This window comes from Bufo bufo, chromosome 1, assembly GCF_905171765.1.
Source record: "Bufo bufo chromosome 1, aBufBuf1.1, whole genome shotgun sequence".
NCBI lineage: Eukaryota > Metazoa > Chordata > Amphibia > Anura > Bufonidae > Bufo > Bufo bufo.
The window spans coordinates 29,452,359-29,524,447 of record NC_053389.1 but is presented as its reverse complement, the minus strand read 5'-3'; the positions used below and the strand labels follow the sequence as shown (position 1 = coordinate 29,524,447).

At 45.3% G+C, this 72,089-nt stretch overlaps 1 protein-coding gene across 2 annotated transcripts; it reads left to right on the top strand.

Moving 5' to 3' along the window:
- The first annotated feature begins 24,142 nt into the window (after nucleotides 1-24,142).
- MAG (myelin associated glycoprotein) lies at nucleotides 24,143-71,386 on the top strand. 2 transcript variants are annotated; one of them, XM_040415506.1, is made up of 12 exons: nucleotides 24,143-24,303; nucleotides 25,747-25,801; nucleotides 53,025-53,100; nucleotides 55,250-55,618; nucleotides 55,880-56,176; nucleotides 56,606-56,863; nucleotides 58,705-58,965; nucleotides 59,821-60,108; nucleotides 67,252-67,348; nucleotides 68,429-68,522; nucleotides 70,016-70,056; nucleotides 70,978-71,386. In XM_040415506.1, the coding sequence occupies exons 3-11, from the start codon at nucleotides 53,049-53,051 to the stop codon at nucleotides 70,046-70,048; spliced, it is 1,749 nt and encodes a 582-aa protein (XP_040271440.1). In that variant the 5' UTR covers nucleotides 24,143-24,303; nucleotides 25,747-25,801; nucleotides 53,025-53,048; the 3' UTR covers nucleotides 70,049-70,056; nucleotides 70,978-71,386. The 2 variants fall into 2 exon arrangements, with proteins under 2 accessions (XP_040271440.1, XP_040271441.1); XM_040415507.1 differs by lacking the exon at nucleotides 70,016-70,056.
- The last annotated feature ends 703 nt before the right edge of the window (nucleotides 71,387-72,089 follow it).

Sequence of the window (72,089 nt, the reverse complement as noted above, 5' to 3'; positions counted from 1 at the left end):
CATATCACTATATACAAGAAGATGTATAACTTATACCAGCTGTACATATATAATTATATACAGGAGATACCCAGGTTATACCAGCATGCTCCATATCACTATATACAAGAAGATGTATAACTTATACCAGCTGTACATATATAATTATATACAGGAGATACCCAGGTTATACCAGCACGGTCCATATCACTATATACAAGAAGATGTATAACTTATACCAGCTGTACATATATAATTATATACAGGAGATGCCCAGGTTATACCAGCACGGTCCATATCACTATATACAAGGAGATGTATAACTTATACCAGCTGTACATATATAATTATATACAGGAGATACCCAGGTTATACCAGCACGGTCCATATCACTATATACAAGAAGATGTATAACTTATACCAGCTGTACATATATAATTATATTCAGGAGATACCCAGGTTATACCAGCAAGGTCCATATCACTATATACAAGAAGATGTATAACGTATACCAGCTGTACATATATAATTATATACAGGAGATGCCCAGGTTATACCAGCACGGTCCATATCACTATATACAAGAAGATGTATAACTTATACCAGCTGTACATATATAATTATATACAGGAGATACCCAGGTTATACCAGCATGGTCCATATCACTATATACAGAAGATGTATAACTTATACCAGCTGTACATATATAATTATATACAGGAGATACCCAGGTTATACCAGCATGCTCCATATCACTATATACAAGGAGATGTATAACTTATACCAGCTGTATATATATAATTATATACAGGAGATGCCCAGGTTATACCAGCACGGTCCATATCACTATATACAGAAGATGTATAACTTATACCAGCTGTACATACATAATTATATACAGGAGATACCCAGGTTATACCAGCATGCTCCATATCACTATATACAAGAAGATGTATAACTTACACCAGCTGTACAGATATAATTATATACAGGAGATGCCCAGGTTATACCAGCACGGTCCATATCACTATATACAAGAAGATGTATAACTTATACCAGCTGTACATATATAATTATATTCAGGAGATACCCAGGTTATACCAGCACGGTCCATATCACTATATACAAGAAGATGTATAACTTATACCAGCTGTACATATATAATTATATACAGGAGATACCCAGGTTATACCAGCATGCTCCATATCACTATATACAAGGAGATGTATAACTTATACCAGCTGTATATATATAATTATATACAGGAGATGCCCAGGTTATACCAGCACGGTCCATATCACTATATACAGAAGATGTATACCTTATACCAGCTGTACATATATAATTATATACAGGAGATACCCAGGTTATACCAGCATGCTCCATATCACTATATACAAGGAGATGTATAACTTATACCAGCTGTATATATATAATTATATACAGGAGATGCCCAGGTTATACCAGCATGGTCCATATCACTATATACAAGAAGATGTATAACTTATACCAGCTGTACATACATAATTATATACAGGAGATACCCAGGTTATACCAGCATGCTCCATATCACTATATACAAGAAGATGTATAACTTACACCAGCTGTACAGATATAATTATATACAGGAGATACCCAGGTTATACCAGCAAGGTCCATATCACTATATACAAGAAGATGTATAACGTATACCAGCTGTACATATATAATTATATACAGGAGATACCCAGGTTATACCAGCACGGTCCATATCACTATATACAAGAAGATGTATAACTTATACCAGCTGTACATATATAATTATATTCAGGAGATGCCCAGGTTATACCAGCATGGTCCATATCACTATATACAAGAAGATGTATAACTTATACCAGCTGTACATATATAATTATATACAGGAGATGCCCAGGTTATACCAGCTGTACATATATAGTGATGAGCGGTAGGGGCTATATTCAAATTCGGGATATTTCAGGAATATTTGGGCGAATATTCGTCTTATATTCACAAATTCGAGATTATTTTCTTGATTGCGAAAAATAAGCTATGTAATATTCGCGTAATGCACGTGAAATACAGGCGTGGGCACTTTTGCTACATTTTCCAAGCTGCTAGAAGTTTCCTGAAACTGGAGAAAATGGTTGTCACGGCAGAACATTAGAATAGCTTTATATGCAAATAGAGTGCCCCAATATATTCTCAATTGCACTAATCGGCACTAATGATGCAAATATTTTGGCGCAATACGTGCAACTTCACATTTTAGCAGGTCTGGATGTATGGACAGCAGAACCTATCACACTACCTAACACCCTGCACTGGAACAGCTACACTATATCAGGATATATCTCCCTAACAGCACACTGGGTAAATGCAGTGGCGGCTGGGCCTGAGGCGGATAGCAGTTTGGCGCATGTCCTTCCACCACCAAGGATTGCAGGGCGCTTCAGTTTGCCTCCTGTTGCTTCCTCCTCCTACTCCGCTTCCTCATCTTCTTCCACCTCCTCATCCGGTCAGCGTAACACCGTCACCACCAACTTCAGCACAGCACGGGGTAACGACAGCAGGCAGTTTTAAAACTTATCTGTTTTTGGGGGACAAACCACACACCGCACAGGAGTTGTGGCGGGGTATAGAACAACAGACCGATGAGTGGTTGCTGCCGGTGAGCCTCAAGCCCGGCCTGGTGGTGTGCGATAATGGGCGAAATCTCGTAGCAGCTCTGGGACTAGCCGGTTTGACGCACATCCCTTGCCTGGCGCATGTGCTGAATTTGGTGGTGCAGAAGTTCATTCGCAACTACCCCGACATGTCAGAGCTGCTGCATAAAGTGCGGGCCGTCTGTTCGCGCTTCCGGCGTTCACACCCTGCCGTTGCTCGCCTGTCAGCGCTGCAGCGTAACTTCGGCCTTCCCGCTGACCGCCTCATATGCGACGTGCCCACCAGGTGGAACTCCACCTTGCACATGCTGGACAGACTGTGCGAGCAGCAGCAGGCCATAGTGGAGTTTCAGCTGCAGCACGCACGGGTCAGTCGCACTGCGGATCAGACACACTTCACCACCAATGACTGTGCCTCCATGCGAGACCTGTGTGCCCTGTTGCGCTGTTTCGAGTACTCCACCAACATGGCCAGTGCCGATGATGCCGTTATCAGCGTTACAATACCACTTCTATGTCTCCTTGAAAAAACTTTCCTGGCGATGATGGAAGAGGATGTGGACGAGGAGGAGGAAGAGGGGTCATTTTGTAGGGTTTCCGGCCAGTCACTCCCAAGTGGCACCGACAGTGGGTTCCTGCACCCACATAGGTCAGGTACACAATTGTCCAGCCAGGGCACAGTTCTGGAGGATGAGGAGGTGGAGGAGGAGGAGGAGATGGAGGAGGAGGAACCATGTTCACAGCAGGGTGGCACCCAGACCACCTCATAGCCATCACTGGTGTGTTGATGGGGGGGATACAGAGGACACAGACGATACACCTCCCACAGTGGACAGCTTTTCGTTGTCTCTGGGCAGCCTGGCACACATGAGCGACTACATGTTGCCTGCGCAATGATCGCCGAGTTGCCCACATTCTAACTTGTGCTGATTACTGGGTGGCCACGCTGCTGGATCCCCGTTACAAGGACAACGTACCGTCCTTAATTCAGACACTGGAGCGTGATCGTAAGATGCGCGAGTACAAGCACACGCTGGTAGACGCGGGGGCACAGTGGAAACACAAGGCGAAGGCAGAGGAGGAGGAAGAGGTCGCCAACGCAGCTTGGGCACCACCAGCACCTCAGAAGGCAGGGTTAGCATGGCCGAAATGTGGAAAACCTTTGTCAGCACGCCACAACAACCAGCACCACCAGCTGATATGGAACGTCTTAGCAGGAGGCAGCATTTCGCCAACATGGTGGAGCAGTTTTTGTGCACACCCCTACACGTACTGAATGACGGGTCTGCCCCCTTCAACTTCTGGGTCTCCAAATTGGGCACATGGCCTGAGATTGCCCTTTACGCCTTGGAGGTGCCGGCCTGCCCTGCAGCCAGTGTATTATCTGAACGTGTATTTAGCACGGCAGGGGTCGTCATCACAGACAAGCGCAGCCGCCTGTCCACAGCCAATGTGTACAAGCTCACGTTCATTAAAATGAACCTGGCATGGATCCCTCAGGACTTGTCCGTACCTTGTGCAGAATAGACATGAATACCGGCCTCACCCAGCCCTTGTTATACTACAGCGCAATTGCTCATTCTTGTATTTTTTATATTTCCCAATGTTTTGGGGTGTACCCAAATTTAAACAAAAAATAAAATAAAATGAAATAAAAAACAAAACCAAAATGCAGTGTAGGCTACCTCCTCCTCCTACACCGCCGCTTCCACCGCCTCCTCCACCTCCTACTCCATATGGACCTCCTCCTCCTAGATCAAGATTATTATTTTTTATTTCTTCCTATTTTATGTTATTTAAAGCCATGCTCTTAACCACATTTTCCCGCCGAACGCGAACATCCAGGTGTCCGCTCAACTCTAATCCTGACCCATGCCAACTGCCATCACCACAAAAACAGGAGAACCTCCGGCCAGCCGTCCTGCCCTTGCGCCGGACGGAGGACCAGGGGCCTGAAAACTGGACTGTCCGGCCTAAAACCAGACATTTGGCCACCCCAGCGCCTGGTGTCGGACCCCCACTGATCAGATACCGGTGACCTATCCTCAGGATAGGTCTTCAGTATAGAACAATCTGAAAAAAGCTCCTTTAACTTGACACCCAGCTTTCCCAAGAACAGATATAACTTGAATGGGTATTCCGGAAAGTAAAATGTATCCCCTATCCACAGCATTGGGGATACCTATCAGATCGATGGGTAGGAGCGGTAACGGGGACCCCGTACCCCCGGCAGGCCCCTAGCTTCTCCGCTGAAATGACCAGCGCGGCCACTCACGTGCGCTGAACTCGGCTAACTCCGGAACTCCCATAGAAATGATTGCAGCGGATAAGTGATAACTTCCACCTTCCGGAATACCCCTTTAATGAACTGGTGCCTGAAAGTCCCTCATGCCCGATCCTCTACCTGCAATCACCTAGAACAGCTTCCCTGCATTAATAATGGCTCCTGGTTGTCAGGTAGACCAGGCCTGTACTTCTACCTTGGTAGTCATCCATACAGCTCTACTCCTGATAGGATTCATTGCTATTTTCAAGATCTCTGCTTGCTGTCAGTGACCAGCAACATACAAACCTAAGAGCAATCCATGCCCAAGCATTTGTTAGAATTGTATCCAATTTAGGCCTCATGCACACGACAGTATTTTTTCACGGTCCGCAAAACGGGGTTTCGTTTTTCCATGATCCGTGACCGTTTTTTCGTCCGTGGGTCTTCCTTGATTTTTGGAGGATCCACGGACATGAAAAAAAAGTCATTTTGGTGTCCGCCTGGCCGTGCGGAGCCAAACGGATCCGTCCTGATTTACAATGCAAGTCAATGTGGACGGAGCCGTTTGATGTTGACACAATATGGTGCAATTGCAAACGGATCCGTCCCCCATTGACTTTCAATGTAAAGTCAGGAGTTAATATACCATAGGATCGGAGTTTTCTCCAATCCGATGGTATATTTTAACTTGAAGCGTCCCCATCACCATGGGAACGCCTCTATGTTAGAATATACCATCGGATTTGAGTTACATCGTGAAAACTCAGATCCGACAGTATATTCTAACACAGAGGCGTTCCCATGGTGATGGGGACGCTTCAAGTTAGAATATACTACGAACTGTGTACATGACTGCCCCCTGCTGCCTGGCAGCACCCGATCTCTTACAGGGGGCTGTGATCAGCACAATTAACCCCTCAGGTGCGGCACCTGAAGGGGTTAATTGTGCGTATCATAGCCCCCTGTAAGAGATCAGGGGCTGCCAGGCAGCAGGGGGCAGACCCCCCTCCCTCCCCAGTTTGAATATCATTGGTGGCCAGTATGCGCCCCCCCCGGCCCCCCTCCCTCCCTCTATTGTATTATCATTGGTGGCCAGTGTGCGCCCCCCCGGCCCCCCTCCCTCTCTCTATTGTATTATCATTGGTGGCCAGTGTGCGCCCCCCGGCCCCCCCTCCCTCTCTCTATTGTATTATCATTGGTGGCTAGTGTGCGGCCGGGAGCTCCTCCTACTGGTAAGTGACAGATCATTAAGCAATGGGCCGCACAGACCTGTCACTTACCAGTAGGAGGAGCTCCCGGCCGGTCACAGACAGGGCAGCAGGTAAGTATGATGCTTCTAATATTGCTAAGTAACCATGGCAACCAAGACTGCAGTAGCGTCCTGGTTGCCATGGTTACCGATCGGAGCCCTAGCGATTAAACTGGGACTCCGATCGGAACTCTCCGCTGCCACCAATGATCGGAGGGGGGGGGGGGGGGCGCATACTGGCCACCAATGATATTAATACAATAGAGGGGGGGCTGGGGGGGGCGCACACTGGCCACCAATGATAATACAATAGAGGGAGGGAGGGGGGGCCGGGGGGGGCGCACACTGGCTACCAATGATAACACAATAAAGGGAGGGAGGGGGGGCCGGGGGGGGGCGCACTAGCCATCAATGATATTAATACAAAAAAGGGAGGGGGGGCCGCACTGGCCACCAATGAAATTAAAACTGGGGAGGGAGGGGGGTCTGCCCCCTGCTGCCTGGCAGCCCCTGATCTCTTACAGGGGGCTATGATACGCACAATTAACCCCTTCAAGTCATATTTTTTTGATGGACAGGATACACTGACACTGCTTACTGAGACTGAAGCACATGCTCAGTTCCAGCCTTTAACTGCCACCAGCTGTAGCAGAAAGGACACGCCTCCTGAGAAAAGACACCCCTCCTGAGTAAGGCCACACCCCTGCTGAGAAAGGACACACCCCTCAAGAGAAAGGATACACCTCTTGAGAAAGGACACACCCCTCCTGAGAAAGGACACACCCCTCCTGAGAAAGGGCACCCCTCCTGAGAAAGGACACACCCCTCCTGAGAAAGGACACCCCCCTCCTGAGAAAGGACACCCCTCCTGAGAAAGGACACACGCCTCCTGAGAAAGGACACCCCTCCTGAGAAAGGAAACACACCTCTTGAGAAAGGACACACCCCTCCTGAGAAAGGGCACCCCTCCTGAGAAAGGAAACACCTCTTGAGAAAGGACACACGCCTCCTGAGAAAGGACACCCCTCCTGAGAAAGGAAACACCTCTTGAGAAAGGACACACCCCTCCTGAGAAAGGGCACCCCTCCTGAGAAAGGAAACACCTCTTGAGAAAGGACACACGCCTCCTGAGAAAGGACACCCCCCTCCTGAGAAAGGACACCCCTCCTGAGAAAGGAAACACCTCTTGAGAAAGGACACACCCCTCCTGAGAAAGGACACCCCCCTCCTGAGAAAGGACACCCCTCCTTAGAAGGGAAACACCTCTTGAGAAAGGACACACCCCTCCTGAGAAAGGACACACCCCTCCTGAGAAAGGACACACCCCTCCTGAGAAAGGACACACCCCTCCTGAGAAAGGACACCCCCCTCCTGAGAAAGGACACCCCTCCTGAGAAAGGACACCCCCCTCCTAAGAAAGGACACCCCCCTCCTGAGAAAGGACACCCCTCCTGAGAAAGGAAACACCTCTTGAGAAAGGACACACCCCTCCTGTGAAAGGACACACCCCTCATGAGAAAGGACACACCCCTCCTGAGAAAGGAAACACCCCTCCTGAGCAAGGACACCCCTCCTGAGAAAGGACTCCCCTCCTGAGAAAGGAAACACCTCTTGAGAAAGGACACACCCCTCCTGAGAAAGGACACCCCCCTCCTGAGAAAGGACACCCTCCTCCTGAGAAAGGACACCACTCCTGAGAAAGGACACCCCTCCTGAGAAGGGACACACCCCTCCTGAGAAAGGACACCCCCCTCCTGAGAAAGGACACCCCTCCTGAGAAAGGACACCCCCCTCCTAAGAAAGGACACCCCCCTCCTGAGAAAGGACACCCCTCCTGAGAAAGGAAACACCTCTTGAGAAAGGACACACCCCTCCTGCGAAAGGACACACCCCTCATGAGAAAGGACACACCCCTCCTGAGAAAGGAAACACCCCTCCTGAGAAAGGACACCCCTCCTGAGAAAGGACACCCCCCTCTTGAGAAAGGACACCCTCCTCCTGAGAAAGGACACCACTCCTGAGAAAGGACACCCCTCCTGAGAAGGGACACACCCCTCCTGAGAAAGGGCACCCCTCCTGAGAAAGGATACACCTCTTGAGAAAGGACACACCCCTCCTGAGAAAAGACACCCCCCTCCTGAGAAAGGACACACCCCTCCTGAGAAAGGACACACCCCTCCTGAGAAAGGACACCCCCTCCTGAGAAAGGACACCCCCTCCTGAGAAAGGACACACCCCTTCTGAGAAAGGACACACCCCTCAAGAGAAAGGAAACACCTCTTGACAAAGGACACACCCCTCCTAAGAAAGGACACCCCCCTCCTGAGAAAAGACACCCCTCTTGAGAAAGGACACACCCCTCCTGAGAAAGGACACACCCTTCCTGAGAAAGGACACAGCCCTCCTGAGAAAGGACACCCCTCCTGAGAAAGGACTCCCCTCCTGAGAAAGAAAACACCTCTTGAGAAAGGACACACCCCTCCTAAGAAAGGACACCCCCTCCTGAGAAAGGACACCCTCCTCCTGAGAAAGGACACCCCTCCTGAGAAAGGACACCCCTCCTGAGAATGGACACACCCCTCCTGAGAAAGGGCACCCCTCCTGAGAAAGGAAACACCTCTTGAGAAAGGAAACACCCCTCCTAATAAGGACACCCCCCTCCTGAGAAAGGACACCCCTCTTGAGAAAGGACACACCCCTCCTGAGAAAGGACACACCCCTCCTGAGAAAGGACACACCCCTCCTGAGAAAGGACACCCCCCTCCTGAGAAAGGACACACCCCTCCTGAGAAAGGACACCCCTCCTGAGAAAGGACACACCCCTCCTGAGAAAGGACACCCCTCTTGAGAAAGAACACACCCCTCCTGAGAAAGGACACACCCCTCCTGAGAAAGGACACACCCCTCCTGAGAAAGGACTCCCCTCCTGAGAATAAAAACACCTCTTGAGAAAGGACACACCCCTCCTGAGAAAGGACACCCTCCTCCTGAGAAAGGACACCCTCCTCCTGAGAAAGGACACCCTCCTCCTGAGAAAGGACACCCCTCCTGAGAATGGACACACCCCTCCTGAGAATGGACACACCCCTCCTGAGAAAGGAAACACCTCTTGAGAAAGGACACACCCCTCCTGAGAAAGGACACACCTCCTGAGAAAGGAAACACCTCTTGAGAAAGGACACACCCCTCCTGAGAAAGGACACCCCCCTCCTGAGAAAGGACACCCCTCCTGAGAAAGGAAACACCTCTTGAGAAAGGACACACCCCTCCTAAGAAAGGACACCCCCCTCCTGAGAAAGGAAACACCTCTTGAGAAAGGACACACCCCTCCTGAGAAAGGACACACCCCTCCTGAGAAAGGACACCCATCCTGAGAAAGGACTCCCCTCCTGAGAAAGAAAACACCTCTTGAGAAAGGACACACTTCTCCTGAGAAAGGACACCCTCCTCCTGAGAAAGGACACCCTCCTCCTGAGAAAGGACACCCCTCCTGAGAAAGGACACCCCTCCTGAGAAAGGACACCCCTCCTGAGAATGGACACACCCCTCCTGAGAATGGACACACCCCTCCTGAGAAAGGACACCCCTCCTGAGAAAGGACACCCCTCCTGAGAATGGACACACCCCTCCTGAGAAAGGGCACCCCTCCTGAGAAAGGAAACACCTCTTGAGAAAGGACACACCCCTCCTGAGAAAGGACACCCCCCTCCTGAGAAAGGAAACACCTCTTGAGAAAGGACACACCCCTCCTGAGAAAGGACACCCCCCTCCTGAGAAAGGACACCCCTCCTGAGAAGGGACACACCCTTCCTGAGAAAGGACACCCCTCCTGAGAAGGGACACACCCCTCCTGAGAAAGGACACCCCTCCTGAGAAAGGACACACCCCTCCTGAGAAAGGACACACCCCTCCTGAGAAAGGACACACCCCCTGAGCTGCAAGATTGAAATAAATCTAGCAGAACAATTAGAGCAATGAATCTGGGTCCATGTGAGGTACAGGGCTGGTTCTAGCTTTGTAAGAAGGAGTTTATCATGTGCTATATAATGTCTGATTTTAATTTTTTACGTTATTCATGGGGATGACCCCTTTAACTCAGGACTTATCCATTTAACTGCGCTGAAACATTGTAACAAAGTATCAGGAGAGATGTTTGTGCTGCCGATCTGCATAGTTCAACGTGTCTGAAAAGAGGTCCCCTCTGGGGGTTCTGCTGACCGCTGTGTCTCCTGAGCCTCCCACATGTATGCATACTTGGCTAGGCCGAGCATGCGTGTGCAGTGAATGGGAAAACCGGAAAAAGCTGCTGCCAGACACCACTGACTTATCTTCTCAAAAAAAAGATAAGACATCAGCAATCCGGGGGATCGGGAGACCCCTAAACCCTACATGGTCGGTCGAACCCACCGAAATCATCTTCCTTTCGCCTTTCTTTACACCCCTTTTTGGGGCTAGCAAAAAACATTGTGAATTTCATGCTTTTTTGTAAAGAGTGCTCTTAGGTTTAAGGCGTTATTCACACATCCGAGATGACATACGTGACGAGATGGTCAGTGGTTCATCCATGAAGATCTCCGTGAAGGATCCGTGTTTTGTCCGTGTGTCCACTTTTTGCCCCCCGTGTGTTATCTATATTCCATGGACATTGCTAGACTGTCTGTGAAAGCCACGGAACAAACACGGAAGACATCCGTATCATGTACGGTATGTGGTTTTCACGGACCCATTGACTTCAATGGGCGCGAGGGAACCATAATACACACAGTGGGCGCGAAGTCAGTGGATGCGTGAGCGGTCTGTTGAGACCACGGACACGTCCACGACTCACTGACCCGTGAAAGAGGCCTTACTGGCGGTCACATATTTTTATCATGTATTTTTTCAGCTTTTTTTTTTATTCACCTGAAAAATCACCTGAAAAAAAGGCTACATAAAGAGCTTGCTGCGTTTTCCAAAAATACTAAAGAAGAGCTAAAAATAATAATAATTGAATAATTTGCCCCCTCATCATTGTGAAGTATATCCGCTTCCGTGGGCTTCCGATCCGTGCCTCCATTCCGCACCGCATCTACTGGATTGCATCCGTGATGCGGGGTGCACACAGCCGGTGCCCGTGTATTGCGGACCTGCTGATTGGGGGCCGCAATACAGCCACAGCCAAACAAAGGCCGTGTGCATGAGCCCTTACTGCTATAGACGCTACATATTTTCCCTGTCTGTGGAAATCCTGCCACGTATACACCACGTGTAGAAGTACCGTAAGTTTAGAGTCCGGTTGGAGCCTCCATCGTAGATTCTATCAATTAAAAACAATATACAAAAAAATAAAAAAGGACAAAATTCTGCTGCATGCAACCGCGTTTTGTCCAGCAATATGCATGCCAGAAATCCAGTGGACCCCGGTACAGTGAATGGGATCTGCCCGTGGAGTCCAGCATACGATGGATCGGGATATGTCGGGATCCTCAGATCTGACCTTTTTTTCTGGTGTACTTGACAGTTTATAGGGAAACATTACATGACTAATAGAAGGCTTTTCTTGTGGCGTTTTTCCTCGCGTTTGATGCATTTTTTGGGTCAGTGACATTTTGTTCAGACATTTTTTTTCTTTCTACAGATTTCTCTGTAGGGGGAAAAAGCCAGAAAAAAGTATTAAAAAGCACTACAAAAAAATGTTTTTGGTATTTTTTTTCTTAGGTTTTTTCACCTGTGTTACTTTCTTTTTATTCTTTTTTTAAATCTATCCCATTTTTTTTCAGACATTTTCTCAAAGGGGTTGGCCCATCAATTTAGCTCCATTTAGTGGGGATAATCCGTGTTTGGTCACCATCCGCGTTTCATGGAGAAGCATTGTCATAAAAAAAAAAAAATCTGGGGCACATTTATTAAGACCGGTGTTTTAGATGCCGGTCTTAATAACCCCCTATAGCTGTCTGTGGCGCCGGCCTCTACATAACTTCATCGCATCCAGCGCCAGTTCTAAATGTAAGACGCCTTCCTTGCTGTCTTACCTTTAGAATATAAATGAGGAATGAGACGGGTCGGCTGGCCCCTCCCCTTCCCTGCAGATTGTGGAGCAACTGACTGCTGCGCCGCAAACTGCGCCTAAAATACGCCTAATATAGGCGTATTTCAGGATAATAAATTGCCCACCTCCGTATCTGAAAAAACTCTTATGGAGCGGTCATAGACACTGTACTTTAGGATGTCCTAAGGTATAAAAGCCATAGGATCTGTCATCCACTACTACCTGCTTGCTGATGGTTTCTAGGTAGCCACAGATTTATTCTATGCAAAAAGATAAAAAGCTGAGACAAAAAATAGTAAAGATTTGTGACACAGCTGCTCGACTTTACATAGATCTCTGTGATGAAGTGAATTTGGGTCATTAAACCCAACGGTTGGGCTGGGACAACACTTCAGGAATCGGGATGTGTGAACCTCACCTAAAAACTCACACTTATAATACACTGCAATACATAAGCATCGCAGTGTATTGTTTCCACAATCAGTGGGCCTAATGAGACCAAAATGGAAGATGTGAAAAAAGTTTAGTAATAGGTTAAAAAAATATATAAAAAGCTGCATCATCATCGTATCTGAAACAATCTGATCCCTAGTGTTAGTATCATGTTATTTAATTTGAATGATGATTGGTGTAAAAAAATAATAAAGTGCCAGAGGTGCTACTGTATCTTTCTGTACCTTTCACACGGGCAAGTATTCCGCGCGGATGTGATGCGGTAGGTGAACGTATTGCACCCGCACTGAATCCCGACCCATTCATTTCTATGGGGCTGTTCACATGAGCGGTGATTTTCACGCATCACTTGTGCGTTGCATGAAAATCGCAGCATGCTCTATATTCTGCGTTTTTCACGCAACGCAGGCCCCATAGGAGTGAATGGGGTTGCGTGAAAGTCGCAAGCATCCGCAAGCAAGTGCGGATGCGGTGCGATTTTCACACACGGTTGCTAGGAGACGATCGGGATGGAGACCCGATCATTATTATTTCGCCTTATAACATGGTAATAAGGGAAAATAATAGCATTCTGAATACAGACTGCTTAGTACATTAGGGCTGGAGGGGTTAAAAAAAATAATAATAATAATTTAACTCACCTTAGTCCACTTGCTCGCGCAGCCGGCATCTCTTCTGTCTTCTTTGTTGAATAGGACCTGTGGTGAGCATTAAGTACAGGAACAGGACCTTTAATGACATCACTCCGGTCATCACATGGTACGTCACATGATCTTTTACCATGGTGATGGATCATGTGATGACCGGAGTGACATCATCAAAGGTCCTTTACCTGTAATTAATGCTCACCACAGGTCCTGTTCAGCAAAGGAGACAGAAGGAGATGCCGGGCTACGCGATCAAGTAGACTAAGGTGAGTTAAAAATGTTTTAATTTTTTTTTAACCCCTCCAGCGCTGTTTTACTATGCAGTCTGTATTCAGAATGCTATTATTTTCCCTTATAACCATGTTATAAGGGAAAATAATACAATCTACAGAACACCGATACCAAGCCCGAACTTCTGTGAAGAAGTTCGGGTACCAAACACGCGCGATTTTTCTCACGCGAGTGCAAAACGCATTACAATGTTTTGCACTCGCGCGGAAAAATCGCGGGTGTTCCCGCAACGCACCCGCACATTTTCCCGCAACGCCCGTGTGAACCCAGCCTTATCAAACTGATAAATAAATGTTTATAAACAGTATTTTGCGTTCAGTATACTGGCCGTTTTTCGAGTTCAGTATGCGGTACATATACTGAACCATTCATTTCAATGGTTCAGCAAAAAAAACTGAAGTGTCTCCGTGTGCATTCCGTTTCAGTATTTCCGTACCGTGAAAAGATAGAACATGTCCTATTCTTGTCCGCAAATCACGTTCCGTGGCTCCATTCAAGTCAATGGGTCCGCAAAAAAAACGGAACACATACGGAAATGCATCCGTATGTCTTCCGTATCTGTTCCGTTTTTGCTGAACCATCTATTGAAAATGTTATGCCCAGCCCAATTTTTTCTATATAATTACTGTATACTGTATTTGGCATACGGAAAAACGGAACAGAAAAACGGAAACAAAAAAACGGACCGCAAAACACTGAAAAAGCCATACGGTCGTGTGCATAAGCCCTTAGAAGTAATGCTCTGCAAATAGACAGATTTTTAACCCTTGTAACTCTTAGGCCTCATGCACACGTCAGTGTTTTTTCACTGTCAGTGATTTGGCTTCAGTGGTCCGTGTCCGATTTTACTTCAGTTGTGTTTCCTTGTGTCTTCCTTTTTTTTTTTGTCTGACAGGGGGGAAAAAAAGGAAGGTTAATGAAAAGTGTAATTTTATTGCACCAAGGTCTTGTAGAAAAAAACGGACATGGACGCGGACGACATACCAGTTGTGCATCCGTTTTTTTGATGGATCCATTGACTTGAATGGGTCCGTCCTCCGTTTTCCACTGACAAGAATAGGACAGGTTATATTTTTTTGACGGACTGGAATCACGGATCACGGATGCGGAGAAAAAACGGAGGACTATCAGTTTTTTTTCACAGCTCCATAGAAATGAATGGGACCTCCACTAAACTGTGAAAAATGACGGAACAGACGCGGATGTGCATGAGGCCTAAGGCTGGTTTCACACGGGCGTTGCGGGAAAATGTGCGGGTGCGTTTCGGGAACACGCGCGATTTTTCTGCACGAGTGCAAAACATTGTAATGCGTTTTGCACACGCGTGAGGAAAATCGGCATGTTTGGTACCCAGAAGTTCGGGCTTGGGATCGGTGTTCTGTAGATTGTATTATTTTCCCTTATAACAATAATAGCATTCTGAATACAGAACGCATAGTACAATAGCGCTGGAGGGGTTAAAAAAATAAAAAATAATTTAACTCACCTTAATCCACTTGCTCACGCAGCCCGGCATCTCTTCTGTCTTCTTCTTTGCTGTGTGCAGGAAAAGGACCTGTGGTGACGTCACCCCGGTCATCACATGGTCCATCACATGGTCTTTTACCATGGTGATGAACCATGTGATTGGACCATGTGATGACCGGAGTGACGTCACCACAGGTCCTTTTCCTGCACACAGCAAAGAAGAAGACAGAAGAGATGCCGGGCTGCGCGAGCAAGTGGATTAAGGTGAGTTAAATTTTATTTTTTTTTTTTAACCCCTCCAGCGCTATTGTACTATGTATTCTGTATTCAGAATGCTATTATTTTCCCTTATAACCATGTTATAAGGGAAAATAATAATAATCGGGTCTCCATCCCGATCGTCTCCTAGCAACCGTGCGTGAAAATCGCACTGCATCCGCACTTGCTTGCGGATGCGTGCGATTTTCACGCAGCCCCATTCACTTCTATGGGGCCTGCGTTGCGTGGAAAACGCAGAATATAGAGCATGCTGCGATTTTCATGCAACGCGCAAGTGATGCGTGAAAATCACCGCTCATGTGAACAGCCCCATAGAATTGAATGGGTCCGGATTCAGTGCGGGTGCAATGCGTTCATCACACGCATTGCACCCGCGTGGAATACTCGCCCGTGAGAAAGGGGCCGAAAATGGCTGAAAATTTTTAATAAACACCAATTGAAAAGAAATATTTTTAGCTCAATTATAAAAAAAAATTGCTGTGAAGGTGCCTTTAAGAACAAAACCCAAAGAGCAAAGCACAAAAATTTGAAAAATTACAGATTTTTATTTTCCCTCAAAAAAAGTTAAACTTTTTCAATGCATTATACTGGATTCACCCCAAAATATTGCCATTTTAAAATACAACTTTTAGTGCTAAAAACAACACACTTCACTAAGTCCCCAATAGGCTCGGCGGTTAGGGGGTTAAAGGAAGAGTTTCACTTTAACTTTGCTACATAGTTTTTTGTTTTTTTTTGGTGCAGTTTTTGTCTCATTTTCTCTGGTTTAATGCAATGGAGGGAAAAATAAGCACTTTGGATACAAAATAACTAATGAAGGCCTTCTCACCCACGAGCCGCCAGCTCCACTACATTTAAATGCCACCCTTAATGCCAGAGCTGGCACGGGGCACGTACACAGCGTAGACATGTCAGAAACTTGGTTCTGCGAGATCTCCTGGAAGATCTTGGCTAATTAAAAGTTAATTAGGAAGCTGTTCACACTCCGGCCTGTCAGCACCTCGGCGGACTGCACGCTCCGACCTGGCGGCGAGTGGTCTCATCACCATGGCGACAGCTCGCCGTATTTATCATCTCTTTTTCCTTGATAAACAGGTCGACATATTGTCCATCCCACTTGTTTCCAATTTTGGAGAATTCTGTCCGCGCCAGCGGCTCCGAAAACATAATGGGAAATAATAATTAGCTGGCGACATCCGAAAATAAACAGCTCAATAACGACAAATAGTAGACGCTTGGTCAGACCGAGGTCGCTCCGCGCACGCCCGACTTCATACGGCAGATAGTGATGGACGAACATCGCCTGAGACGGTTCGCGAACGCGATCAAATGTTTGCGAACCGCGCGTTCGCGGCGGGCCCCATAGACTTGAATGGCAGGCGAACCTGAAAAACCTTCGGCTCATATTTGCAGCCACCAAACACTTACTAGAAGTACACAAATAGTCCCACAACATGGCGGAGAGGGGAGACCGCCATGTACTGACAGAGCGCTACCTGGTCCTGGTGGTCAGGGGTGAGGACTGTGCTTCCCAAGGATCATTTTATAGTGGGAAATACAGGGCGCAGTATAATACACTAGAATCTATATAATACAAAGATATTAGCCCTACCCCGGAATAATAATACACTTAGGCGGTCATTTATTATATAGAAATACGTCTATGTTAGGCGCATATCTGACACAGATTGTGGCGCAAAGGTCCTTAGCACCGCAATCTGTATCTTTTCTCACTCATGCCAGGTCTAAAAACGGATGGCGTGGGCAGGAAAGGGATACAGTTATGGCCATGCAGTTATTGGATGCCACCGCCATACAGTGATAACACCGCCATACAGTGATAACACCGCCATACAATGATAACACCGCCATACATTGATAACACCGCCATACAATGATAAATCCGCCATATAGTGATAACACCGCCATACAGTGATAACACCGCCATACATTGATAACACCGCCATATAGTGATAACACCGCCATACAGTGATAACACCGCCATACAGTGACCGGATAAAAGGGTATGAGAGGGCATAGTACAGGGAATGACTAGGGGCACTGCACAGGGTGTGGTGAGAGGGCACAATGCAGGGTATAAGGGGGCACAGTACAGGGTGAGGGGCACAGTACAGGGTGAGGAGCACAGTACAGGGTGGGGGGCACAGTACGGGGTGGGGGGCACAGTACGGGGTGGGGGGCACAGTCACATGACCCTGTGATATTAGAAGGTCCTTATGGTGAATGCGGTTCAGACGCCACCATAATGAGAGGCAGAGGAGTGAGACAGGGGTGAGATTATATGGCTAGAGATAAAAAATGTAACTGTCGGCCAGTACAGGCCCCAAAAATAACGCAATAGGCATTCACGCAGCAAAACCGCAGACAAATGCTGCACTACCTAAATGCACTATATAGAAAGGATATAATTGGTATATAGCACCACTGCCTCAATCAGTTTTTTTTGGGGGGGCAACTGGTAAATCCCACCAGTAGACATGATTTGTTCCAATAGCGTTTGTCACTCTCGGTAGCTGAGGTAACGCAGAAAAACCGCAAACCAATGCCGCACTATACAAATGCACTATAATGTACTTTCTATGTTAGAACGTATATTATAAGCACGGTGGATATATAAATGTCAGGTTTCTGTGATGTAAAAAAATGAGACAAAGATAAATAATTTCAGAACTTTTTCCACCTTTAATGTGACCTATAAACTGTACAACTCAATTGAAAAACAAACTGAAATCTTTTAGGTGGAAGGAAGAAAACAAAAAAAACTAAAATAACGTGGTTGCATAAGTGTGCACACCCTCTTATAACTGGGGATGTAGCTGTGTTCAGAATTAGGCAATCACATTCAAAATCCTGTTACATAGGAGTCAGCATACACCGGCCATCATGTAAAGTGCCTCTGATTAACCCCAAATAAAGTGCAGCTGCTCTAGTTGGTCTTTCCTGAAATTTTCTTAGGCCTCATGCACACGACCGTATTTTTTCACGGTCCGCAAAACGGGGTTCCGTTGGTCCGTGATCCGTGACCGTTTTTTCGTCCATGGGTCTTCCTTGATCCACGGACATGAAAAAAAAGTCGTTTTGGTGTCCGCCTGGCCGTGCGGAGCCAAACGGATCCATCCTGAATTACAATGCAAGTCAATGGGGACGGATCCGTTTGACGTTGACACAATATGGTGCAATTTCAAACGAATCCGTCCCCCATTGACTTTCAATGTAAAGTCAGGAGTTAATATACCATAGGATCAGAGTTTTCTCCAATCCGATGGTATATTTTAACTTGAAGCGTCCCCATCACCATGGGAACGCCTCTATGTTAGAATATACCATCGGATTTGAGTTACATCGTGAAACTCAGATCCGACAGTATATTCTAACACAGAGGCGTTCCCATAGTGATCGGGACGCTTCTAGTTAGAATATACTACGAACTGTGTACATGACTACCCCCTGCTGCCTGGCAGCACCCGATCTTTTACAGGGGGCTGTGATCAGCACAATTAACCCTTCGGGTGCCGCACCTGAAGGGGTTAATTGTGCGTATCATAGCCCCCTGTAAGAGATCAGGGGCTGCCAGGCAGCAGGGGGCAGACCACCCTCCCTCCCCAGTTTGAATATCATTGGTGGCCAGTGTGCGGCCCCCCCCGGCCCCCCCTCTATTGTAATATCATTGGTGGCCAGTGTGCGGTTGAACTTTTTGGCCATTATTCCAAAAGATATTTGGCCCAAAAACAACACTGCACATCACCAGAAGAAGACCATACCCACAGTGAAGCATGGTGGTGGCAGCATCATGCCAAGGGGCTGTTTCTCTTCAGCTGGAACTGGGGCCCTAGTTAAGCTAGAGGGAATTCTGAACAGTTCCAAATACCAGTCAATATTGGCACAAAACCTTCAGACTTCTGCTAGAAAGCTGAACATGAAGAGGAACTTCATCTTTCAGCATGACAACGATCCAAAGCATACATCCAAATCAACACAGGAATGGCTTCACCAGAAGATTAAAGTTTTGGAATGGCCCAGCCAGAGCCCAGACCTGAATCCGATTGACAATCAGTGGGGTGATCTGAAGAGGGCTGTGCACAGGAGATGCCCTCGCAATCTGACAGATTTGGAGTGTTTTTGCAAAGAAGAGTGGGCAAATCTTACCAAGTCAAAATGTGCCATGCTGATAGACTCATACCCAAAAAGACTGAGTGCTGTAATAAAATCAAAAGGGGCTTCAACAAAGTATTAGTTATGCAACCATATTATTTTATTTTTTTCTTCCCTCCACCTAAAAGATTTCAGTTTGTTTTTCAGTTGAGTTGTACAGTTTATAGGTCACATTAAAGGTGGAAAAAGTTCTGAAATGATTTATCTTTGTCTCATTTTTTTACATCACAGAAACCTGACATTTTAACAGGGGTGTGTAGACTTTATATATCCACTGTATGTTACACCTATCGATGGCACACTTATACCAGTCATTAAAATAACTTTTGTGGCCCTATTAGCTAGCGTTTTGTGTCCCTAACAGCCTGTCCCTGCTCCACACAGCAACCTCTCCCTACACTGGCAAAAGACAGAATGTAAAATGGCGGCCAGATCGTGTTTATTTATAAGGTAGGGGGTGTGTCCATGGGCTGAAACGTCTCAATTGGCTGTCCTGTACCACCTGATGGATGTGTCATGGGTCAAAGTATATGGGAAAATATCGCCATATGTTCGCCCATTCGGTGAACAGCGAACGAGCAAAGTTCACCGCGAAACGACCACCAGGCGAACTGCAAGGCCATCTCTATTGACAGATACCAGAAGGTGCCAAGTCCTTTAGTCTAGCTACATGGGCATCGTGGTTACCAGTGTTACTGGCATAATCCTACCGCTGGGGATCGGTACACTTCTCTCCTGAAGTGCTCTGCGCTGCTGGGAGCTCCTTCCACTATGTAATACAGGAACACATTCAATAAATATTAACATATAGCGCTCTTATAATTCGCTATTAAGCCGCCAGATGTACAAGTCCATGTAGCGTCCTATCAAATAGTATTACACCGCCTCTAGCTCTAGTGTAAAAGCAATGTCTACATCCCTGGTGGTGTAGGGCAGTGATGAGGTTAATGTCAGTATCTATGGTGGCCTAGGGCAGTCAAGGGGTTCATGTCAGTGTGCATGGTGGTCTAAGGCAGTGACGGTGTTAATGTCAGTATACCTGGTGGTCTAGGGCAGTGAAGGGATTGATATTTGTGTTAACTGGTGTTTGGGGGCCAGGATGGGGTTAATGTGAGTCTATCTGTTGTTCTAGGACAGAGAAGGGGTTAATGTTAGTCTGCATGGTGGTCTAGGGCAGTAAAGAGGTTAATGTCAGTATAACTAGCAGTCTGGGGCAGTGATGGGGTTAATGTTAGTATCCATGGTGGCTTAGGACCGTGAAGGTGTTAATGTTGGCATAACAAATGGTCTACGGTAGTGAAGGGGTTAATGTTAGTAATCATGGTGGTCTAGGGCAGTAAAGGGGTTGATTAGTGTGTAACTGGTGGTCTCAGGCAGTGATGGAGTTAACGTCAGTCTACTTGTTGATATAGGACAGTGAAGGGGTTAATACTGGTATGTCTGGTGGTCTAGAGCAGTCATGGCGTTAATGTTAGGATAACTAGTTGTCTACAGCAGTGAAGGTGTTAACGTCAGTAGTATGCATGGCGGCCTAGGGTAGTGAAGGGGTTGAAGGAAATGTTCCTGGGGGAGCAGTGAAAATGTTCATATCCCGCTGGTGGGCAGTGAGAGGGTTAACACTAGCATAGCAGAGGTCCAGGGGCCACTCAGCTCTCCTGCCTGCAGTGATGGTGGAGAGGACGGGGCCACACAGGTGTGATCAGGCAGAGCAACGCCCTGCCTGATCAGTGTTACTGCGGTGCTGATGGGTCCCCTTGGCCAGGGGCATAGCTATAGAGAAAGCGGATGCTTTGGGGCCCACCCAGGAGGAGGACTAAAATGTGTTACTGTCAGGGCCCCTCAGCAGGATTATACAGAGAGATACTGTAGGAACGGGACGGTTAAAAAAAATAGAACATGTCCTATTCTTATCCGCAATTGCGGACAGGAAAACACATTTTTTATGAGAGTGCCGGCGATGTGCGGTCCGCGAAAGGCGGAATGCACATTGCCGGTGTCCGTGCTTTGCGCAAAACACATATGGACGTGTGAATGGACCCTTAGCCCGTTTTTCGGTCAGTATTTTACTCTTCTGTACGCGGTGACAGGGTGGCCATCGTGTCCGAGCTGCTAACGGCGATCCCAGGGGTCGGCTGTGCAGCGGGGATCCGGACATACAGGATGTTGTGGGCATGCTCTGTGACATGTGCGGGGAGGGGGAGGAGGCGCTGCACTGTGCACGATATCTATTGTAATCCTGCACCTCTATAACAGAGGTATGATGATAATAACATGACTGCTGACCCTGAACCCAGCGTATGCAGCACAAGCTGAAAAGTGGCAGAAAGTGTCAGTCTGTAGTGAGTATTTCAGTCATTTTTGTAATAACATTTTATATCTTTCCCCTGTAAGGTCTCTAAGTGACCTGTAGATGGCGCTCTTCCTGACATAGTGTCCATTATTAGCCATGTCAGTAGTGAGGAGCGCAAGGCCCTGCACCTCTCCACAACAGGACCCCAGAACTCTAAGCCCCTCCCATTGTTAAGGTCCCTCCCCCTTTTGGTGCACTTGAAATCAATTCTCCATGCACTGATGAGTTGGTGCTTTTACACAAGCAAAGCTGCAGTATAAAGCATGGAGTAAGTAAGGGGGCAATGTAGCAGAGCTGGAGATATTGATCTTAGCTCTGCTGCACTAATGCAGCAAACGACTGACAGTGAAGAAACTGCAAGCCAACATTGTCTTACCCTAGGACTGCTGGGTGACCCATCCTCAGGGGTTGTCACCCAGCTTTCCCAGTCTCCTGAATGACAACTATGCCTAATTGTCTAGTAATACACCCCCAGCTTTCCATTCAGGAGTATGGGAAAGCAGACACAAGGCTTGTCTTCCAGCTTTCATGAAATAAATGGTTAAGTAGAAGACGAGGACTGAGAACATGACATTAGTGTATGAGCCGCAGGAGGGATCTCGTCACAATGGATCCGCTCGTATCAATGTATAACGCATTAATCCGGTCATCGCTCTGGGCTCGTCCTATAGAACATGAGTGATGCTGATCTCCCGGCTGCCAGGACATGCACAGATTGTCCTCCCACCTACACAGAGGCAGACAGACACCAGCTGAACACTTAGTAACATGTAACGTGCCATCTTCATACACTTGGTTCCTCACCAGCTCGTAAGGAGGGAGGTCCACACTGCGGATCACAGGAATTTGTGTGTGGGTACAAGCTTTGATGAGAATGTAGAGAAAGTGCATTTCAAAACTCCTACCAGAAGACTGTGCCCGACTCATAGACACCATCCTAGAGAAGAGTGTGCCCGACTCATAGACACCAACCCTGAGAAGACTGTGTTCAGCTCATAGATGCCATCCTAAAGAAGAAGGTGTCTGCCTTATATACACCAACCCGGAGAAGACTGTGCCCGGCTCATAGACAACAAACCTGAGAAGACTGTTCCCAGCTCATAGATACCATCCTAAAGAAGGTGTCTGGATTATATACACCAACCCTGAGAAGACTGTGCCCGGCTCATAAACACCAAACCTGAGAAGACCTTGCTTGGCTCATAGATATCATCCCTCAGAAGAAAGCATCCAGTTCATAGATACCATCCTAGAGAAGACCTTGCCTGGCTCATAGACACCATCCCAGAGAAGACTGAGCCCAGCTCACAGACACCATCCCAGCGAAGACTGAGCCTAGCTCATAGACACCATCCCAGCGAAGACTGAGCCCAGCTCATAGACACCATCCCAGAGAAGACTGAGCCCAGCTCACAGACACCATCCCAGCGAAGACTGAGCCCTGCTCATAGACACCATCCCAGAGAAGACTGAGCCCAGCTCCCAGACACCATCCCAGCGAAGACTGAGCCTAGCTCATAGACACCATCCCAGCGAAGACTGAGCCCAGCTCATAGACACCATCCCAGAGAAGACTGAGCCCAGCTCATAGACACCATCCCAGAGAAGACTGAGCCCAGCTCACAGACACCATCCCAGAGAAGACAGAGCCCAGCTCATAGACACCATCCCAGAGAAGACTGAGCCCAGCTCATAGACACCATCCCAGCGAAGACTGAGCCTAGCTCATAGACACCATCCCAGCAAAGACTGAGCCCAGCTCATAGACACCATCCCAGAGAAGACTGAGCCCAGCTCACAGACACCATCCCAGCGAAGACTGAGCCCAGCTCATAGACACCATCCCAGAGAAGACTGAGCCCAGCTCACAGACACCATCCCAGAGAAAACTGAGCCCAGCTCATAGACACCATCCCAGAGAAGACTGAGCCCAGCTCATAGACACCATCCCAGAGAAGACTGAGCCCAGCTCATAGACACCATCCCAGAGAAGACTGAGCCCAGCTCATAGACACCATCCCAGAGAAGACTGAGCCCAGCTCACAGACACCATCCCAGCGAAGACTGAGCCCAGCTCATAGACACCATCCCAGAGAAGACTGAACCCAGCTCACAGACACCATCCCAGAGAAGACTGAGCCCAGCTCATAGACACCATCCCAGAGAAGACTGAGCCCAGCTCATAGACACCATCCCAGAGAAGACTGAGCCCAGCTCATAGACACCATCCCAGAGAAGACTGTGTCATATTGAAAAGAGCCATTGGTAATAATTGGGAAAGGCTTAGATATTTAGATCATTGGCAATATTCTGGAAAAACTGTGACCAGTTCAGTGCCATTATTCTGGATAGCAGTGTACCCAGCTTGGTGGCATTATTCTCGAGAACCCATCTCAGGGGCATTATATAATCTTTACCAGGACAGCAAGTTATGGACATGTGAGAGGACATCACCTAGGTGAGTGATCTGATATGGCTGTAGTGTGTGACTTTGCTATGAGTTTTGTCTGTGTCGTTAATTCTGGGGGAATAAGACGTTCTGATGACTTGTCAGTAGAGATATTAGACTTCACTCTCCCGCCTGGCTGTAATAACCTGATAACTTCACTCTCCCGTCTGGCTGTAATAACCTGATAATGTCATTTTCACTCCTGGCTGTAATAACCTGATAAACTACGGATACAGATGTAGCAACTTCAAATTGACACAACACAACAAAAGTCATCGAAAAAGTCAAGTTGCACTTTGCTGCATATCTATATGTATTGTATCAATAGGTTTGTGGCATGACGGGAGGGGAAAAGGCTGGAGAGAGGGGAAGGGGCTGGAGAGAGGGGAAGGGGCTGGAGAGAGGGGAAGGGGCTGGAGAGAGGGGAAGGGGCTTGGGTGAACCTGTACGGCGCCCTTCCCTTTTGTAGAGGCCAATAGAGAGACAGACAGGCAGGATGAAGGGGGATGACCTTTGCAAACAGGCAGTGGCCCCGAAATGCTGAGGTAGGGGGTGTGATGGTGTAAGGAACTGCACATGGGGCTCATTTTGACATTGATACCAGGGTCCCCCCTGTCTCGGATTTCTGTCATCCACCTGAATATTTTATTCCATGTGACATGTAGCACTGGTGTCTGCACAGCTCTAATGGATGCATCCACTGATATGTACTACCTGTCCGATCAGTGAAAATACCCCGGGCCCTGTGGTTCCTGTACAATCTAATGAAATTTCCCCCAAGTGTTCCCCTTAGGCCTCATGCACACGACAGGGGTTCCGTTGTTCTGTGATCCGTTTCCGTTTTTTTGTCCGTGTGTCTTCCTTGATTTTTGGAGGATCACCAGACATGAAAAGTGAAAAAAAAATCGAAGTCAAGTTTGCCTTGAAAATGATAGGAAAAAAACGGACAGGGATCACGGACGCGGATGACAATCTTGTGTGCCTCCGTATTTTTTCACGGACCCATTGACTTGAATGGGTCCGTGAACCGTTGTCCGTGAAAAAAATAGGACAGGTCTTATTTTTTTCACGGACGACAAACGGTGCATTTTCCGAGTTTTCAACGGACCCATTGAAAGTGGTCCATTGTAGAAATGCCTATTCTTGTCCGCAAAACGGACAAGAATAGGACATGCTATATTTTTTTTGCGGGGCCACGGAGTGCTGTCCGCATCTTTTGCGGCTCCATTGAAGTGAATGGGTCCGCACCCGAGCCGCAAAAAATGCGGCTCGGATGCGGACCACAAAAACGGTCGTGTGCATGAGGTCTAATTGTGAGAGTCTGTGACTTTTACACTCTGGATAAGTGCACAATAACCTTGCCCTTTCACGGTCTTTTCTGCAGCCTCGTCACATTTTTCTTGCTTCCCCTGGATTACAATTTGAGATATTTATACATCATTTTATTTTTAGATTAGATCATATCACAATTTTATGCCGGATATCTGGAGAGACTTGCACGGAGCAGGTAAGTGCACGTTCGTTACTCTGGTTTCCATTGTCATATTGTTGTCATTGAATGTCTCTCCATGGTCGAGGAGCCGCGTTCGTTACCAGCACATGTCACCTGCCGCGTGACACAATGACACGGGAAGGGACCTTCGCTCTCCGTTAACAATGCTTCCTGTAAATGGAATTCATTTTGCCATTTGCCTTTGATGACTGACAATCATCTCCAGTCAACGTAAGTCCTTGATATACACATTAAATAAGCAGGACTGTGTATGTCAGGGGGAGGAGGAACAGCCAGTGGGATTTCAGCATGCCCAGTTGTTTTGTTCTCAGGCTATAAGCTGCAGTCAGAGATATGTGGGGGGAGGGGGGGGGGGACAGAGGTCTCTAGCAGTGATACATGCATACTCGGCCAAGCTGAGTGTGCATGGGTGGGAATAGCTATTGGCTAAAGGAGCATATGATCAGTGCCATTTCTGGGAAAGCTGGGTGACATCCTGTTGATCCTTTTAGAACTCATACTTGACTTTTCCAGAATCCTGAATGGCAAATTTGCTCAGTTATAGGATATACACGTAACTAGATATCTGAAGGGGATTCACCGTCCAGGATTATGGTAAAGATGAGCAGCTTGTCATGGAGTTGAACCTAGGTTCCCTCTTGGCATGGGTCCAACAAATGCTGCAAACCGTACAGTTGCTATGGGGCCCTAAGAGAGAAGGGACCCTGCCTTGGTTGGTCGCTTTCCCTTTGCTATTAGAGGCAGCAAACTGTGCAGAACTTCATTCTCCATGGAAACTGCGGTGTTAACACACAAGATGGTGAGGATTTGGTCAAAGAGTCAGTAAAAGACCCTTTCTGTCCTAAGCAGTAAAACCTGGCACCATAATGGGGGCTCCAACATAATCTATGCCATGAAGCCCCCTCACGTTCATGTTGAGCCCTGTCTTACAGCAGAGTATATGGGGGTCAGATAATCCTACCTCAAGCAGAGTAGACTGGGAAGCAGAGATCGAGGAGAACAGGACAAACATACCTTTTGCAGAGCATTCATCATCAGGAGTAGTGTGAATAGGAACTTTTACTCTAACAGGTTTTGCTCATTAAGTGTCCAGGAGGCGGAGCTTCACTGTGAAGCGCTCTCTGCATTGGCCTGTTTCACAGCTCCTCCCCTCTGCTCTGAGTGACCACGGTAGTGGACTCCTTTTTGGGATGCTGTAGCATGTCCATCAGAGCAGAAGGGAGGCGCCATGAAGAAGCTTAAAGGGGTTGTACAGTGGTATAGTACTGATGACCTAACCTCAGGTTTCCAACTCCCGATAACCCCGCTGTTCAGCGGCTTGAAGGGGTCACCGTGCTTGTGCGAGATCCGTGTTCTTTTCGAGGTCTACCTGCTTACTGTTTCCCTTGTAGCTTTGTACAAGGCCTGGCCCAAGTGAATAGAAGAGAAAGATGCAGCGTCACTACAAGGGAAATGGCATGCAGATCTTGCACAAGCACCGTGACCTTTCAAAGGTAACGGGAGTTGGACACTGATATTGATGACCTATCCTGAGGATAGACCATCAGTATTATACCACTGCACAACCCCTTTAATGGAGAGAGAGAGCTGAGATTGAAGCTTGGTCCCCTGGGCTCTTGCAGGAGCAGAATCTGGCAGAATAAAACTTCATATTCTCCCAACTCCTGATAATAAAAGCTCCACAAAACGTATGTTTTGTCCTGCACTCCGCAGCCTCTATCTAGCGTTGTCAACAGTTTTGTATAGTCAAAACTGCTGAAAGTAACCCCTTAAATGGGCCGTCCATGTTTGACTCCCCTTCCCCCCTATTGCTGGACCTGTGGAAGGAAGCATACTTATCTGCTTCGGTCCCCCGCTGCCATGTGGACGTGCTCCAGTCCCACTTGCCAACATGCAGTTTAATAGGGAGCGGTGGGGGTCACGTGTGCCACTGCAGCTAATGACCGGCAGCAGCGGTGATGCATCCCCCATGCGTCACATCAATGGGTAATGTGTTACATAGGGGACACGTCACTCTGTGGTCAGTCATTAGTTGTAGCGGCACACGTGAACCCGCTCGGAAAACTGCATGTTTGCACGTGAGACTGGAGCATGTCCGTGGCAGCGGAGGACTGAAGAAGCCATAACCCAGCAGGTAAGAGTACGCTTCCCTCCAGAGGTCTGGCGATGTGGGGAAGGGAGGGGGCAGGGGTGGTAAGGCGTCCCAAAGGCCCCTAGACATGGACAACCCATTTAAGGACTAGGTAGAGGCTGGAAACAGCAGGAGAAAGGTACGTTTTGTGGGGCTTTCGTTATCAGAAGTAGTGAGAATCTCTGTTTCATTTTCCGTTCTTCAGATCCGTCCTGTAAAAAAACGGATCCTGTTGCACATTTGGCCTCCGTTTGAGATCCGTTTTTTTAGATGAAAAAATAAATAAAATACTGCATGCAGGACTTTTTTCCATCTTAAAAAAACGTATCTCGGACAGAAATGGCTCAAACGGACGCCAAATGTGCAACAGGATCTTATTTTTTTTGGACCGGATGCTGTTTTTTTTTTTCCTGTTCTTCTGACGGATCAGATGAACAGAAAATAAAACGGAGGTGTGACCTCTCCCTAAGCATGCTTTCCTCCACAGGTTTGGGGGGGGGGGGCTGTCAGGCCAAAGGGCTCCTGAACATGTTTAACCCCTTTAAGCCTTCCCTTGCCACATGCGGTACTCTATGCATTCCGCTCGAACTAATGACCCAGGAGCAGTCTGTATTCAGAAAGTAGCAGGCTGGAGCAAACGGCAGGCGGGGAAGACAGTAAGTGTTGTCTTCCCTACAGAGAAATAGGAGAGAACTGGGGAAGCAGGCTATTCTTCAGAATAAAGGAACCTATAGGAAAAATGTGCCCCCGGGTTACAGGTTCTCGCCTCGACGCCGCCACCGTAATGGAACCAATTAATCACCCCCCCCCCCCTATTGTACATACACCCACTCCTATAGAACAGCTGCTAGGACAATTATTGTGCTGAATCCATACGGCCCTGACTTTCTAAGAATAGAGGATGCCATATGGCACCTCCCACTCATTAACATATGCAGATTTGTAGATAAATCTCCCCGTGGACGGTATCAGGTCTCATGAACGTTTATAAAGGGAGGACTCAGCGGGTGAGCCCTTTAAAGATCTAAGTGTAAAAATGGATCCGATCGGTGACACAGACGATGCTTATTATGGCTTCCAGAAATAAAGTACGGCTCAGAAGCCCCGGCAGATTTATTTTAGAATGGGGATAATTGACTCTAATAGTCATTTCTATTGTTAGGTGATCCGGCTGCTCCCGTTGAGCTTTTGTTATCCGACAGTTTAGAGAGAACACAAAATATCCCGGCAGAAAGCTTTAATATGTTCTCAGGAAGAAGCCACATCAAAAACCGCGCTTCATCTATAATGGTCTCGTGTGGGCCGAATCTTCCTTTCGGGAACGGGACGAATAAATTGTTAGAGACAGTGTGACCGAGCCTGTAGGCATCAAAGAATTGTCTTCTGTCTGGCACTAAGAAAATATGACCTGGTGGGGAATTAAAAGAGTAATTCCAGGAACAGGGGACAAAGAAAAGATCATTCATTAGATGGTTAAGAAATGTATACAAGTGACAAAAGGAGCATAACTATAATAATACTGCCACTATGTACAAAAATACTTTTACTGCTCCAATGTACAGTGATATATGTACAAGAACATAACTACTATAATACTGCTCCTATGTACAAGAACATAACTACTATAATACTGCTCCTATGTACAAGAATATAACTGCTATAATACTGCTCCTATGTACAAGAATATAACTACTATAATACTGCCTCCTATGTACAAGAATATAACTACTATAATACTGCTCCTATGTATAAGAATATAACTACTATAATACTGCTCCTATGTACAAGAATATAACTACTATAATACTGCTCCTATGTACAAGAATATAACTACTATAATACTGCTCCTATGTACAAGAATATAAGTACTATAATACTGCTCTCCATGTACAAGGATATAACTACTATAATACTGCCTCCTATGTACAAGAATATAACTACTATAATACTGCTCCTATGTACAAGAATATAACTACTATAATACTGCCTCCTATGTACAAGAATATAACTACTATAATACTGCCTCCTATGTACAAGAATATAACTACTATAATACTGCTCCTATGTACAAGAATATAACTACTATATTACTGCTCCTATGTACAAGAATATAACTACTATAATACTGCCTCCTATGTACAAGAATATAACTACAATAATACTGCTCCTATGTACAAGAATATAACTACTATAATACTGCTCCTATGTACAAGAATGTAACTACTATAATACTGCTCCTATGTACAAGAATATAACTACTATAATACTGCTCCTATCTACAAGAATATAACTACTATAATACTGCCCCTATGTACAAGAATATAACTACTATAATACTGCCTCCTATGTACAAGAATATAACTACTATAATACTGCTCCTATGTACAAGAATATAACTACTATAATACTGCTCCTATGTACAAGAATATAACTACTATAATACTGCCTCCTATGTACAAGAATATAACTACTATAATACTGCCCCTATGTACAATATAACTACTATAATACTGCTCCTATGTACAAGAATATAACTACTATAATACTGCTCCTATGTACAAGAATATAACTACTATAATACTGCTCCTATGTACAAGAATATAACTACTATAATACTGCTCCTATGTACAAGAATATAACTACTATAATACTGCCTCCTATGTACAAGAATATAACTACTATAATACTGCCCCTATGTACAATATAACTACTATAATACTGCTCCTATGTACAAGAATATAACTACTATAATACTGCTCCTATGTACAAGAATATAACTACTATAATACTGCTCCTATGTACAAGAATATAACTACTATAATACTGCTCCTATGTACAAGAATATAACTACTATAATACTGCTCCTATGTACAAGAATATAACTACTATAATACTGCTCCTATGTACAAGAATATAACTACTATAATACTGCCCCTATGTACAATATAACTACTATAATACTGCCTTCTATGTACAAGAATATAACTACTATAATACTGCTCCTATGTACAAGAATATAACTACTATAATACTGCCTCCTATGTACATGAATATAACTACTATAATACTGCTCTCTATGTACAAGAATATAACTACTATAATACTGCTCCTATGTACAAGAATATAACTACTATATTACTGCTCCTATGTACAGGAATATAACTACTATAATACTGCTCCTATGTACAAGAATATCACTACTATAATACTGCTCCTATGTACAAGAATATAACTACTATAATACTGCTCCTATGTACAAGAATATAACTACTATAATACTGCTCCTATGTACAAGAATATAACTACTATAATACTGCTACTATGTACAAGAATATAACTACTATAATACTGCTCCTATGTAGAAGAATATAACTACTATAATACTGCTCCTATGTACAAGAATATAACTACTATAATACTGCTCCTATGTACAAGAATATAACTACTATAATACTGCTCCTATGTACAAGTATATAACTACTATAATACTGCTCCTATATACAAGTATATAACTACTATAATACTGCCCCTATGTACAAAAATATAACTACTATAATACTGCCTTCTATGTACAAGAATATAACTACTATAATACTGCTCCTATGTACAGGAATATACCTACTATAATACTGCCTCCTATGTACATGAATAGAACTACTATAATACTGCTCCTATGTACAAGAATATAACTACTATAATACTGCGCCTATGTACAAGAATATCACTACTATAATACTGCCTCATATGTACAAGAATATAACTACTATAATACTGCCTCATATGTACAAGAATATAACTACTATAATACTGCTCCTATGTACAAGAATATAGCTACTATAATACTGCTCCTATGTACAAGAATATAACTACTATAATACTGCTCCTATGTACAAGAATATAACTACTATAATACTGCCTCCTATGTACAAGAATATAACTACTATAATACTGCTCCTATGTACAAGAATATAACTACTATAATACTGCTCCTATGTACAAGAATATAACTACTATAATACTGCCTCCTATGTACAAGAATATAACTACTATAATACTGCTCCTATGTACAAGAATATAACTACTATAATACTGCCTCCTATGTACATGAATATAACTACTATAATACTGCTCTCTATGTACAAGAATATAACTACTATAATACTGCTCCTATGTACAAGAATATAACTACTATAATACTGCTCCTATGTACAGGAATATAACTACTATAATACTGCTCCTATGTACAAGAATATAACTACTATAATACTGCCTCATATGTACAAGAATATAACTACTATAATACTGCTCCTATGTACAAGAATATAACTACTATAATACTGCTCCTATGTACAAGTATATAACTACTATAATACTGCTCCTATATACAAGTATATAACTACTATAATACTGCCCCTATGTACAAAAATATAACTACTATAATACTGCCTCCTATGTACAAGAATACAACTACTATAATACTGCTCCTATGTATAGGAATATAACTACTATAATACTGCTCCTATGTACAAGAATATAACTACTATAATACTGCCTCCTATGTACAAGAATATAACTACTATAATACTGCTCTCTATGTACAAGAATATACTGTGCTGCAATGTGGTATTTGGCTCTGCTTGGGCAGTATATTGTACTTCATTGTGGTATTTGGCTCTGCTGGGGCAGTATATTGTACTTCACTGTGGTATCTGGCTCTGCTGGGGCAGTATATTGTACTTCATTGTGGTATTTGGCTCTGCTGGGGCAGTATATTGTACTTCACTGTGGTATTTGGCTCTGCTGGGGCAGTATATTGTACTTCACTGTGGTATTTGGCTCTGCTGGGGCAGAATATTGTACTTCACTGTGGTATTTGGCTCTGCTGGGGCAGTATATTGTACTTCACTGTGGTATTTGGCTCTGCTGGGGCAGTATATTGTACTTCACTGTGGTATTTGGCTCTGCTGGGGCAGTATATTGTACTTCACTGTGGTATTTGGCTCTGCTGGGGCAGTATATTGTACTGCAGTGTGGTATTTGGCTCTGCTGGGGCAGTATATTGTACTGCAGTGTGGTATTGCTGGCCCTGCCTATTTCTGTTGAACCTGCCTTCTGTCAGTTTGGCCCCACTACAAATTAGGGCCACAATTCCCAGTCCGCCCATGAATGGAGCACAGGAGAACATTACAGTTTAATTCTGGGGGCGTGAAACCCAGGGTCACTGCTGTACACTTGACTGCTATTGCTCTCTGGTATCAGCCATATCATGGTGAGGAGATGCCGATGGTCATGTTCTTCATGAGCAACTCCTGGAGACCAAAGCAAGTACAAGGTCTCTGTGAAAACTAGATGGGTCTTCCAGCAGCACAGAGTATTTCAGGAGAGGAGTGTGCTGATCATGTGGGAGGCTATAGTATAGACTGAAAGTTACATAGGGGAAGGAGCAGGGTCTTCCAGCAGCACAGAGTATTTCAGGAGAGGAGTGTGCTGATCATGTGGGAGGCTATAGACTGATAGTTACATAGGGGAAGGAGCAGGGTCTTCCAGCAGCACAGAGCATTTCAGGAGATGATTGTGGTGATGTTGTGGAGGTTACAGACTGAGGCCTATATTCAGTTTTTTTGCGTTCCGTATACAGACTGTATATGGACCATTAATTTCAATGGATCAGCGAAAAAAAACGGAAGGTACTCCGTATGCCTTTTGTTTCCGTATTTCCGTTCCGTTCAAAGATAGTACATGTCCTATTATTGCCCGCAACTCACGTTCCGTGGGCTCATTCACACGACCGTATATTTTTTCTGTTTCATTTCCATTTTTTGTTTTTGCGGACCGTATGCGGAACCATTCATTTCAATGGTTCCGCAAAAAAACCTGAAGTTACTCCGTGTGCATTCTGTTTCTGCATATCCATATTTCTGTTCCTCAAAAAAATAGAACATGTCCTATTGTCCGCATTACGGACCAGGATAGTACTGTTCTATGAAGGGCCAGCTGTTCCGTTCCACAAAATACAGAATGCACACTGATGTCATCCATATTTTTGGCGGATCCGTTTTTTGCGGACCGCAAAATACATACGGTCGTGTGAATGAGCCCTTAGTCTTCCGTATCTGTTCAGTTTTTGCAGAACCATGTATTGAAAATGTTATGCCCAACCCAGTTTTTTTATGTACTTACTGTTTAAACATTATTGTATGCTTCCGTTTCCGATCCGCAAAAAACAGATCATAAACGGAAACCAAACGGAAAAACGGAACAGCAAAACGGAACGGAAGCGAAAACACTACTGAAACAAAAAAACGGATCCGTTTAAAATAGACCGTAAAATACTGAAAAAGCCATACGGTCGTGTGCAAGAGGCCTGCTAGTTACATAAAGGAAGAGACAGGCTCCTCCAGCAGCACAGAGTATTTTAGGAGAGGATTGTGCTGATCTTGTGAAGGTCACAGACTGAGAGTTACATAGTGGAAGGAGCAGGGTCCCCAGCAGCACAGAGGATTTTGAAGATTAGTGTACTGATCTTGTGGGAGGCTACAGACTGAGAGTTTCATAGTGGAAAGAGCAGTGTCTTCTAGCAGCACAGAGCATTTCAGGAGAGGATTGTGGTGATGTGGAGGTTACAGACTGAGTTACATAAAGGAAGAGACCGGGTCTTCCAGCAGCACAGAGAATTTCAGGAGAGGATTGTGGTGATGTGGAGGTTACAGACTGAGTTACATAAAGGAAGAGACAGGGTCTTCTAGCAGCACAGAGCATTTCAGGAGAGGATTGTGGTGATGTGGAGGTTACAGACTGAGTTACATAAAGGAAGAGACCGGGTCTTCCAGCAGCACAGAGAATTTCAGGAGAGGATTGTGGTGATGTTGTGGAGGTTACAGACTGAGTTACATAAAGGAAGAGACAGGGTCTTCCAGCAGCACAGAGGATTTTAGAAGAGGATTGTGCTGATCTTGTGGAGGCCTGCACAGTGGAAGGAGCAGGGTCCCCAGCAGCACAGAGTATTTTTGGTTCCACTTTGCAGCGACCCTCCCCGGTGGTCTGGTTCCTGGAGCGGCGGGAGTCCTCGTCATATGTTTCTCATCTGTTTATTTTGCTTCTCGATGACTTCATCTCCATAATCCAGGAGGATAGAAGAGCAGCAGACTGCGGCGCCGGAGGAATGATCTCCAGACCCGCACGCGGGCGCAGACGACAGACGTTCTATCTGACACAGTTCATAATGACATGACACTCTGCGGTGTTAATAGGGACAGGAAGGAAAGTGACCACTAGGGGCAGCAGTTTGCCGACATCTGTGCCAAGGGGAGTAAATGCATTGCCATTCTTCCAGAAGCAGCGCCATCTGTAGGCTGTGGGGGGTTATACAGCCCCTCCCACTCAAGTGAATAGACCTGAGCAGCAATCTGACCTTTGGACAAACGGGGCGCTGTTTCTGGAGGACTTCAGCTGTATTTTCACATTCTTTTGATTACTGTACATAGTTTTTAGGTCTCTTTTTTATTTTTCTATTAATATTTTAGTTAATATTTTACCATTTTTGTTGTTATCGTCCTGTAATAGCATTCACTGCGGCAACGCTTAGGATCTTGACTTCATCTGTGCAGATTTGAGTAGCTCAGACCAGGAGGGTCCCTGGTATTTAAAATTAGGTGGGCGGGGCTCTTCTTGCTGCGTTGTGTGGTCTTAGCCAATCAGATATCTCTTTCTCCTGCTCCCTTTCCCCTCTCACAGCATGACAATCAAAGCGAGGAATGAAAGCTGCCTCCCCCTCCTCCCCCTCCTCCTCCCCCTCCTGATTTTTTTTTAACTTTTGAATGTTTTTATTTAATAAACCTTCCTTTTCTTAATTTTTCTTTTTCTTACCATTTAACAGTCCCACAAGGGGACTATAATAGGTAGAGATGAGCGAATTTTTCGAAAATTCGATTCAGCCAATTTTTCAAAAAATTCGGTTCAATCCAAATTTATTTGCGGCGAATCGCGTTAAAAAACGTCTATTTCCTGGCTGCAGAGAGCCTGTATAGTGGTGTAGAACACTGTGCCTTGCAGTAACACGAATAGGGAGTCTGCTGTGGTAGTGAAATAATACTGTGAGTCCGTATGACATGCAGATGACAGGCGTCGCTCTTAGAATCACTGCACACTTCACTTATTAGGGCAGTCACGGGGCCAAAACTCAGCCTTACAGGTCGATGTTAGCGCCAAGAAGAAGCGCACTCCTTTTACACCGTCGTCAGCTGATTCCACATAGATGTCTACAGAACCTGTTCTATTAAACGCTTATACAAGTAGAGCCCCCGATAGAGTGGAGAGGGTGTCAGCAGTAAGTTTGTGTTTCAACGTCACTGATTATTTTGCCCTTCCTCTGATCCGTCAGAACAATAACCCACAAAAAACGGAACTGTTGAGCATCCGACTTCACTCGGTCAGCGTTTGGTCAGTAATCCATCAGTATTGCTAATGCCAAAAAAACAGGAGTGGATGTAAAACAGAGATGACACATGAATGGAATATTTGCATGTCTTCTGTGTTTTGTACCCACTCCTGCTTTTGGCTACCAAATCACAAGCCAATTCTGATGGGACCATACAGGCCTTACAGCTGCTACACAGACAGGATCCACAGTGTGTTGAATTTTGGTATCTCCGTACTCAGGAGAAGGTGGGGAATGTGTTTTGGGGTGTCTTTTTACATATACCCATGCTGGGTGAGATAAATATCTTGGTCAAATGCCAACTTTGTATAAAAAAATGGGAAAAGTTGTCTTTTGCCAAGATATTTCTCTCACCCAGCATGGGTATATGTAAAATGACACCCCAAAACACATTCCCCACCTTCTCCTGAGTACGGCAATACCAGATGTGTGACACTTTTTTGCAGCCTAGGTGGGCAAAGGGGCCCATATTCCAAAGAGCACCTTTCGGATTTCACAGGTCATTTTTTACAGAATTTGATTTCAAACTCCTTACCACACATTTGGGCCCCTAGAATGCCAGGGCAGTATAACTACCCCACAAGTGACCCCATTTTGGAAAGAAGACACCCCAAGGTATTCCGTGAGGGGCATGGCAAGTTCCTAGAATTTTTTATTTTTTGTCACAAGTTAGTGGAAAATGATGATTTTTTTTTTTTTTTTCATACAAGTCTCATATTCCACTAACTTGTGACAAAAAATAAAAACTTCCATGAACTCACTATGCCCATCAGCGAATACCTTGGGGTCTCTTCTTTCCAAAATGGGGTCACTTGTGGGGTAGTTATACTGCCCTGGCATTCTAGGGGCCCAAATGTGTGGTAAGGAGTTTGAAATCAAATTCTGTAAAAAATGACCTGTGAAATCCGAAAGGTGCTCTTTGGAATATGGGCCCCTTTGCCCACCTAAGCTGCAAAAAAGTGTCACACATCTGGTATCTCCGTACTCAGGAGAAGGTGGGGAATGTGTTTTGGGGTGTCATTTTACATATACCCATGCTGGGTGAGATAAATATCTTGGTCAAATGCCAACTTTGTATAAAAAAATGGGAAAAGTTGTCTTTTGCCAAGATATTTCTCTCACCCAGCATGGGTATATGTAAAATGACACCCCAAAACACATTCCCCACCTTCTCCTGAGTACGGAGATACCAGATGTGTGACACTTTTTTGCAGCCTAGGTGGGCAAAGGGGCCCATATTCCAAAGAGCACCTTTCGGATTTCACAGGTCATTTTTTACAGAATTTGATTTCAAACTCCTTACCACACATTTGGGCCTCTAGAATGCCAGGGCAGTATAACTACCCCACAAGTGACCCCATTTTGGAAAGAAGAGACCCCAAGGTATTCGCTGATGGGCATAGTGAGTTCATGGAAGTTTTTATTTTTTGTCACAAGTTAGTGGAATATGAGACTTTGTATGAAAAAAAAAAAAAAAATCAGCATTTTCCACTAACTTGTGACAAAAAATAAAAAATTCTAGGAACTCGCCATGCCCCTCACGGAATACCTTGGGGTGTCTTCTTTCCAAAATGGGGTCACTTGTGGGGTAGTTATACTGCCCTGGCATTTTCCAGGGGCCCTAATGTGTGGTAAGTAGGTAAATGACCTGTGAAATCCTAAAGGTGCTCTTTGGAATGTGGGCCCCTTTGCCCACCTAGGCTGCAAAAAAGTGTCACACATGTGGTATCGCCGTATTCAGGAGAAGTTGGGGAATGTGTTTTGGGGTGTCATTTTACATATACCCTTGCTGGGTGAGAGAAATATCTTGGCAAAAGACAACTTTTCCCATTTTTTTATACAAAGTTGGCATTTGACCAAGATATTTATCTCACCCAGCATGGGTATATGTAAAATGACACCCCAAAACACATTCCCCACCTTCTCCTGAGTACGGCGATACCAGATGTGTGACACTTTTTTGCAGCCTAGATGCGCAAAGGGGCCCAAATTCCTTTTAGGAGGGCATTTTTAGACATTTGGATACCAGACTTCTTCTCACGCTTTGGGGCCCCTAGAATGCCAGGACAGTATAAATACCCCACATGTGACCCCATTTTGGAAAGAAGACACCCCAAGGTATTCAATGAGGGGCATGGCGAGTTCATAGAAATTTTTTTTTTTTGGCACAAGTTAGCGGAAATTGATATTTTTAATTTTTTTCTCACAAAGTCTCCCGTTCCGCTAACTTGGGACAAAAATTTCAATCTTTCATGGACTCAATATGCCCCTCACGGAATACCTGGGGGTGTCTTCTTTCCGAAATGGGGTCACATGTGGGGTATTTATACTGCCCTGGCATTCTAGGGGCCCTAAAGCGTGAGAAGAAGTCTGGAATATAAATGTCTAAAAAATTTTACGCATTTGGTTTCTGTGAGGGGTATGGTGAGTTCATGTGAGATTTAATTTTTTGACACAAGTTAGTGGAATATGAGACTTTGTAAGAAAAAAATAAATAAATTCCGCTAACTTGGGCCAAAAAAATGTCTGAATGGAGCCTTACAGAGGGGTGATCAATGACAGGGGGGTGATCAATGACAGGGGGGTGATCAATGACAGGGGGGTGATCAATGACAGGGGGGTGATCAATGACAGGGGGGGTGATCAATGACAGGGGGGTGATCAGGGAGTCTATATGGGGTGATCACCACAGTCATTGATCATGCCCCTGTAAGGCTTCATTCAGACGTCCGGATGCGTTTTGCGGATCGGATCCATCTATCAGTGCATCCGTAAAAATCATGCGGACATCTGTATGGAGCTTTACAGGGGGGTTATCAGGGAGTCTATATGGGGTGATCACCACAGTCATTGATCATGCCCCTGTAAGGCTTCATTCAGACGTCCGGATGCGTTTTGCGGATCCGATCCATCTATCAGTGCATCCGTAAAAATCATGCGGACATCTGAATGGAGCTTTACAGGGGGGTGATCAGGGAGTCTATATGGGGTGATCACCACAGTCATTGATCACGCCCGTGTAAGGCTTCATTCAGACGTCCGGATGCGTTTTGCGGATCTGATCCAACTATCAGTGGATCCGTAAAAATCATGCGGACGTCTGAATGGAGCTTTACAGGGGGGTAATCAATGACAGGGGGGTAATCAATGACAGGGGGGTGATCAGGGAGTCTATATGGGGTGATCACCACAGTCATTGATCACGCCCCTGTAAGGCTTCATTCAGACGTCCGGATGCGTTTTGCGGATCCGATCCATCTATCAGTGGATCCGTAAAAATCATGCGGACATCTGAATGGAGCTTTACAGGGGGGTGATCAATGACAGGGGGGTAATCAATGACAGGGGGGTGATCAGGGAGTCTATATGGGGTGATCAGGGGTGATCAGGGGCTAATAAGGGGTTAATAAGTGACGGGGGGGGGGGTGTAGTGTAGTGTAGTGGTGCTTGGTGCTACTTTACTGAGCTACCTGTGTCCTCTGGTGGTCGATCCAAACAAAGGGGACCACCAGAGGACCAGGTAGCAGGTATATTAGACGCTGTTATCAAAACAGCGTCTAATATACCTGTTAGGGGTTAAAAAAAACACATCTCTAGCCTGCCAGCGAACGATCGCCGCTGGCAGGCTGGAGATCAACTCTCTTACCGTCCGTTCCTGTGAGCGCGCGCGCCTGTGTGCGCGCGTTCACAGGAAATCTCGGCCATCGCGAGATGACGCATATATGCGTGACTCTGCGCAGGGCTGCCACCTCCGGAACGCGATCCTGCGTTAGGCGGTCCGGAGGTGGTTAAAGGGCCTGAACAAACGGCAGGTGTCACGCATGAGCTGCCACTGGCTGACATCGAAGTAACACAGAGGAGTACTTCTGTCCACTTGGATCATCAAGAAATCGTTTATGGCCTTTCTCTGTTCGTATAGTCGGTCCAACATATGGAGGGTGGAATTCCAACGGGTGGAAACGTTGCATATCAGCCTATGTTGGGGGATGCCGTTCTGCCGCTGCAGCTCAAGGAGAGTGTGCTTTGCGGTGTACAAGTGGCTGAAGTGCATGCAAAGTTTCCTGGCCATTTTTAGGATGTCTTGCAGATGGGTGGAAGACTTCAGGAACCGCTTGACAACCAGATTGAACACGTGTGCTACGCAGGGCGCATGGCTCAGCCCTCCTTGACGCAGCGCCGACACCATGTTCTTCCCATTGTCGGTCACCATGGTTCTGATTTTGAGTTGTCGTGGAGAAAGCCAAGATTCGATTTCTTGATGAAGGACACGGAGCAGTTCCTTCCCTGTGTGACTCTGTTCGCCCAGGCAAACGAGGTGCAGAACAGCGTGACACCGCCTGGCCCTGCACATGTGGTATGCCGGAGGAGCACTGTGAATTGTCCCTGCAGTGGAGGCTGAGGACACGGTGGAGGATGAGGAGGCAGAGGCGGACATTGTCACAGGAACAACAGCGTGAGAACGTGGAGGCGGAAGCGGCGTCACCTGGCCAAGTTGCTGGTGTGGCTGTGCAGGAACCACATTCACCCAGTGGGCCGTAAAGGACATGTATTGTCCCTGACCGTAGTTACAGCTCCACACATCGGTGCTGCCGTGCACTTCGGCAGACACCGACAGGCTCAAAGACTGGCCCACCTTCTGTTCTACATGAGTGTGCAGGGCTGGTACTGCCTTTTTGGGAAAGAAATGACGGCTTGGGACTCTGCCCTTCTGCTCGGCACAAGCCATCAGTTCTTTCAAAGGTGCAGAGTCCACAACTTGGAAAGGGAGAGACTGCAGCACCAGCAACAGGAGCATATCCAGCTTCTGCGCCTTTGGATGAGTGCACGCATACTGCTGTCGCTTCGGTGATCGATTGCTGATGGAATGACTGACTAGGAGTAGGAGGAGAAGGAGCAGGAGCATCAGGACCAGCAGATGATGGGAAGGACAGACAGCTCCCTTCGGCTGAGGTGGTGGAGCCTGGAAGTACACTGGAAAATGGCAGAATCCAAGATGGCTGAGGCTATTTATAGGGCTGTGACATGGCTGGCCGCTGATTGGCTGCGTGCATGGCATTATGGGTGATCCCGCCTTTCCAGAGTTCCTTTCTCCATGTCCTCACATGTGCAGCTGCCATTTGAGGAAAAAATGTGATTCGTTACCACGAAGCGTGAGGAAATTCGGATTCGGTGCAAATCAAATTTTTCCTGAAATTCTGATTGAATTCCACTTCGATCATCTCTAATAATAGGCGATCTTTTGAATCGCTTCTATAATTCTTTTATGCTGATTATGTACTATAAGAGTGTAATAGTGTCAGTGCTACACTGAGAGTCACCAGCAGGCTGCGCCAGCGAGGTGCCGCCTACTAGGATACACGGCAGGCAGGCCTGGGCCCTCCATTCCAACTGCCATGCACAGACATCGGCATCCCGCAATATTATTCACAGGGTGCCAATGAGAGACTACTGACAGCGGGATCTTAGGGGTTAAAAGGCCTGGATCGGCGCTTCTGCTGGTCTAGGCCGTTAGAGCAGGAGGCTGCCTCTCATCTGCGCGGGAGAACTGTAAAAAAGCGACGGCCCAGCCTAAGACCCCTTAGTGACTGCGTATTGGCGGTCACTAAGGGGTTAAAGGGATTATCCAGAATGCATTTTTTTCTAAAGGCAGGAATTATAAAAAAAACACGATAATCACGTCTCCTGTCGTTCCCAGTAGCAGCTATGCCAGCTGTATAAGAAATCCGCACATGCAACATTTGCAGCGCGTCCGTTTGTGCAATCCATAGGATGAAAAACACTGCGGATCTGCAGCAAACTTCCGCGTGGACGTCCCCTCATTAACGAGCGGAGCAATCAAATGAATCTGTTATTCTAACCAATGATGTACCATGTGCCCCCCCCCCCCACTCTTAAGGTGGACAGCTGATAAAGCGGCATGTGCTGAGGGCGCGTACGTTTTTTTTATTTTAAAGGGGTTTTCCAAATGTTTTATACTGACGACCGGTATCTAATCGGTGGGGGTCCGACACCTGCATCCCCCACTGAACTGCTATTGGAGGAGACTGCAGCAGTCCAGTGAACCCCGCGGCCTTCTCGCAGCGTATCCCTGAACCAGTGACACCATGATCATTGGTCACATGGCCTAGTCGCAGCACCGGCTGCGATACCAAACGTAGCCACTATACGATATACGGCACTGTGCTTGGTGAGCTGACTTCTCAAAGTGCTGATCAGCAGGGGTTCCAGGCGCTGGACCCCCACCGATCAGATACCGAGGACCTCTCCTAGAGGTCATCTTTAGTGTTGAGCGAATCGAAGTGAAACTAATTAACTTAGATCCGAATTTTAGGAATAATTTGATTCGCCACGAAGCTGAATTTCCTCACGAACAAATAAATTTTTCCTGAAATGGCGCTAAAAATACACCATACTCACCTCATCTATTTTCTTGCGGAGAGGCCATCTTGATTGAAGAAACCGCGCATCAGCGCGCTGGTCAGGCATCACGTCACTGCGCATGAGATTTTGCGCAGTTTCTTCAATCAAGGCGGTTGTGGCGGCCTCTCTGCACGCAAATGTATTACGGGAGTTACTCAATGTGACTGTCAGATGCCGCGATCAGTGATGGGGGGGAGGTGTGATCGCTGTTCCCCGTCATTGTGCCCACTACAGACGATGGGATGTGATTGGTGACAAAATAATGCAACAAATCAAATTTCTTAGTGAAATTTGGCGAAGCAGGCAAATAAAATTTTAGATAACTTCGCTCATCTCTAGTCATCAGTATAAAAGAAGTCGGAGAACCCCTTTAAATCACTGTTTTAGACTGTCACTATGCCCCCTTTAGGAACGCGCTCACATGACTAAGCCATAAAAATCCACCGCAGAAATCCGTACAGTTTGCGATGCTGCGGCTCCAACCCTGGATTCCTCGTTAAGAAGTGAGATCTGCGGCCCTATGAACGACAATGGATTCCCATTGATACCGATGGGGGGCGGATTTGACGGCGTTTTTGTGCGGAACACGTCCCGAAATCTGGGTGTATAAACATACCCTAAGGCTGGGTTTAGACCTGAGCGTTTTACAGCGCATTCCTACGCGCTGTAAAACGCTCAACAGGCAAGAACCAATGTTTCCCTATGGGAATGGTTCTCACCTGAGCGTTTTACAGCGCGTACGATCGCGCTGTAAAACGCCCGACGCCCCAAGAAGTACAGGAGCTTCTTTGGGGCGTCTTGTCACGCGTTCCCGTACATAGACTTCAGCGGGAACGCGCGACAATGGGCGTTCGCTTGTTCCGGAGCCGCGTCTGTAAACGTGCATACAATCGCGCATACAGAGCACTCCATCCCGTACGCTCAGGTCTGAACGCAGCGTAAGTTGACCACACATTTTACATAGATCATCATGCTCAGCTCAGCCGAGCATGCATGTGCTCACAATAAAGAGAACTACTGGTGGCCCTTGAAGTTCAATATGCCCATCCCTTCCTTCCCCCAACATCTGCAATCAGGTAAGAGTCGGGACATCCCATACAGAATATAAGGTCGTCCAGTCCCACCGGAATTGGCGACTTCGTCCGGCACTCATCTAATGCGTACGTGTACGTAGCCGTCACAGCAGGGCGTGCACATTCATCCCATGCATCTACTAGAGATTAGTCCGGCTATGATTGGCGCCAGCATGGAAAGTGTTAACCAGTAAGAAAACAAGTCCCAGACCTCCACAGTGAGCAGATGACAAGCCTCGCACACCCCCACACAGATCCCTTTGCATGTGGAAGTGAGTCAATTATTGGCTCGACCCACAGCCCTGCGTTAAATTGCGCGATCAAAACAGCTCTTGTGCCGTCCCTGAGAAATCAATGGCTGCTTGTGGTCCCGCAAGACAACAGAGAGCATTGTGTGCTGATGAGGCTGGCCCCGCTCCAGGAGGTGGAAGGCCGGGACAAGCTCCCAGCTTAGGGCGGCACAATGTACAGGGAGATGTGACACATGTTGGGGGATTCTTGCCCCTCGCTGTACGGCGCAGGGCACCTGGGGGCTGGATGAGAGGTCTCACCTGCAGCTCGGGAGGGTACCGGTCTCATTATGGAGACCCAGCCGTGTACGGAGAATTAGTCTTTAAGCCGTGCTGCATGGGAGAAAAAGTATGAAAATTAGCTCATATCAGGCATCTCCTCCACCCAACCAGCTTCCTGCGGCATCCTCAGATAGGTGTCTTTGGTTCGGCTAATATAAGCTAATTTGCATATTTTTTTCCCATGATGCATTGCCTGAAAAATAAATCTCCATACACCCACTGTGTCTCTTCAATAAGACTAGTAACCACCCTCAATTACATCTAAGGGTCTGTCCTCTTGGCCATGCCAAAGTTCCTCCAAAGAACCACTGGTGGCCGCATATTTTCTGTCTCTGATACATCTCAATCGGAGGAAGCGCCGAGGATCGTGAAGCGGCTTTATCTAGCTGTGGGCGTGCCGAAAAGGGACATGCCGCCATTGAAATAAATGGGAGGCAGAGAGGACTCGGCTGCTGGTGAGTTTTCAGCAAAATTCCTGCCGCAAAACCCGCTACGTGAACGGACCTTAAATGGGTTATCCCATCATAGACAATGGGGGCATATCGCTAGGATGTGTCCTCATTGTCTGATAGGTGCGGGACCTGCAACTACAAGGAGAACGGAGCTGGGGAGAGTTGTGGCTGGAGGACCCCGGGTTTCCCGGGGTTCGTCCACCACCAGGCACAGCTTCCCACCTCTCCCATTGAAGTGAATGGAAGCGCACTGCGCATGCGCGGCCACCGCTCTCGTTCATTTCTATGGGGCCGACGGAAATAGCCGAACCTAAGCTATTTTCGGCGGCTTCATAGAAATGAATGGAGGGCGGCTGCGCATGCGCAGTGTGCCCTCCTCAACTTTCTCCGCTCCGTTCTCCTTGTAGGTGTGGGTCCCAGAGGTGGGACCCACACCTATCAGACAATGGGGGCATATCCTAGTGATATGCTCCCATTGTCTAAGATGGGATAACCCCTTTAAGGAATCTCCTTCAGCCAATCAGTATCCTGCTCGGTCCTCAGATGTCTTTAATTTATCTATGACCTAATTTGCATATTTTTTCTCCCATGGAGCATTGCCTGAAAAATATCTGTGTCTCTTCAATGAGACTAGTAACCCTTTCAAGCTACATCTAAGGCATCTCCTCCAGCCAGATAGCCGTTTTTCCTTTTTTTCCCCCCATACTTTTTCTTTCCCATGAAGCCTTGCCTGGGCAGTAAGTTTCCATACACTGGCTGTGTTTTGGAATCTGTACAGTACTGGATATGTATCTAACATAGTAATTAGCGTTGAGCGAATCAAACCTGACGAAGTGGAATTCGATCTTGATTTCACGGAAAATTTGATTAGCTGCGAAGCCAAATCTCCTCATGCTTCGTGGTAACAAATCGATTTTCCCTGAAATGGGTTAAAAAATGAAAAAAATCATACTTACTGTACCTCATTGGTTTGTGCTCGAAGAGCTGACCATCTCCATCTTGATTGAAGATCCTGCATTGGGGAGCGCAAGATTTTGCGCTGGATCTACTATCAAGATGGAGGTGGCTGGCTCTTCGCGCTCAAATGGATGAGGTAAGGTAAGTACGATTTTATTTTTTTGTATTTTACACTGTAATATTGATGCCAGATGCCGCAATCAGCAATGACTGCGGCATCTGAGGGGTACAATGACGGGGGAGCGGCGGGGCAATCACTGCTCCCTGTCATTGCACCCGCTATTTACAAAGAAAAAGTAAATTCGTCACAAAGCAAATTTTATTTGTAAAATTCGGTGAAGCAGCCAAATAATGGGGTTACGTAGAGGTGACCTGTACTGTGACTGCCCGGGGATATAACCATGGATCAATATTTTATAAGGTATACACAGGGGTGGTCTTTACCACCACACAAACCAAGCAAGATGTCAGGGGGGCCCTGCTGACTGCAAGCATAGGCTGGAGAAAAAATACTAGAGGGGTGGACATTCTGCCTGAGCAACAGGTTCGGCTACAAGTTGTAGAGCAGAAGCAGGAGGCTGCACCCCTAAGATTAGTCTGGGGCTTAGCGTTGCAATGGGGGTGAGGCTTACTAGTGGTACAAGGGGGGCACCCAGACATACGTTTACTGCTGCCTCTGTATGCAGGTCTAGTACAACATGCTATCACTGTATATGGCAGCAATGAGCACCATTAGTAATCATTGGTTCAAGGAGCTTTCAATGAGTCAAATCTAACTTGTTCCCGAATCATTGGCTTGTTTAAACATGTCAACGTTCAGCCCACAAATGGACAAACATATGCCCCGTCGTATAAACGGGGGATAGGCCCCCAACAATAGGCAAACTGTAAGCGGATGAACAGTCGTACACATTGGCAGGTGTAATGGTGCTGATTGACTTGTTTTATTGTCGATTGGCGCACGTTCCAGGCTGAAATCAAGCCGTCTAAAAGGAGCCTTAGGCCTCATGCACACAACCGTGCCGTTGCGACTGGAGCAGCAGCTGAGCATGTACGGCACGGCTACATTCAGAGGAACGCTCGATTATTTCCAACATAGACGTTGAATGGAGCTGCAGGCCTCATGCTTGACCAGCACTTCGTTCAGTGGCCATAAGTCCTGTCGTTGGCCGGAATAACCTTTTAGGCAGATGATTGGCTCCAGTACCCCAAGTATCTAGGTTTTATTTCCCTTTTTCCCTTGTTTTTTCTTTTACTCAGTTTTTAATACTTCCCTATCCTGGATGGGCCTTGAGTTGGAGCATGGCAGAATGTAAAATCCTGGTTGTGGGTCATCTACTGCACGGTGCAAATACGTTCTTCTTCTTCTTCTTCCTCTTCTGCCTTCGTCTAATCTGTTGCGGAAAAGTCCAGATTTGTAATCTGCCACTAGTTGTTCTCCACAATGTGTACATTCGCTCCTGTGAGCCAGAAAGCTGTCATGCCCATCACTTGACGTGTGTGAGCGATGCAGGGTCTTCCTACTCATACAAATATCCTGCCGTCTACTACAATTGGAGTGTTTATGTGTCTTAATTCAGATTTGATACGTTTCGTTTTCCTCCCACACACATCACACGAGATGTCATCACACATGAGTAATCCCCAATCATTACACATTTCTATTTTAGATGCCTTATTGGTGACTTCAGACTACTGTTACTGCATTGCTGTGGTGTAGAGCGTTCTAGATCAGTGTGGACTGTCCTCAGCCCCGGGGCCTGTTCTAGATCAGTGTGGACTGTCCTCAGCCCTGGGGCCGGTTCTTGTGATGTGATCACCATAGTGGTATTCAGCCTGATCATCACCTGTAAGGGAGCAGGCGGCAATGTGCATCCCCGATATCAGAGGTTCCTTGTAGCTGACTGCCTCTCTGCACACTGCTTCTCTGTCCAAAGCTTCTCTGCACACTGCCTCTCTGCACACTTCTTCTCTGTCCAAAGCTTCTCTGCACACTGCTTCTCTGCACACTTCTTCTCTGTCCAAAGCTTCTCTGCACACTGCTTCTCTGCACATATATAGCTTCTCTGTACACTGCTTCTCTGTCCAAAGTTTCTCTGCACACTGCTTCTCTGTCCAAAGCTTTTCTGCACACTACTTCTCTGTCCAAAGCTTCTCTGCACACTACTTCTCTGTCCAAAGCTTCTCTGCACACTACTTCTCTGTCCAAAGCTTCTCAGCACACTACTTCTCTGCACATATGTAGCTTCTCTGCACACTGCTTCTCTGTCCAAAGCTTCTCTGCACACTGCTTCTCTGTCCAAAGCTTCTCTGCACACTGCTTCTCTGCACACTGCTTCTCTGTCCAAAGCTTCTCTGCACACTGCTTCTCTGTCCAAAGCTTCTCTGCACACTATTTCTCTGCACACAGCATCTCTGCACACTGCTTCTCTGCACACAGCGTCTCTGCACAAAGCTTCTCTGCACACAGCTTCTCTGCCCAAAGCTTCTCTGCACACTGCTTCTCTGCACACAGAATCTCTGCACACAGAATCTCTGCACACAGAATCTCTGCACACAGAATCTCTGCACACAGAATCTCTGCACACTGCTTCTCTGCACACAGCATCTCTGCACAAAGCTTCTCTGCACACTACTTCTCTGTACATTGCTTCTCTGTCCAAAGCTTCTCTGCACATAGCTTCTCTGCACACTGCTTCTCTGCACATAGCTTCTCTGCACACTAATTCTCTGCACATACAGGGAGTGCAGAATTATTAGGCAAGTTGTATTTTTGAGGATTAATTTTATTATTGAACAACAACCATGTTCTCAATGAACCCAAAAAACTCATTAATATCAAAGCTGAATATTTTTGGAAGTCGTTTTTAGTTTGTTTTTAGTTTTAGCTATTTTAGGGGGATATCTGTGTGTGCAGGTGACTATTACTGTGCATAATTATTAGGCAACTTAACAAAAAACAAATATATACCCATTTCAATTATTTATTTTTACCAGTGAAACCAATATAACATCTCAACATTCACAAATATACATTTCTGACATTCAAAAACAAAACAAAAACAAATCAGTGACCAATATAGCACCCTTTCTTTGCAAGGACACTCAAAAGCCTGCCATCCATGGATTCTGTCAGTGTTTTGATCTGTTCACCATCAACATTGCGTGCAGCAGCAACCACAGCCTCCCAGACACTGTTCAGAGAGGTGTACTGTTTTCCCTCCTTGTAAATCTCACATTTGATGATGGACCACAGGTTCTCAATGGGGTTCAGATCAGGTGAACAAGGAGGCCATGTCATTAGATTTTCTTCTTTTATACCCTTTCTTGCCAGCCACGCTGTGGAGTACTTGGACGCGTGTGATGGAGCATTGTCCTGCATGAAAATCATGTTTTTCTTGAAGGATGCAGACTTCTTCCTGTACCACTGCTTGAAGAAGGTGTCTTCCAGAAACTGGCAGTAGGACTGGGAGTTGAGCTTGACTCCATCCTCAACCCGAAAAGGCCCCACAAGCTCATCTTTGATGATACCAGCCCAAACCAATACTCCACCTCCACCTTGCTGGCGTCTGAGTCGGACTGGAGCTCTCTGCCCTTTACCAATCCAGCCACGGGCCCATCCATCTGGCCTATCAAGACTCACTCTCATTTCATCAGTCCATAAAACCTTAGAAAAATCAGTCTTGAGATATTTCTTGGCCCAGTCTTGACGTTTCAGCTTGTGTGTCTTGTTCAGTGGTGGTCGTCTTTCAGCCTTTCTTACCTTGGCCATGCCTCTGAGTATTGCACACCTTGTGCTTTTGGGCACTCCAGTGATGTTGCAGCTCTGAAATATGGCCAAACTGGTGGCAAGTGGCATCTTGGCAGCTGCACGCTTGACTTTTCTCAGTTCATGGGCAGTTATTTTGCGCCTTGGTTTTTCCACACGCTTCTTGCGACCCTGTTGACTATTTTGAATGAAACGCTTGATTGTTCGATGATCACGCTTCAGAAGCTTTGCAATTTTAAGAGTGCTGCATCCCTCTGCAAGATATCTCACTATTTTTGACTTTTCTGAGCCTGTCAAGTCCTTCCTTTGACCCATTTTGCCAAAGAAAAGGAAGTTGCCTAATAATTATGCACACCTGATATAGGGTGTTGATGTCATTAGACCACACCCCTTCTCATTACAGAGATGCACATCACCTAATATGCTTAATTGGTAGTAGGCTTTCGAGCCTATACAGCTTGGAGTAAGACAACATGCATAAAGAGGATGATGTGGTCAAAATACTCATTTGCCTAATAATTCTGCACGCAGTGTACAGTACAGACCAAAAGTTTGGACACACCTTCTCATTCAAAGAGTTTTCTTTATTTTCATGACTATGAAGGCATCAAAACTATGAATTAACACATGTGGAATTATATACATAACAAACAAGTGTGAAACAACTGAAAATATGTCATATTCTAGGTTCTTCAAAGTAGCCACCTTTTGCTTTGATTACTGCTTTGCACACTCTTGGCATTCTCTTGATGAGCTTCAAGAGGTAGTCCCCTGAAATGGTCTTCCAACAGTCTTGAAGGAGTTCCCAGAGATGCTTAGCACTTGTTGGCCCTTTTGCCTTCACTCTGCGGTCCAGCTCACCCCAAACCATCGTGATTGGGTTCAGGTCCGGTGACTGTGGAGGCCAGGTCATCTGGCGCAGCACCCCATCACTCTCCTTCATGGTCAAATAGCCCTTACTTTCAAAGTTTTCCCAATTTTTCGGCTGACTGACTGACCTTCATTTCTTAAAGTAATGATGGCCACTTGTTTTTCTTTACTTAGCTGCTTTTTTCTTGCCATAATACAAACTCTACCAGTCTATTCAGTAGGACTATCAGCTGTGTATCCACCTGACTTCACCTCAACGCAACTGATGGTCCCAACCCCATTTATAAGGCAAGAAATCCCACTTATTAAACCTGACAGGGCACACCTGTGAAGTGAAAACCATTTCAGGGGACTACCTCTTGAAGCTCATCAAGAGAATGCCAAGAGTGTGCAAAGCAGTAATCAAAGCAAAAGGTGGCTACTTTGAAGAACCTAGAATATGACATATTTTCAGTTGTTTCACACTTGTTTGTTATGTATATAATTCCACATGTGTTAATTCATAGTTTTGATGCCTTCATAGTCATGAAAATAAAGAAAACTCTTTGAATGAGAAGGTGTATCCAAACTTTTGGTCTGTACTGTAGTTTGTCTGCACACAGCTTCTCTGTACACGGCTTTTCTGTACACGGCATCTCTGCACAAACTTCTCTGCACACTGCTTCTCTACACAAACTTCTCTGCACACTGCTTCTCTACACAAACTTCTCTGCACACTGCTTCTCTGCACATAGCTTCTCTGCACACTGCTTCTCTGCACATAGCTTCTCTGTTCACGGCTTCTCTACACACTAATTCTCTGCACACAGCTTCTCTGTACACGACTTCTCTGTACATTTCTTCTCTGCACATTGGTTCTCTGCACACTGCTTCTCTGCACAAACTTCTCTGCACATAGCTTGTCTGCACACTATTCTCTGCACACTGCTTCTCTGTACTCTCCTTTTGTACACACTGCATCTCTGCACACAGCTTCTCTGCCCAAGCTTCTCTACAAACTTCTGTGCATACTGCTTCTCTGGAAACGTTATCTCTGCACACAGCTTCCTGCACACTTCTTCTCTGCACACTGCTTCTCTGCACACTGCTTCTCTGCACACTGCTTCTCTGCACACTATTCTCTGCACACTGCTTCTCTGTACTCTCCTTTTGTACACACTGTATCTCTGCACACAGCTTCTCTACCCAAGCTTCTCTACAAACTTCTGTGCATACTGCTTCTCTGGACACGTTATCTCTGCACACAGCTTTCCTGCACACAGCTTCTCTGCACACTGCTTCTCTGCACATATGTAGCTTTCCTGCACACAGCTTCTCTGCACACTGCTTCTCTGCACATATGTAGCTTTCCTGCACACTGCTTCTCTGCACACAGCTTCTCTGCACATATGTAGCTTTCCTGCACACTGCTTCTCTGCACACAGCTTCTCTGCACATATGTAGCTTCTCTGCACACTGCTTCTCTGCACACAGCTTCTCTGCACATATGTAGCTTCTATGCACACTGCTTCTCTGCACACTGCTTCTCTGCACATATGTAGCTTTCCTGCACACTGCTCACATGCGCACAGTCAGGAACAGTTCTGCTCTCATCTGCAAAGACCGAGACAACTCTGCCACTTCTTTCCTGTGGTGATTCTTGTTCTCTGTTTGTCTTGACCAAGGATCTGGTGCCCATTCCTGTGCAATAAAGGCAGGCAGGAATAAGGTGCTGCAGCAGTGTCTGTGTATGTTACAGACCAAAGTGGACTGGCCAATCACCCTGCAGGGAAACTTCCCATTAGGGTCCATTCACACGTCCACAACTGCTTTGCGGACCGCAAATTGCTGATTCGAAAAACACAGACATCGGCCATGTGCGTTCCGCATTTTGCGGACCGCACATGGCCGGCACTATAATAGAAATACCTTTTCTTGTCCGTGGATGCGGACAAGAATAGGACAAGTTCTATTTTTTTTCTGGGCCGCAGAACGGAAGTGCGGATGCGGACAACACACATTGACGGAATGGACCCTTAGGCTGATGCCCAAGGGGACACTTGGGGCCCCCTAAAGCCTGCAGGTGCCCTCCTGACTCCTGAATTCAGCTGTATTGCCATCCTGAGGTAATTGAGGGGTGCAGAACGTGGCACCTGGATCTGGCCACAAAAGGGGGATAGCTTCTGGGGCCACTTTTAGTTTTTTTTCCAGGGCCACTTTAATTACCCCTGATTACAGACCATTCAGCCCCGTGGTGCAGCAGAAAGTGATCCCTTCTGACTATGATTTCGAACCTACCTGACATTTATTGGCCAAGTAGAGTAAATCATGGTATCATGGTCACCTCCAGTGAAGCTGCTCTATAGTGAATGCTAGTTGTGAGTCCCTGGTACCCATCTATAATGTCTTATGGCTCCCAGTCGTGGCCGACCTGCACCTGCACATTTGTTTCATGTTGTCAGGACGCGCCGACTGTGTTTTTCATTATGTAATGTCATTTCTCGTATGGATTCTTGCTCGACTCATTCTCCATGGTATAAAATCTAATTTCTTGCAGAGAAGATACCTACTGGTTTAGAAGATGATGGAATGGCGGTGGAAATCTCTTCCTGTAATATTATTACTTTTGGAAGGTAAGAATATCGATCAGCTTTAAAAGTTCAAGAAAATGTAAAGGGATTATCCCTTTAACCAGCCGTGCACCTCGCATGGATCCAGAGATCTCCACATTCATTGCTCTGCTAGATTTATATCAAGCTGTCAGCTCGGGGGCGTGTTTTTCCTGCTGCAGCTAAGGGGGCGTGTCTCAGCTCTCCCTATCACAGCTCAGGGGGCGTGTCTCATCTCTACCTATCACAGCTCAGGAGGAAGTTGAAGGATGAAACTGAGCATGTGCGGCCTTCTCAGTGAGCAGGTCAAAGAAATAAGAAAAAGAACAAACATCAGGTGGTGCTATACAGATACATTTTATTGAATAACTCAGTGGCTATGCTAAATTTTTAATTACATGCAATTACAAAAGTATTCAGATCCAGGCTGGTTTGAAAACTGTAGAATATTTTTTTCTTGGATTTAAAGGGGGATTCTAGGTTATAAGAGTTAGGTGGCTTTTATCCTCAGCTTACTTTGTGGCCTCTATGAAGACCTCATGCTTATTTACACTCTTTATTGACAGTCATTGGAGGTACTTTGCTTTTTACCTCTTTGGCTTTATTATAATCAAATATTACACAGCCTGTTTAACCCCTTAGATACCACAGTCAATAGCATCCATGACATTTAAGTGGTGTCATCTGAGTGCACCTGTTGGGCCCAGCCAGAGACAGGTCTTAAAAAGCTACCTATCAGTTTTATACTGACAGGCACAACCCTCTGCAATGCAGAAGTATTGCAGTGTATTACAGCAGTGATAAGGCTGATAGGAGCCCAAGTCCCCAATTGAAAGTAAAATAAAATCTGAAAAAGTTAGTAAAAAAAAGTTTAAAAACATTAATGGGATGTGTCATCAGAAAATGGCCTGTTGTTTAAATAAAGTTTTATGTTAAGCACATTTTTAAATATTTTTTGGTGTTTGATGTTATTTTGAATTTTCCATGACACTACAGTATATATATATATATATATATATATATATATATTTGTTTAAATCCTTAGCCTAATAAAAAAGTGCCACTTCTTAGACTGTACAGATCACTTTTCAGCAGTCATGTCATTATCATCGCAGGCAGGATTACAATGACGAATTAAAACTATAAATAGAGATAACACAGAAGAACCACAATATGATATCACAACTTATCTACTCCTGCTTGACCTCTGCACAGGTCACAGAGCATCCCTAGAAAACTCCTACATAGCAGTCAATGGCAGTCATAGAAGTCCATGTGGCTGCTGTAAAGCATTTCTCTAAATGCAGTTAAGAACAGCTAAGGCAAGATGGCTGCCCCAATAATCATGTTTTCTGGTCATTAATGTCCGATCGGTGAGTGTCCAACACTCCACCGATCAGCTGTTCCCTGCAGCCTCCAGGCTCTAGAACTAGCACTGTGAATTGAACAGGAAGTACAGCGCTGTTCAAAGTGTAGTGGTCATGCTGGGTTACTGCAGCTCACCTATCATTGAAGGGTAACCCAGGCACTCAGTATTCTTGTCCTTTTGGAAGGAGAACTAGCTTGAACGTCTCATTTCCGGTATTATGTGTGGCTCTTCCTCTCTCTTGTTATGATTCGCCCGAAACGAATCACAAGAAATTTGGTACGAATTCTGAATCGGTAGAATCGATTCGCTCGTCTATAACATTGTTTTTCATTTTCCTGTCCACTTTCCTAGCGGTAAATGATTGATAAGACAGCAAAACCCAGTGCAGATTGAGGTGGTAATGAAGGCCCACACATACAAGAAGAATCTGTCTGGATCATTAACAAGCACAATGGCTGTTGTTCAACTTGGCTGTATCCTGGTGTTTTGGCAGGCGCTGTTAAAGAAGGGGCCAAATTAATTTCTTTTCAAATTGTTACATAAATAGCATACATGTAACAAAACAACTTAAAAACAAAACTCATCATGAAGAAAAAAGTACCATGTATGGTCTAAAATCCATTATATGTAGTAAAAAAAAGCCTACAAAATGTATAGACCTTCAATGAAGGTGTTGGGTAGTTTATTAAGATTACGCCTAAGGATTTTAGGTGCACAAAATAGTCCAAAATCCAAAAAACGCAAATAAATGTGTTGATTTCACTTAATATGATGGTGTCCTCTCTATGATTGACTCCATTCAAGGTGTGCTGAGTAGACACTGGGCAGCCTGGATGCCCACATCCATCTCGGCATTCAAGGACTCATGTGTGGCCATCCCATGCAGCTTCAGCTATCCCGAAGATATTCGACCGTCGGCAGTACATGGTATCTGGTACTTTAACAGTCCGTATCCTAGGAACTTTCCTCCTGTGGTCTTGAATTCGAAAACCAGCTCGGCACATGAAATGTACATGGGTCGTATAAAGCTGATTGGAGACCTTCAGACGTCAAACTGCTCAATACAGATTGACAGAGTCAGCAATGAACTTCAGGGAAAATACTACTTCCGGGCCGATTTGGGAGGCTACAATCAATATACCTACTCAGAACATGCCAACCTCTATATATTAGGTAATTTTTATTTTTGGGGTGGTTGGGCATGGGATATCTCATTTGAGACTTCTTGGGTCTGGTACGGTATAGATTCTGTGGAGAACTTGCAGCTAATGGTGGAACAGGAACATACATTGACAAATTGTTCCTGGGGTGGTTTATTATTCTTGCTCGTTATTCCAACTCATTTTAATTTTGAGCCATTTTATGTGTCGATTGGGGAAAATGCTTAAAATATACATTACGTAGATAACATATCTGATGCTGTTTTGGTCATAGATGAACCCTTCGTAGTTCAACCCCAAGAAATTGTATCCGGCACCGAAGCTGAGATCACCTGCTTAGTAGATGATAACTGTCCCGACATGAAGCCTACTGTGACCTGGACGGACATTGAAGGGCTTGAACATCATAATGTGTACGTCGGGGTTGATGAGAACAATGGTGCTTGGAAGCAAATATCCACTCTGAAGTTTCTACCATCTTATAAAAACCATGGTCAACAGCTGGGCTGTAAAGTCACATTTCCAGACACGGAACTGGAGTATAAAGGTTTTGCCACAATGGATGTAAAATGTAAGTTACCCAACTTTTTCTCAAACTTTCCATATTTACTGTAAGTCCTTACATTTTGGTTCTGAATGGAGCAAAGTTTGTTTTCTTTATGCTGGAAGGAGCCTTCTCCTGAGCTCATTGTCTTCCCCTGGTGGGTAATACAATTTATCTGAGGGTCCAGCAGGAATGGTAGAGGGGAGATAGCATTATAGCAACCTTATCTGACAATATTTCTGGCTCCCAGTGGCCTTCTTCCATGGCCATTTTGATTGGTTTGAATCTCCTACCTTTAGGTAGAAGGATAGAAGCTCCAGATGGTTTAGACTGTGTAAAAATCATTTAGCAAATTTTTGAATTGTATTTTTTTTTTAAGTTTGCTATTTTTATTGCATAAGGTTTGCTAGGCATAGGTATAGATAAGTAACGGCTGACCATGTTTGTGTATTGCAGATGCCCCTCGCATTATAGACATCAACTCCTCCACGGAGACCATGGAGGGCACCCAGGTGGTGTTTTTGTGTGTGATTGATAGTAACCCCATGTCCCGTGTCATGTGGTTCAAGGATGATCTGCTTTTAAAAGAAGATTACACGGGGAACCTCACACTGGAGCTCGAGTACGTCACATACAACCATGATGGGATATACATGTGTGCAGCGGAGAATGAGTATGGCCACGTCAATAAATCCATAGGATTGGCTGTCATGTGTGAGTTTTCCATTCAGTTTATTTTTAGGAATGAAAACATATTTCTTATTGTAAAAGAATTGACCCGGTCGTCTTCCTAAAGGGAACTTGTCGCCAGGAAAGTCCCTGATAAACCAGGCACAATGCCTTGCAGGGCTAACTCAACTGGATGTAATGATACCTGGTTGATTCTGGAGGAAAAAGTACTTTAAATCCATATGCAAATGAGCTGTTCGGTGCACCGAGGGTGGGTACAAACCCCTCTGTGCACCCTTGGTCCTCCTGCTTTCTCTGTCAGTACCTCCCTCTCCTTGATGGACAGGATCCAGTTGCTGCATAGTTATCTAGCATGGCAGAGGGGCTGGCAGTGGAAGCAGCAGGAGCAAGGGTGCCCAGAGTAGTTTGGATCCACCCTCAGTGCACTTAACTGCTCAATTCCAGCACCAGTGTTTTCTTCAGGGTCTCGGTCACCAGTTTATGCTGCTCTCAGCGGCAAAAAATTGGTGACAGATTCCCTTTAAGGAAAGACGTGATTCAAGTGTGAACAGAGCTTTAGAAGCCTTGACATGCCACCCAAAACTTGCATCTCCATTCACAGGACGCTTTACAGCCCTGCCCCTGATCACCAACTTTGGAAAAAAAATTTATAAGCACTGTTCACTTTGTTACTCGTTCCATGGAACAATCTTGTAAAAAAGCAGGAAATGTGGGAAGTAGGTTAAAGAGGTTTCTGGGATGTGATGTCCTTTCTATTGACAAAGCCATCATTTTTGATCTGTGAGGACTTGACCCACAGCATAATGAAGGGCTACGACTCTCCAGTGTGGACCTCAGCCCCCTCATTGTTTATCCATGACCACGCCATGGTGCAGGAGGATCAGGTCACCAGTGAGAACCAGAATTACAGAAAACATTATATATGATATCATAGAAGAGCTGAAGATGTTGACCTGGACATACGTCTACTTAATGAGACTGTCCTTGTACCTTCTGTAGAGCGCTATTGCTGTAATAACCATTAGGTGGCAGTAGTGGACTATGGAGAGTTTGGGGAAAATAGTTCACAATGTATGTGTAATCTTAAAATGAACTATTGGTTAAATCACATTTTTATTTTAGGCATATTTGAAAAAAAAAATTGGTCATGTTATTTTTAAATTTTCCGTGTTAAAATCTTTTTTTTTTAAATTCCTAAAATCCTGCAGTTTTCACATTGGCCACTAAGCCTAATAATAGGCACCAATTTTCGGTCTGTACAGATCATTTTGCTGTAGTTATCTACTTATCATCGCAGGTAGAATTACAGTGACAGATATCACATATATATATATATATATATATATATATATATATATATATATATATGTGTGTGATATCACAGCTTATCAGCTCCCTCCTAATCTCAACACAGGTCACAGAGCATGCCTAGAAAACTCTCCCATAGAAGTCAGAGAATAAACTCCAGACGATTGTGTCTATGGCCCATGGGGCAGCTGTAAAGCATATCTCTAAATGCTGTTAAAGGATAGCTCATCAATAGTAAAAAATCAGACAATGCCTTTAAACGGCATCTGTCAGCAGAAACTGGCTGACCTGTTACATGTGCACTTGGCAGCTGAAGACATCTGTGTTGGTCCCATGTTCATATGTGCCCGCATTGCTGAGAACAATTATATTTTAATATATGCAAATGAGCCTCTAGGAGCAACGGGGGTGTTACCATTACACCTAGAGGCTCAGCTCTCTCTGCAACTGCCGCCCCCTCTCCACTCTGATTGACAAGGCCAGGTGTGATGACGTTTACACCATCTGGCCATTCACAGCTTATATTTTAAAAGCTAAACTCTTCTGATATCTTCCAGATCCTCCATGGAAACCTTCGGTGAATGCATCCCTGGTGGCGGTAGAAGGAGAGACGGTCACTATTTTGTGTAACACACAAGGGAACCCAGATCCCATCCTCACCATCATGAAAGACAAGCAAGTCCTTAACTCTGTGATCTTTCAGAATGAACTGGTGCTGGAAATACCATCCGTGACCCATGAACATGATGGAGAGTACTGGTGCTTTGCGGAAAACCAGTATGGACACAGCAATAGCTCCTTCAACCTTACTGTTGTATGTAAGTGTCACAAGTCATGAAGAAAATTAGGAATTTTCTGGAACATGTTAACACAGATGATAGTTTTCTATATAAGCTGTCAAAGATCATATGTCAGCATGATCAACCCTATTAAAGCAGGCGTGCTGCCTGGTAGGGTTGATCATGCTGATTAAAACGATACTTTTGTACGACTGTAATCGTTGCCAAGATATTGCCATTTTTAGTAATATACAAAAGAACTGGTTTGAGCACCAAGGGGCTGGCTGGAACTCTTGGAGCACCGCTCTTGTAACATCCCTCTGCTCTGAGCAGTCCCAGCTCCCCTTGCTTAGTTATCCAGCTCTGTCAATCAAATTGGAAGGGGAAGAGCCCAGAGCAGAGGAGTGTTACAAAAGCAGTGCTCCAAGGGCTCCGGCCTGCACCTTGGTGCTTGAACAAGTCCATTTGCATATTACCAAAGGTGCAGATATCTTGGCAACAGTTCTGTCTGCCATAAGTGTCTGATAGATGTTTGTCCCACCAACTGTCTATATTGGTCTGCCTGATTCGCTGATCTGCCCTGTCTACCATCCCATAGATTATAACAGGTGAGCTGGTTTCTCCATTATTCTTTTTAATTTATTAAAAGTGATCCTAAATATGGAAACCAAGTTACATAAGGTCAACTGATTCTATCTTCTCTAATTTTGAATTACGAGAATTCTGGATTCTTCCGAATTTTTTCCGAACTTCTTGTTTTAGGTGCCCATTTATATGGAAACTTTGACATCACTAGTGTAGACCTATCCATGGTGAACTATTAGATGCTCTGTGTTTGCTTTGGTATCTCCATTGTTTCTTCTAATTTCCTGTCATATATCTCCATCTTTGCAGTTTCACCATTAGTTTTACCCGAATCTAAGTGCAAAGTGACCAAAGACAATGTCCAGTGTATGTGCACGGTGAAGTCCAATCCAGATCCGTACATTATGTTTGAGATCCCAGAGAAGAACTTCACGGTCAGTGAGCTCAATGCAGAGTATGTACACTCTCAGAGGAATGGCTACATGGTGAGCAGCATCCTGACTCTGCAAAAGGAGACCAAACTTCCAGAGGTTGTACTGTGCTCCGCAAGTAACTTGTATGGCAAGAAGGTTCACGAGCTTTTCTTCCAGGACACTAGTAAGTCATGTTCTCCTTTAATCTAGTGGTGGTCTGTACAGCTGGGTGATAGGGCAGTTTCCATGCTAAAGCTCTTCTCTCCTTTTGCCCCACACTGATGAAAAGATCTAGTAGGGGACCACCACCTGAAGCTGTTGGTGGAACCAAGTGCTTTCTGCTTCACAAGCATCCATCGCTAAGTTAATTGACTTCTCTGTGCCAGGGGTGCAACATCCTCAACAGAGGTGTGAAATTTGCCTCAAGTGTCACCCTAATCTGCCTACAGGGGGAGTATTTTGGACACATATAATCCATCTATTGAAAGTTAAAACGGTGAGGGGGGGAACCATTTTATTTTATGGTTCAGGTTCAGTCACCAAAAAGTATCAAAAGCCCCTTGGCAGTGATGAGACTATACCCAGCACTGACCTGAATGGTCTCAGTCCAGTATTGGTAAACTCTGCTCATATATGTGCACCCCACAGACTTGATAACAAGAAAATGTCTAGTGTATGTTCACCTGTTCCGCCAGAGGACCACAATACAACCAGTAACAAAGACAACAATTCAGTTTTTTGTGTGACTGCCAGACTCAGGGCCGTTTCTAGGGGCGGGCAGGACGGGCTGCCGCCCGGGGCGCTGTCAGAAGGGGGGCGCCGGCAGGGGCGCCCTCTTGTCGTTTCTCGGCCGTGCGCCCTGGCTCCCTCCCTCTGACATCTCGCCTGACCTGCGCCCGAGTGCCGAGTCCTCTCACTCTTCAGACAGTGCGGGCGGCACTTACTGACGTCACGCGCCTGCTCCTCCCACTAGGCGGCGCAGGCATACAGTGAGTGAGTGAGCGCCGCACTGCCTGCCTGTTACCGCCCGCCCTGAGCCCCTGAGCAGTGCTGATGCCTGCTGTGAGGCGAGTGATGGTCTGGGGGGGCATTAATTACAATGGGGGGGGGGGGCATTAATTACAATGGGGGGGGGCATTAATTACAATGGGGGGGCATTAATTACAATGGGGGGAATTAATTACAATGGGGGGGCATTAATTACAATGGGGGGGCCACTGTGGGAGACATGAAAATGGGGGCCACTGTCACTGTGGGGGACATTAAGTTTAATAAGGATCACTATGGACATTATTTAGAATGGAGGCTGCTGTTGGTGTCATTACTCATTATAACTATAATGTCTGATAGGCCTAGTCCTGAGTTATATCACCCTGCCCATGCCCTGTATAATAATGTACCCATCCCTGATACCCCTTAGTTATATTACCTCCGCTGGAGTAATATAACTAAGGGGTATCAGGGTACATTATTATACAAGGGTAATATAACTCAGGACTAGGCCTATCAGACATTATATAGTTATAATGACACCCACAGCAGCCTCCATTCTAAATAATGTCCATAGTGATCCTTATTAAAAATAATGTCCCCCCACAGGCAGGCAGTGCGGGCGGCGGCGCTCACTCACTGTACGTCACGCGCCGCGTGACGTACAGTAGTGAGGTGAGCACCGCCGCCCGCACCGCCTGCCTGTTACCGCCCGGAGCAGTGCTGAGAAAGAAGCCTGCTGTGAGTGAGAGCCTGAGTCTGTGGGACAGTGGGTCACTGGGTGCGTCACTGTGACTGTCCGTGTAATGTGGTTCCAGATTTTTTACAATGGGGAGACACTTATTTCATCGAGCAGTTTTGAGGGGGTGGGGGGGGGTTTTGACACTCGCCCTGAGAGAAATTTTACCTAGAAACTGCACACTGCCCCATGAATCAGCCTGAAAAATGGGTTTTAGGGTTTTGTTTAAAGGGATGTTCCTGGCAAAGGTAGCAGAACTGGGCAGGGCTTCCATATTTCCCTCATGTACGCATTAAAATATTTGTAAAAATTTTAAATAAAAAAATTAAATAAAAATATTTGTAACAGTTTTTTGGGGGTTAATAAGCCAACTTTCCAGCACTGCTTTCCACAGTTAAAATCCACATTTATTTAAAAGTTGGCAGTGCTGGAAAGTTGGCTTATTTTCATGAGATATTCCGGGAGTTCAGGGCATGTGGTACACAGGAGGTGAGTGAGCTGAAATCAATTGCTATTATAGTTTTTTCAGGGTTGTCCCTCAAAACAAACCTGAGATGGGAAGGCCCTAAAATGGAAGCTTTTGAGAAATTTTATGGGTATTTCTGGACAGGACTACCACTGAACCAAGTGCACAGGCAAGGGAGGAGGCCAAACCCAGGGAATTGAGAGCCAGCAAGCCCCATTCATTACAGAGCCCCTGGTGGTGGGGATGAACTTGGCCGAGGGCTCACTGGTTGCACCTCCAGGATGGTCCGGGTACACTTGGCCGCTACCTGCAAAGAACCACGCTGGTGCAAGCACCAGCGGAACAGACATCAACAGAAGGACTGGAACCCAACAAACTCAGGACATAGATCAGACAAGACAAACAGGAACCAGCACACCATCAGATACCTGGACCCCATGCGGAACGGAAGCATGGCGGTCACAGGCAGAGCTGCACACAGACTAGATGTCCTCCCTCCTTAGAACCCACCAGAACCAGGAGTAACAAGAACCAAAGAACAAACAATACAAGTGTCAGTTCACACCACTCACAGAATGCTGCAGCCAGCACGCCCCAAACAACAACCAGCATACACAGGATAACTGTAGCCGGTAGAAGATTATAGGCAGCCAGCCTACACAACAACAAGGAGTGACAGGACCACACACTGCATCCATACTCAGACCCTGTTCACACTCAAGGCCGCAGCCAGCACGCATCACAGAACCAGCATACATGGGAAAGCCACAGCCAGTACACAGTTCATGCAGCCAGCCGGCACAGCATCGGTGACAGGAGCCATAGAGTTATGGACGTGGAGAGCAGGGGGGCACCTAGCCTTTCTGCTGCCTGAGGCGAAAGCTGAAATGGCGCCACCCCTCCCCAATGCCAATTTCTTAACCTAACCCCTTCCCTTCAGCCCATAGCCCTTCAGCTACCCCCCTCTGGCCCCTACCTGGTGCTGTCTGAGGCGATTGCCTCACCTGGCCTCATTGGTGGTGCATCCCTGGTGGGGAGACACAAACACAGGCAGCCAGCAAGCAGCCCCAAGCAACGAGCATACAAAGGAGTCAGCCTGCAGCCAGTACGCGAGAGAGCCTGCAACCAGCATGCACAGCCACAACTGTCACAGTGAACCACACTGTGACAACAACAGCAATTCTCCAAAGAATTTAGCACTACACTCTCTCTTACAGTTCTTTTTATGGCCTTGCCCTGGTTGGTACCTAATCCAGGGGTGGCTTTAGAGTCAGCTTCTACCTGTACATTTTGTGTCTGCTCTCTATGCTGTCTCAGATTAGACTCACTGGTTTAAACTGACTAATTCCTCCTTTTGGGGAGGGAGGTGGGATGACAACAGCTCCATCTAGTGTCTGGTGGTGTATACTATGACCTATTAATACCATGCGCATACAAAATACAAGGCAATGCTTACTTCACATTCTAGTACATTTTAACCCCTTTTTTGCAGTGTACCACTGCTCTGCAGTAGGACACTGCAATAAGAGTGGTAGTTTCTGGAAAAACACAAAAACAGAGCACTTTTGTAATCCTGGACAACAACTTGCCAACTTCCAGAAAGGGATCTCTAGGAGAAACAATAGTGTGCAAAAAATGCCAAAAATGTTTTTAGAGACCGCACCCCTTTGCCCTGTGGCACCGCCAGGGCTGAGTATGATGATGCAGCATCCCTGCACTATGCACAGTAAATGTACATTGGGGGCGCTACTTTTCAGGAGGTTTGGTGCCTGGGAGATTTGCCAACTCTTTTGGGAATCAAGGAGGTCTTTTTCCAGGAGCTTTGCCGATGTCTGGGGGAGTACTCCAAATATGCCTTAATCCTATTTCAGCCTGCATTGTTTTATGCATGGGGAAATATATCTGTATTCGTACCAAGAATGAACCAGGTGGTGCCTATGCTAAACGGGGCATAGTTTGGGTAAACAAGTGTGGGTACACCTTAAATTTCTCTCTCAGATCTTCTGAATCCGTTTTCAGAAAAGTATGATTATGAAAATCTGGGGTCTGAAGTTTGAGGCCTGAATATTGGATCTGGTAATGGGATTGTATTATTTGGTCTGGGGTCTAAATATAAGGTCTAGTATGTGGTCTGTATTTTGGGGCTCTAGTCTGAATTATGGTGTATGGTCTGAGGTTTGAGTACTGGCGCCTTGCCTGGGGTCTGCATATTGGTATCTGAATAATGACGTCTTGGATTTTCAATGATAGGGTTTGGTCTGTGGTGTGAATTATGGGACCTGGTCTGGGGTCCGAATAATTTAAGGTCAGGTTTTTATGAAAAAAAAATGTAACTTTAACAGCAAATGGTGTATGAGATCACTGTAGCTGGCAATCCTTTCCTTCTATACCATCCCTTCAGGATAAAACACAGGGAACATTCAGAAAAGAAGGTATATTCTGACAAATATCCCCCTATAAAAAACAGACCCCAAATAAATCACACACCTTGGTCAAAGCCCAAATGTCCACATAAAAAATTCTAATGTTGGCTGCTCTGATATTATAACTTAGCTAATTTTTGAGAAGGGGAGATTCTAAAATGTAAAGAATCGAACTGTAGAATTGTTGTGTCTTATACTGCTCCCATTTATATAGGACACATCCACTATCTAAGACATTTGAGAAGTGTATAGAAGTGTGTAATTACAGCCCAAAATGAAGACAGACCCTAGACCAAACCTTCCAAATACAGATCCCAGACCACACTCAGACCAGACCCCCTGTATACAGACCTCAGACCATAATAATTAAATACAGACACCAGACCCCATAACCTACACAAGACCACCTGTATACAAATCCCAGACCAGAATCATTAGCAAATACAGACATCCGATCAGACCCCATAACCTTGACCAGACTACCTCTATACAGACCCCAGAGCAGAGTCATTAACAAATACAGACATCCGATCAGACCCCATAACCTTGACCAGACCACCTCTATACAGACCCCAGAGCAGACTCATTAACAAATACAGACACCAGACCCCATAACCTTGACCAGACCACCTCTATACAGACCCCAGAGCAGACTCATTAACAAATACAGACACCAGACCCCATAACCTTGACCAGACCATCTCTATACAGACGCCAGAGCAGAGTGATTAACAAATACAGACACCAGAGCAGATCTCATACCCTAGACCAGACCACCATTCCTCCCAACTTTTTAAAATTGCAAAAAGGGACAATATTTGCGGCACGCATCGCTTAAATTTTTTTCATACTAGGACACACCTCTAACTCCGTCCAAAGTATAATTACTGACTCTGCTGCATCTGTGGATTGGTTAGGCTAGTACAAGTTCCTTTATAGTACGGCAAGTGGACTCCTGGGACAATACTTTTCTTATGCTTCAATACCCATTTAAATATTAGCTCATAAGTCATCGGATTATAGATATTTTAAGGTCCAAATTGCACAAAATAATGAAGTTATGGTCTAATATACAGGTTGAAACCATACAGACACATTAGTAAGAAGCAATTTAGTAAATTTATTAATGCACTTTTATGCATTAATTCCCTAGGTCAAAAAGAGGGACATTTATGCATCAAAAAGGGACAGAGGGACTGGGGTCAAAAAGAGGGACTGTGCCTCAAAAAGAGGCATGGCATAGAGCACCTTTATACAGACCCCAACCCAGACTCATTAACAAATACAGACACCAGACCAGACCCCATAATCTAGACCAGACCCCCTCTATACAGACCCCAGACCAGACTCATTAACAAATACAGACACCAGACCAGACCCCATAATCTAGACCAGACCCCCTCTATACAGACCCCAGACCAGACTCATTAACAAATACAGACACCAGAACAGACCCCATAACCTAGACCAGACTACCTCTATGCAGACCCCAGACCAGACTCATTAACAATACAGACACCAGACCAGACCCCATAGCCTAGACCAGACCGCCTCTATACAGACCCCAGACCAGACTCATTAACAAATACAAACACCAGACCAGACCTCATAACCTAGACCAGACCACCTCTATACAGACCCCAGACCAGACTCATTAACAAATACAGACACCAGACCAGACCCCACAACCTAGACCAGACTACCTCTATACAGACCCCAGACCAGACTCATTAACAAATACAGACACCAGACCAGACCCCATAACCTAGACCAGACCACCTCTATACAGACCCCAGACCAAACTCATTAACAAATACAGACACCAGACCAGACCCCATAACCTAGACTGGACTACCTCTATACAGACCCCAGACTAGACTCCTTAACAAATACAAACACCAGACCAGACCTCATAACCTAGACCAGACCACCTCTTTACAGACCCCAGATCAGACTCATTAACAAATACAGACACCAGACCAGACCCCATAACCTAGACCAGACCACCTCTATACAGACCCCAGACCAGACTCATTAACAAATACAGACACCAGACCAGACCCCATAACCTAGACCAGACCACCTCTATACAGACCCCAGACCAAACTCATTAACAAATACAGACACCAGACCAGACCCCATAACCTAGACCGGACTACCTCTATACAGAACCCAGACCGGACTCATTAACAAATACAGACACCAGACCAGACCCCATAACCTAGACCAGACCACCTCTATACAGACCCCAGACCAGACTCATTAACAGATACAGACACCAGACCAGACCCCATAACCTAGACCAGACCACCTCTATACAGACCCCAGACCAAACTCATTAACAAATACAGACACCAGACCAGACCCCATAACCTAGACCGGACTACCTCTATACAGACCCCAGACCAGACTCATTAACAAATACAGACACCAGACCAGACCCCATAGCCTAGACCAGACCACCTCTATACAGACCCCAGACCAAACTCATTAACAAATACAAACACCAGACCAGACCCCATAACCTAGACTAGACTACCTCTATACAGACCCCAGACCAGACTCATGAATATGTTTATGGGGACTATCCTGCACAAGTGTGACCCATTGCCAGTCAGATCATCTGGGTAGAGTTGAAGACAGCAGCCATATATGTTTTGGTTTTAGTATTTTGTAAATGACTCATCTATGTCTTTCTCATCTTCGCAGACACGTTAATCTGGGCCAAGATTGGTCCCGTTGGAGCTGTGGTGGTTTTTGTCATCCTTGTAGCGGTCGGCGGCTACATGATTAAAACCAGAGAAAAGTAAGGAATATTTTTTGTCTGTAAACCAGATGTTCCTAAAATATAGCACTGGTTGTATCCAAGCCTGTGGGATGAATGTACTATCCGACAGTGAACCTTACAACAAGAAATCTCAGCTACCATTGCACATAGTTGCCAACTGTCCTGAATTTTGTGGGACTGTCCCTGATTTTTATAGACAGTCCTAGCAAATTTGCGATATCCCGGGCCAAAAATGGGTGGGGCTAACTAAAACACCACCCATAAGTGGGTGTCCTCAGGCGGGGTAGGAGCGTTCCTAGAAGCCTGGCCTATTTGTCCTGATTTTAACAACTGAAAGGTTGGTAAGTATGTCATTGCGGGGTAGCATCCATAGTGGTCCATACCAAAATGTGGAATAGAGCTCCACTTGGCAATATAACTGCAGGTTGTGTGGATTCAAATCGCCATTCAAGGGCCTAGCTATTGGGCATGGACCCAGGTCCTAGTCGCTGAGGGCCACAAAAATGAACACCATGGTAGTTGGGAGGCCCTGCTATTGATTTGGCATTGGAGCCCATGAGTGTCACATTACGCCATTGTCACCATCTACATCAATATCTACACCTTAACTGACTTTAACAGCCAGAAGGATGTGTCAACATTGATGTGAGTGATGAATCAAATCCATGTGGCATCGCCATGATGACAGTACACCTAAAACAAGATCATAAAGGGGAATGTTTTCTTTAGGGTCCATTCACACGTCTGTGGTATATTGCGGATCTGCAATACACCCGGCCGGCACCCCCATAGAATTGCCTATTCTTGTCCGCAATTGCGGTGACAGCTCTTCTTTAAAGGACCTTTTACATTTTATACTCAAGAATTTTTAGAAAACAACTGACATGCTAAAGTTTTCTTCTGCTTTTATAAAATTTGGGATGTTGAACATTTTTATTGGTGGGATTCAGTAAGCTAAGACCTTCGTTGGCCTCTAGAATGAAGGGGCCCTGACGCCCCTCTGCCCGCTGCACTGCACCTTCCACCTCATAGATCTCTGCCCCTGAATTTGCATATTGTCAGCTAAAGATGTATTAATTTTCCATATTTCTGTCATAGGAAGAACGTAACAGAAAGTTCTAGCTTCATCCAAACAGAGACCTCACCGTCATACAGTGGAGACACCTCCAAGAAAAACTTAAGAAAAACAGGGGTAAGAATAAAAATGCAAATTGAAACTTTTTTTTATTGTTAAATAAAACTAATTTTTTTTATTTTTATTAACGTTTACATTTTGGGTGCAAGGATTCCCATATTTCTTCCCAACAGCTATCATGGTGGCTTTTTTTTTTAAAAACTAATTCTACAGGGGTCTTTACAGCAGCTATATTGACCATAAGAACCAGTGAACTGGAGATGACTCATTTACTTCTATAGGAGAATGTTGTGGGCATGCTCTGTGACTTGTGCAGAGGTCATTCTGCAGGGAAGGGTAGTAAATAAGCTTTGAAAGCATCTATTGTGAATGGTGGCTTCTGGATTATCTATATATAGGTTCTAATGTGCCCTTTTTATTTAAATAGAGCAATGACTAAGATAGATGTTCAGGGCATGTGGATATCTGAGCGGAAGGGGTGTCTTAATTCAGGGAATGAAAACATAAGTTACGATGACAACTCTTCAGTCCTCACCAATGATATCTGAACATGTCAGAAAGCATGGAAACAGGTGACCCCCTTTGAAGGGAATATGTTCCCCAGGTTTTTTACTGATTAAAACCAGATAATGACACAGATTCTTTTTTTCAATCAAATTTTTTCTAATTCCAGATTTTTTAAATTCTTCATTCTGTACTTGATTTGGGGGGCGACCATCTTGCCTGAGTTGCTGTTAACAATATTCAGAGATATACTTTACAGCAGCCATATTGACCATAAGAACCTGTGGACAGCAGATGACTTACTGACATCTAAGGGAGAATATTGTGGATTTTTTGCAGAGGTCATTGTGCAGGGAGGGGTAGTAGATACGCTGTGACATCATCTATTGTGAATGGTGGATCCTGGGTTATTTATGTCATCTGCATGTGATGATAATGAGATGACTGCTGTAAATTGATCTTTATAGAACATGAGTTGTCAGCCTATCATGAAGCTCAATTGTCAAAGTGAAAATATCAGTGTTTTAGGAATTTTGTTATACAGAAAGGGATGTGAAAATAAATATCGCATCATCAAAAATTCTTTAAAGTATGTTTAACTTCAAAACCTAATAACAGGTCATTTATTACTGACACAATCGCTTTGATTAGACTAGACTGAATTTCGAAAAACAGAATTTGATTTGTACCTGATGACCTTGAGCTGTTTTGTTACCATTTTCTATTTATTTGCATTTTTGTTCTAAAAACTTTTTTGCAACCTTTAAAAAAAAAAACATTTGTGTAAATCATGAACATTTTCCCAGTCTGATTTAAAACTAATATACGATGCAAATGGGTTGACTCATGTAGAATTGCGATGAGTCTTTAGTAGATACCAGTTGTTGGACTGAATCCCAACTTGTTGAATATTTTTGGATCTATCTGGTTCTATTGGAGTTTTGATAGAGCATATAAACCATTAACTAATATCTTGAACCACCATATATAATGAACTAATATCATGAACCACCATGTAACATTCACTAATATACCTTCTTCAACAGTCAGGAGAGATCTGTGCGGTGGAGGTAAAATGATCCAAAAGGTATGTGGCTTGCCTTATATGTTCTATGTGGTGTTGACGACGATGAGCTATAGACTTTTTGTGCAGGGAAGAAATGATCAGAAATGGAAATAGACAATAGAATTTACAAACTGGGATGTAGAGGATATGGGTCCTACCTCCTGATGGTAGTTGAAGCCATCAAACCATCTATCCAGGATGGTCCAACCATTGGTGGTCTTCACCAAGCCATTTCTTGCAGACGAGCAGGGACTTTTGACCCAATCATTCAAAGCATGCTTAGCAGTAGTTCTGTTTTTTGAAGGACTGTTCAGTTTTGAATGCTAAGATAATCTGATCTCCATAGCCACGAGAATTAGTGATCAATGTTTTGGTAATAAATATTTTTGGCCAGAATACTCCTTAAAAAATTTATTGTCTGATTATTACACTTATTTTGGACTACTTACATTTTTATTTTTATTCATTTATGTATTAATCCTCTTGGCTATGGCTTCAGTTCAAAAACCTAAGGATTAGTAGGGATTTAGGACCAAACATATATATTTTGTGGTGTATTTCATTGTTTTATAATTATTTTAACTTTTTAAGTTCCACTTCTGATTGATTCTCCACTTATCAATGATTGGCAGCAGCTTCTCTCTCTAAATAAAAATTGTGTTGATGTCCTGTAAAAATAATCTTCCTCATGTGGATCGGGTGATGTGGATAATGTATAAGGTGTGTGCCTGACACTATAGGAGGCCCCTTGATCCATATCCTCTAGTACAATTGTTGAGTATTTATAGTACAACTGGAATACCCCAGTTAAAAATAACTCTCCCCCATTGTGTCAGGTTCCTGATGGCCCAGTGCCTGTGCCACCATCTATTTTTCTACTTTCCATTATGTCTACGTCTTCATTTCCACTCAAATCTTTTTGTTTTTTTATTTTGTTCATAGAACCAATTGCTCAGTTTTTCGGAAAGATTCCTGTTAAGTAAGAGGCAGCAAACACCAACTGTGGACTCTGAATATGCAAATATTGACTTTACAAAGAAGAGCGCAATGGACATCTACACCAACCCCGAAGAGCTTACCGATTACGCCGAAATCCGGGTGAAATGACGGCCACTTATCTAACAGCACAAACATAACTGGCCCCCGTCTGGCCACCATCTTACAAAAACCCAAGCCCACAAAAAAAAATAATAACCCAAACTTCTCTGGAGCAGTATCATTTAAAGCATACTTATGGTTATAATTATTTTTGCTATAAAGGGGCGGGTTGTCTGGTCCCCTTTGGGTAGAGAACCATGGACCACTTCATGGTTCCTCCTCTTTTCCCAAATCTCCTGGTACACATGAGCTAGTACTAGAGGGTGGAAAAGGAGAGGTAAACCATTCCATATGGAATAGAGGAGCAACCTTAGCCCCAACCCTTTGGATCAAACCACTTTTTGAGGAGGGGTGCTAACACCAAATGTTTTGTTTAGTGTTAGAATTCCTCATATATGATTGCTACACGACTTTGTAAGGGCTGAATTAGGGATGGCGACTCTGTACTGTAGCAATAACTCTGAAAATATCATATCCCCTTGCCATGTGTGTTGATTGTTTGGCTGGATAGACTTCTCAGATGGATCGGCTCCAGGCAATGGTGCCAGTTGTGTCAGAGGGAGTGGGTGAGCATCAAGCTGTCTTCTTATGTTTTATGGTTTCATCGCCCTACCCACAAACCTTTGTGCTGTTAGTCATGGAAAGCAAAGCTGACGCGTTCCCGTGTGTCTGTCGCATTTACTTGCTGGATCAGATAAACCTGATGAGTCCTAAACTCTGGAAATTATTATTTGTGGCGCATACCATCAATCGTCCGCTCAGAAGGTTGAGGCGGACTCGCTACGCGTGTAACGAGCAATCTATGCCAGAGTTTTCTACTAGATCTAGAACATTTTCAGATCCCGTCCCCATGTTTCCCGATGTTTCGGTCTAACCGTATAGGGAGAGCTGTTTTCTTGCCTACTCCTATTTATATTAAACTTTGCTTCCTAATTTATCAAGAAATGTCCAATCCC

Excerpts from the sequence above, each read along its gene's own strand:
- MAG (XM_040415507.1), top strand. The coding sequence starts at position 53,049 with ATGATGGAATGGCGGTGGAAATCTCTTCCTGTAATATTATTACTTTTG. Across the intron at positions 56,864-58,704 it reads CATAGGATTGGCTGTCATGT|ATCCTCCATGGAAACCTTCG; the intron begins GTGAGTTTTCCA and ends GATATCTTCCAG. Across the intron at positions 58,966-59,820 it reads CTTCAACCTTACTGTTGTAT|TTTCACCATTAGTTTTACCC; the intron begins GTAAGTGTCACA and ends CCATCTTTGCAG.